The 59,395-nt window shown below is 42.8% G+C and overlaps 1 protein-coding gene across 1 annotated transcript; it reads right to left on the bottom strand.

Moving 5' to 3' along the window:
• Positions 1-9,472: 9,472 nt before the first annotated feature.
• On the bottom strand, positions 9,473-54,300 carry VAPB (VAMP associated protein B and C). Its single transcript, XM_090064277.1, has 6 exons — positions 54,165-54,300; positions 30,171-30,323; positions 18,735-18,838; positions 14,210-14,290; positions 12,597-12,773; positions 9,473-9,937 (listed from the first exon to the last, which is right to left on the bottom strand). Exons 1-6 carry the CDS (start codon positions 54,220-54,222, stop codon positions 9,782-9,784), a joined length of 729 nt encoding a protein of 242 aa, XP_089920403.1. The 5' UTR covers positions 54,223-54,300; the 3' UTR covers positions 9,473-9,781.
• Positions 54,301-59,395: the final 5,095 nt, after the last annotated feature.

Raw genomic sequence — 59,395 nt, 5'->3', positions numbered from 1 at the left:
AGTCAGCTGTGCCATATCCCCATGCAAGCATTCATTGTTCCGCAACTTCAACAGATCAGAGTCCCCCCAGAGCAGGCTGGCCCACTGATGCACCCGTGACTTAGGCTGCTGCCATTTGAATTCACCAAACCACCGCTTTCCCTTCAACATCCAGGGGGTCCCTTGGTGGTCTTCATTCTAAAACAGCAGACCAAGCCTGAGGATGTTTCCTCGAAACCTTGACGAACGTCTAACCTGAACTGGTAAAGGAAGTTCTGAATTTTAGCCCAAACAGAGGGTTTTTATGCCAATACTTTCATTTGTATCCATCACATAACTTACACTCGCAATCAACATTTTTGTTAGATTGATGCTATGCTGGAGGGCGTAGAAACCCCGTCAGTCAGAACATCCGAGGTCCTCTTTGGCACGGCGACAAGACTGACATTACATAACAGCTCTACAAAGTACTCATCACGACTATCACCACCATTTTTCCCACTGGTTTTATATTACCAGTACTTTATGTCGAATGGCTAACTTCACTGAACCAATGCGTCTGAGTTGGCTTTTAGCACAGTTGTCCTCATTCGTGATGGGGGAATCAGTTTTTTCTGGCTTTTTGCAAGAATTCCCAGTTTTAATTCACTGTTCTTTAGTCTTATTTCTCCCTCCCCCATTTTGCTCAGAGCTGGCCTTGGCTTGCCCTCTCGCTGCCCCATGTGTATATGCTGGTAACTGATGTCATCCTCTGCCCACACCAAAAATGACCAGGCCGTGACTTGGGGAATTCCACAACAGGAGGCAAACCCAGGGGACCGGAGCCAGTGGCCCAGCAGGCTCCTTCCAGTCCGGTCTTCCTATGGATCCCCAGGCAACCACCTACTTCCAGCCCAGTGATTACTTTATCTTTACAATGAGGCTTAAAATAGAATCCCCTCACCCGGGCACACTACATTCAGTGTCTGAAGTAGCCACAGCTCAAGGAAAACAACAACGGGGCCTGATTCCTTTAATCCAAACACAAGTAGCTGTTTTCTCTCTCTCCCAGGTTTGCTCATAGTTTGCCTCACCTTTGTCCTCCTGGAGCAATCATCTATTGCGGGCCATGTTTGGTGGGGAGAGAGGAGGATGTCCGAGGCACCCGTCCGTAGGTAGGCAGGGAGGTACTGGCTAAACATGCCTGGAAAATTCCTACGTGAATGATACCGCTTCATGTCTCAAGATGCTTTGTGTATGCCGGCTCTCTGTTAAACAAGGCCAAAATGCATTTTTCTTTTTATTCCGCATGCAGCCTTTGCTTCCTGCATTAACGAGCTCACACGGAGTCTTTTGTGCCTTCTCCAGCAGCTATTTATAAAAGCTGCCTTTGCAAATCCCTGTGCTTCCAGCAGTGGATGTAAACAGTCATTCTGGGCTGAAACTTGCCGGACAAGTCCTTAATCCAGGATCTATTTTCTTCCTTGCCTCTTCAATTAAAAATAATGACTTGTCTCTGTCAATTGGCTATTTACAACTGTTTTTAACTTGCGTGGTAAAGCATTGTGCATTCTTGGGGTTCCCATGTGTTTCTTAAATTAAAGCCAACCACAAACATGTGTTACAGTAAACAAGCCTGAGCACTTCCAGATCAATTTGCATTGCAGAGAAAAGCTGCGACCACGTGCACGGAGTCTTGGTGTTCTGGTTGTAAGAAATGTTACACCACCCGTGGTCAGAGCACACGTTACTGCCCTTTAATACTGAAGCAATGGATACAAAGGTTTGCACAGCTTCATAACATAGCAGAGCCAGTCAAAGGAATGAAGTTAAAACATAGGCTCCCTCTCTTATTAGGGGCAGACAGAGCAGGACCACGCACCTGAGTCTTCCAGGTCTTTAGTGAGGTTCCTAATTATTGGCAGGTTTCTCTATGGTTTAGAACAGACATCCCATCCCACCCCAGACCCGGGACACACTATTGTGCTATGCCTCAATTTTCCCTGTCTGTACAATGGGGACAATGAAACTGACCTCTGCCATGTGCTCTGGAATAACCAAGCACTTACTGTTATTACTAGCTCCTGACAGAAGTTCAGTTTAAGCTGATACATGCCTATGCAGTTTTGGCTCTGAGAAATCAGCACTTCCAACAAAGATAGTCTCCATCAGAAACCAGACCTTTCATAGGAAAAAATAAAAGACAACCCAAAACCTGCTGGCAGTTGTGATACTGGACTTGGGTTCACATTCCTAATGCCATCACAGACCTAATGAACAATCCGATCTCGATAGATACCTCTTGAACACTGCTGCAGTGCAAACCGTGCAGGTGGGCATGTCCGTGCACAGGTGCATAAGTATAGTGGAAAACGTGACTCGTTAATGTTGGATTTCAGAACTACAATTTATCCAGTAGTCCTCAGCAGGAAATGGGAGAGACAACCAGGTAAGTGTGGTGGGGAGGAGTCTCCAAATGCAGAGAATGGGTGGGGAAGAGCTGCTATTTTGTACACACTTCTTCTGGGCCTCTGCATTCCTTACACAACTAGAAGTTCATTACAGATTTCCAGGACAGGAACCACCTTTGTTCTTTGCCCTGTACAGCCTCAAGTGCCCTGAAGGGTCTTAGATTATAAGAACACCCTTGATTAGAATAATGCCTCTGGAGAAACAGGACAAGGCGGACGTCTCTTGACCTGCAGAGCTGATCACTAAACAGTTTCTTCCAGGTCTGCAGTCCCAGGGCAGGTGTGAAACCATTTCTTCTCTGCCCTACTTACAAATCCCTCCCACCCAAAGGTCCCTAGTGGTAGCAAAAAATATCAAAGAGCCTCAACATGTCTCATTAAGACTCCACTTTCAGTTGTTTGTAAGTTGGCCAAACTTTAGCTGGATTGAATTTTCACATATCACATGTCTGCCTCAGGCTTAATTTCGGGGGTGAAATTTCAGCCCAAACAATTCAGTTGTTTCCAAGAATAAGGCTACAGGAAAAAACAAACCATCTTGCCCCTGTTCAGTCGATCTGGGGAGCATTTTCAAGGAACTGCTCTACTGTTTGGTTTGAGAGGGTGGCCTGTGTCTTTTGCCAGCCTCATAAGAATTCACCCAAATTTGATCAACTGAGAAACCTTTGGGAAACACAACAAACAGCATGTGCTGGCTTCGTAGAAGCTCCTAGAAGTTTAGCAGTTCTGGTTCCTAAGGTTTCATCCTCCCTGAATGTGACTAGGCCTCATGTCTACTTGTGGTGCCATTTGACAACTGAGCATGCTCCAGCCCTGGGCTATGGGGCCAGGTTAGACGATGGGAGGAGAAAAGTCAAAAAGATTTTATTTGCGATTGTTGATCTAGGCTAGGATACAGCTGGACACAAGAGCTGGCAGCAGGGAGTTGCTCTTTACTGTGTTCCCAATTATCCTACAGCTGGCACCCAGATGGCGCAGAGGAGAGGAAGGGGGAAGCCCTTGCGTGCTGACAATAATGAAGGCTGCAAGGACTGGGCTGGGAGAGTGAATCTAGTAAGGCTGGGGGCCTGAGGGGAGGACATGATCGGGCCTGGTGTGGGAGACTTGACTAGGTGGAAATGTCGACTGCGACTAGGAACCAGACATGGATCTGACCCAGGGCCAGAGTCCCAGAGATACAGCATCATGTGGGATGAAGAGTCAAAAAAGTAGCAGGTGAGAAGAGCTTGGGGAGATAAGTAGCTTAGCAGCCAGTACGGGGAAGAGACAGATGAGACAAGGAGCTGGAAGGGCAAGTAAATGCAGACATGTTTTGCTGGGGCAGGACCAGAACTAGGATGAGAAGGCAGAAGAACAGGACGAGGCATGAGAACGAGATGAGTGGGAAAGGGACAGGACTTGGGGTTGGGCGGAGGGGATGGACAGAAGACTTTGGGCCTGGTGGTACCCACTGGCTTGCAGAGCCTGGCACTGAACAAATATCCTCAAATCTCACCCCTACCCTGCCTGTGAAACTCACTGGCCAAATAGCTCTCAACTGCTGTTCAAGCAGAGGATGATCGCTGATGACAGCACTGCCATCAACTTTACTTACTCCTGGATCGATTTAGAGGTTTCACTTGCCTTAAAAATAACTAACTAACTAACTAAATCAAATCCTAGATATCAGAGAAGCAGGACTACGTTAAAAACAAAACAATATCGCAAAGACAAGCACTTACAAGCCAGAAGGTGCCAAGAATCTTGTTGTACCAGCAACTATAATTCAGCCTCTTTGTACATGAATGATACCATGTCTCTAAATCATGTAATTAAAGAGTGTATCATAAGCCAGATGCACAAAGGGGAGGCATTAAATGTAGGCGTTGCGTGCGTAATTATATAATAGGAGCTCTGCCAGCCCACATGGGATTTTTAGGAGGCCTTTCTAACCCTCCTCACAGAAGAGGAAGCTCTGGGTTCAGGATTAGAAGAATCAGAGCACAGCCCTCATTTCTGAAAAGGAAGCATGTCATGTAGATTGTTTCTTGGGCCCTTGCAGCTGGTTTGAAGAGCGAAAGTTTGAGAAGCATATGGCTCCTCAAGAAGCAAAGAGTTCAAATTCTGGTCTTTTAAGCATTAAGTTAAAATGTGAACAGAGATGCCAGATGCATGATATCAGGTGCCGTTATATAGTTTTAATGCATTTTTCCACAAAAAGAAAAACCCAAAACAAAACAGTATGGCTCACAAAGGATCATGTGATAGAGTATCAAAAGCACAATTTGTTTGAGTGAAACAGCAGCCTCTGTTTCATTTGTATTTATGAGCTGGGAATTATATTTGATAAGTCTCTCTCAAAACAGAGCCTTTAGTGTAAACTTGGGTCTGGACTGAAATGCATCCCTTGCTTCTCCTAACTTTTCAAATCCACAGGCAGGTTATTAAGGAAGCGAGGTCTATGGCAAATAATGGAGTTAAGATGGGGTGTTTGCAACAGTGCTGAAGTGTTTTTATCATACCTACTGTACAACAGATTCCTGGATGGCTGTTATTTATTGGAGTTAGGGGGGAAACCCCCCACAAAACCCCCTCCTCCCCCGCCAAGAAACCCTTCAGCTTCAACCAATGTGGTGGGGGGGGGGGGGGAAGGGGAAGGAAATCAGCCTATTCATAAAGCACCAATTTTATGGTTAAGCTGCTTTGAGCGGCTGAAGTACACAATTACTTTGGTCTTTAAAGCTAATCAAAACAAGTCAATAATGGTACAGTGAACAGTGTCACTTCTGCATCAACATCCATTAGACACAGTGATTAAATATACATCGGGCTGTTGGTATAACATAAAGTGATCTTAATTGGGCAGAGTCAAAGGATCAGCCTGCCCTGCTTTAACAATAAATCCCTCTATTTATCTAGCAGCAGCCGCGTATTATTCATGCTGCCATTATGTTCCACTGGCATCTTTTAATTGAGTCAACCTCTAGCAGGGCTAGGTTGTGAACTATGCAAGCAGTTGTAGCATGTTGTGCAATAGTTGCTTCTTTTTCCAGCAGTGCCAAGCTGTGGGTTTAGATTAACATTTTTTAATGAGTGAATTCCATTTTTAGCAGACAGTTTCTAATTACGTTGCATGATAAACCCCAACTGCTTCCAAATGCAGTGCTGGACTCAGCTCATCTCTTGCACAAATTATACTGGGGCATTTTTCTTCATAATAGTATTTCTGAAACCCAAATAAAGAGCTTATGTGTTTAAAAGGGCCTTTTAATTCTCCCTTCATCCCTTCAAAATTTAAGGAACTGCTATAATGTTTTCTCCAGCTCACACTGGGATGCCTCTCTCACGGTGCATGATCCAGCATTCTTATGCAAAATGCAAGTTTTGACTTAAAATTTTGGTTATTTGTACTTTCCATCATGGCTACCAGAGTTTAAATACTGAAGAACATATTGTCTGCATAAAAATTCTGGTAATCTAGTCCAGTGTTTTAAAGTCAGGATGCTCACTGACTTGCACTTTCCCAGTTTGTACACATACTTGTGCACTCTTTAGCTGAACCTCCCCATGTGCCCATACCCTGAATTCTTGGAACAATGTCTCAATTTGTGTTACCCTAAAATATCAGAGAGTCTGCAAGAGGATTTCAGGAAGGGATACAAACTGAAATTGAAAGAGAAGGGATTCCCTAGCCTTCCACATGGCTGCTGGGAAAGTGCCAGGATGTGAAGTTCAGAAGGTGAGCGTCACCTGCCCCCAAAACTAGAGAGTTTCTACCCTTTGGCCAGTAGGTTTCAGTCTGTGCTCTACTGGCAGCACGTTCGTAATATTCCAGGTAAAGGCTCTTCTTATCAAAGCATCTTGTTCACCATTTCATGCTTTTAGAACAACTACCCTCACATGCCCCGTATCCAAGTATCACTCTGTTCTCTGATGTTTCAGGCCATTATCTGGAGAATAAATTCCAAATTGGAGGCCTCACTCCTACAGGCAGCTCCTACAGTTGTGTGCAGAAATCAAACAACTAATAATGCAAATGGTAAATGTCCCCATTTGAAAATGCAGACTTGCATGAAAAGAAAAGGCCCTTTTCCTACCTAACACAGGGAAAAGATTCCAGGTGGACAGAAGTGGCTTTTTCCTGGCCCTTATTCGATTCAGTATAAAGGCTTCTCTGGGTGGGAGGCACCCAAAAAGTGCTTTTTTTAAAGAAATTATTGAAGTGATAGTGACACGGATGTCCTTTAAGCAGTTTACTCATGGCTGGGTGTTGTTCCAGGCGTGTGAAGGTCACTTACAAACTCCACACTTAGTACTGGGCTTCCAAAGAACATGTGGTGCATTAATGTGAGGCTGATTCTCTTTCTAAAGGCATTTGATCCAAGCGATAGCATCCATTACAGGAGAACTCCAGACAGACAGCTTATGGATACATTTCCACAGTGGAAAATGGCTTTTGTGTGACAGAAGCCCTGGTGGGCTGATACCATGAGCTTTTGATCTCAGCAGCTGGAAGACTTTGTTTCTGAGAACTTGCTGGGTACCAGACGTGTGGCTTGTTGCAGCTGCTGGCAGAAGTACCTATGAGCGACCTCAGAGTTCAATAAAGTTCCAGCTTTAATTAATGGCACTGTAAGTTAATCTGAGGAGTGTTTTAGATTGAAGCAATACTGGAGCTCAGCTCTGACTCTGCAGCATATTTGCACAAATCACAGACATTATATTATAAGCTCCCCAGGTATATTACTAAAGTAGCTAACCACTTAAGGGTAAGGGACTATATTAAGATGCATTTGTACAGTACCTAGCAAAATGCGGTGGTGTGTCTTCTGGGTCCCCAGGCACTACTATTATACAAATGAACTACTAGAAACAACTTTGCTCATAAATTACTTAACATGTTCCAAAGATCACTGTGAGGCACAACCATTAAAAAGCAAGCTGTGGATTCAACACGCTGTTGGCTTTACTGCTGTGGACAACTTTTAAAGGAAAATCAATTTTGATGGATGATAATGCATGTGACAGTTGCTCAGGACATCAGCAAAAACCATCCCCACAAACAAAAGCCAGCATTCATGCTTGTTCTCCCCGCAATGCTGGCTTGTTTAAAATTTCACTCATGAAGCTGGGTCTGATGGTGAACAAGACAGCCAGAGCGCTCCAGAAAGGTGTGCAAGCAACAGAGAATCCAGCTGCTGAGAACCTACATTTAGCAGGTCAGATAATGATCCCGACCCACTCAAAATATTTGACAATTCAATCTCCTTACTCAAGGTTTTTCCACATACGCTGCTCAGAACCATTTGTCTGCTACTATCTACCACTTCCCTTTGAAAGAGAAGTTTCAGTATGCTTCCTGTATTGACCATTTTGGCTGACAGAAGATGGAAGGCTTCAGAAGGCTCCCATTAGCTGCACGTACCCTACAGAAGAAAAAGGCACAGTTCTTAGATGCTTGCACCACCCCGTCTCATCTCACAGCTACTCTCCTTTCACTTGACTTCTTCTACAAGTACTATTTTCAGCATTTCTACTACTTGCTTCTAAAAGTTGCTTTTCCTCTGCTCTGGGAGAATGGCCTCTCTTTAAATCCTTTGTCAGCTGTTTTGGCCATGTTTTCTGCTTGACCAGCAAGAGTAGCACTGCTAAATTCCGCTCATCTGCACTTGCAGGAGGCACAGCTATTTTTGATGGGCAAGTTAAAAACCATCTTTAAAAGGCTTTCTTCATTTTGTCAAGGGGACAACTAGATCAAGTTGATACATTTTTGCTGTAAATACACAGCATTTCAGGAACACCAAGAGAGACAAAGCCATAAAAAATCATCATACTTCCAGATTACGGGATGTTCTAGCACACTTCAAAATCGGCTGCATTTACAACACTGGAATGTTAATCTGATGGCTTCTGAAATTGGGATACAGGGAACATGGACTAGAAATGTTCATCTAATGGAGCTTTACCCTGTTCCCATTCAGTGAATACACATGCTTGGTAATTAGAATGTATTTAAAAGTGTAGGTGTACCTCTACTCTTACTCTGAAACCCCCCCACGCCTATGGAATATTGCAGCCACACAAAAATGAAAAAAACTGCAAGAGTCATCGTGGGCAAGCTGTGTTATTCTGAACAGAGTTTCCATCCGCCTGATTTTAGCCTGTCAACCAGTCTTGACAAGAGTTGGAAAATGTGGAACAAGCTTACAATATTGCCAGCAATTACTTGATTCCAGAATCAAGTTTTAGGGTAGTGACTATAAGCTTTTTATTTTTAAAGAGTGAATGTGACAAAAGTAACAAAAAAGAAACTTTAATTTGGGGGCTTTATTTAATTTTTGTTTTTTTAAGATGCTACATAGTCAAACAGGATTGGTCGTTTTACGGCATAGAACTAGTTTACTACTAATAATTTTTTCCCCTAGATAGACTTATTTACATACAAAAACAAGATTTCCTGACCACTGTTTCCCCAATGTTTAGATGATCACAGCTCTGACAATTATGTAGTGCCCAAAACATCAGGAGGCAGAAGGATCCTGCATCACTACAGCAGCAACATTTTAGTTCTATCCATTGGCTTTAGAACAGGTGCCTTTTTATACCATAGTATTAGTCAATTTTGTGACAATAAGGAAACATGAGATGAAATACATTAAATAAGTTAAATATGCATTAAACATCTCTGAATAACATTTTAATTCAACTAAATGAACCCACAGCAATGTAGCTTGGTCCCGTTAAGAGAACAAGGAATTGACCTTTATTCCAGATGAGTGTCATACCAGTCAATAGATGCCTCTTAATGATGCCTAGCACATTCAGTGCTGCCACATACAATTCTTTTCAGCTTCTCACTACTCATTTAAGTGCCAAGAAATTGGGAACTTGCACAGATTTGAAGACACTGACAAAAACTGTTAAGTTTATGAGCAGAACAGTGGATTAACGTATTTTACAGAAGTTATCAACACCTCCTACCTAACCCAGTGCCAAATCTCCAGAAAAGCCAGCTCCAGCAGTGGAAGAAGAGGGGTTTTTCCTTGTTTTTTTTTTTTTAAAAAAAAAAAAAAAAAGAGGTAATCCAGCATCATGTACCAAGGGCTAAGAATGTTTAAAATGACATTTACAATATTTCATTGTAGTGTTAAATCATGATTTTTCCCTTCCTCATATAAGAACGTTCTGCAACTCACTCATTGTACATTTTAAACTTTCTAGATTGTTATGTTACATTTGTGCAGGGGTAAATTTAAAAAGGCAAGACCTGTGAGATGTCATACATTAATTTTTTTAAACATTGTTATGAATAAATTTAATCCAATGATATGGCAGAACCATCAAACCAATGTACAATCCTCAGCATGCAGCCTCTACAAGGCTATTTTTCCTAAAATTACACCAAGGATAAAGAACAAAACAATCAGAGCAAGTAGTCTAGTGCTCAGCCCTTCCTCCTTGACAGTAGTAGCGGCAGAAGCCGGGTTGTTTGTCTGGGAGGTCTTCCTCATCCGCAGCCCATCTTCTTCCTACAGGAAGGAACCCTAATTATTTGACTCTGAACAACAGAAAGATAGTATATTGACCTCCACCTCCTCTAATCCCACCTCAAGAATTTAATGAGTCATTAGGAATGTAACACTTGGGGGAACGTATGTATAATCTAGTAAATCTGTTTGACTCAATCCTCCTTTGAAGAAATACACACGCCTTTGATGTAGGAATATGACAACTCCTCACATCTTGTATTTCCACTAGGAAATCTGAAGAGGGGAATAAAAACCTCGATAAACATCCCACATATACATGGGGCATAGGACAGCAACCCCAAGGGCCTGAGTTTCAGTACTGTGCATCCTGAATAACTGTACAAATATGCACACTAACCAAAAAATAAGATAACAAGATTTCCCAGATACTGAACTAAAATAACTATTCTCTCTTTGTAGGACATCAACATAAATAATGTGCGTCACTGATGTGGTAGGAATCACAGGAGTGCTGCCTTCCCTTTGCATCCTGGTGGTGTTCTCCATTACTAAAGTAACAATTAGGCTGGAGATTGACACACCTTCTACATTCCAGCTACTACAGGAGGCACCATCATTTCACTTCCTGACCTAGTTGTACAGAACTGCTCAGTTGTTAAAAATAGCTGCTTCTTCCCAAACAGGGGCGGGTTGAACTTGGGGGATGCATCTTTGTAGCCCGTACCTTTTAGGTTCCTGGACAATGGGTGTTAAGCACAGTACTGTTCCCTGAATTAAACAGATGCCAAACCATAAGCCACTGACTGCAGCAATGAAAGACTCATGTTCAGGCAAATAAATCAAAATAATCCTCAAAACCACATTACATTTTGCTGGGTTGACTGTAATAAAAGTTACAAGCTACAAAACATTGCTGGAAGAGTTAGACACTCTCCCCTTCAACCTGTTCTTTTTGCATGTTTTTATCATTTTAGCAGAAACACAGGGGGCTCTAGAGTTGACACCAGTGGTGCTCAACCTTTTAGCCCCAAGCACCAGGCCACTCCTATCTCCTGCACACTCAATCCACTGTGAAGGGCAATCCATGGGGCTTCCCATAGACAGGAGGACAAGGCACCAGGGGCTGGATCCCACCTGCGAGTTGGGGCTTGAGCACCCCTGGTACATTTGTAGAGAATTTATCGTCAGAAATACTTTGTACTACTAAAAATATTTGCAAAATGAAACCAGTAGATGCTTAATACTTTCATAGTGCACTGTCCTAATTCAATGTTCATAGTTTATTATTGCATTCCAGATGCTCAGATGAGTTAGGCACCTAGTTTGTACACAGTGTGTGTAAGGAAGGTCTTAAATGAAAAAAAAAAAAAAAAAAGTGCTCTTGGAACAGCATTTAAGATCGATTGATTTTTTAAATTCATATGGCATTTTAAAAAACAGCCATCTTGAGATGTTGACAAACCAAAAGGTATAATGAGCTTAAGCCAGCGTCTGGCTTACTTCAGTGGCCGTAAAAAATACACAAAATAAGAAAGTTTTTAAAAGAAAGATTTCCTTTCCTTGAGCCAGTGTTAAAGCAGACTGAGGCTAGAAACAGACATTGCCAAATAAAGCAGATCAGCTGTGCTGAGATGGGTGCTGGCACAGCTGATGCACTTCACTAAGCAAAACATGTTGCCCATAGTCCTACATCAACAGCTAGGATAATGGGCAACATGTTCTCCCAGGGATTGAGGGGCCTGGTCCTGCAGATCCCAGGAATTCCCAAGCAGGGTTGGGCCCCTCAAGCCCTGGGGGCACCTGTCTGGGTAAGCAGGGAAAGCTGGGCATGTCCCTGGAGATCCCGTCAAGATAAATAGAGAAAGCCAGGCAGGCTCTCCCAAGGCTTCAGGGGCTCGATCCAGTGCAAAAATTCCTAGGGTGTGCAGTATTGGACCCCTCAAACCCCTGCCCAGGGTGGCTGGAGAGCATGCTCCTCCTCCACAAAGCAAATAGATGTCTGCAGCAATAAGCAACACAAATTTACTACCTTCCATTACAGCCATGAAATTGGGCATTTGTAGTGCAACAAGGGTATGGAATATTTTTATGGTGGCACAAGAGTGAGGAAAGACTATTGATTTCCACCCTGAATAAAATCTTTCATGCTAGTTCTACTTGGGTGTGCCCCAATTTACTACTTTTCAGCCATGTGACTAAGCTCAAGACCCTTAAAAATTGCTCCGAAAAAGAATGAGTCACCACACTGACTAGTGAGCATTTGTGTTGCTCTGCTGGGCAAGGTAAGTTGCAGCTTCTTAAAATGTGCACCAATAGCTCTTTTGGATATTCAGGTTGAACAATCTAAAGTGCTCAGCGTTAACTTAATTCTGCTCCTGCTAAGAGTCAATGTTAGCACTCCCACTGCTTTAAATGGAAACAAAAAGCTTACACCAAACATTGATTACTTTGGGAAATGCCACCCCAAATTAATATAATCCAAGAAAATGCACAAGTGTTGGAACACTCATCTCATTTTATCTAGCCAAATACTTCACACTAAAAAAGGAGGCACTGATTTAAGCATGTGGTATTTAAAAAGAACAAATTTGTATTTGCATACTTTTTTGGTGCCTTGCCAACACTAAAATGCCAGGGCCCAAACCCACTGCATCCACCCTGCAGAGCGCACTTCAAATGTCAAAAGCAAAATCTTTACCTTAAACTGTTTATTCTCCTCCCGTAACCTCTGAACTTCTACCTGAAGCCTCTTATAGTCTTCCTTTACTTTCTTAACTTCAGAGTCATCCAAGGAAGAACTTATTGATTTAGACATTACAGAGGATTCTGTCTTTGCTGCAGTTGTAGATACAATTTTATTTATTTCTACATCATGCTGTTTAAGAGAAAAACATTGATTTTAGAGTGGTTATAAAAAGACCTCCCCTCCCCCAAATGATGCCTATAATTAAAACATGTCATTTTATGCTGCAGCCCCTGCTTCACTTCCTGATTTACAGCTAAGCCAGGAGCAATGAATTACAGAGCAAACAGGACTCTTAGCCCCAGACGCTCCCTCTGGAGGAAAGAAACAGCCCGGCCCATCTTCTCACAATGGGGGCTGGGTTTTACTGGCTGATGGCTCTCACCTCTCCTGCAGCTACATACACCTACATGCACAGCTCCTGGGGCATAAGTGCCACCATAAGCGAGTAGGAGGGAGTCAGGGGAGCACAGTGATAAAGGGCTGCTTCCAAGAACCAGCCTGTTGCCAGGAGCCACCTCATTATCCTGCTGCATATTTGTCCTCACTCCTCCCAGTTGGCCACCACTTCTCTCTCCAGACTCTCCTCCCATGCTTCTGTGGTCTGGAAGGAAGAACCACCCTTGAAAACAGTTCAGGACACAGGACCTGATCATGTTAAATGATACTGGTGTGTAATTGAACATGTCTGTGGGGACATTAAACTACTCCAACCACATTTCTCCATCAACTACTCCAACCAATTTTGGGCAAAAAGGGATTTCTTTCCCCTTCTGCTCCTGCTAGGTGTTCTGCATCTTGCCATGCATAACAAACCGTACCTAAAAGCACAAATATTGTCAACACCTCCCTCCCCCAACCCTAGTCATCAAGAACACTGGCCAGAGGGAAAAAAAATGAATCCTGATGCAACTTAACATCTGTTTGCTCTAATGACCTTTAGGGATTTAGAACACATGGTCTGAAAATTTCAATGTTGCTGATCAGACACCAGTCTGTCAGCTTCATAGGACCAATATTACACGTGTACAATTGCATCTGCATGATCATGAATGCAAAGAAGAACACGTGTGTAGCTCAGGTGCAGGCAGCACTGGATACATGTTTATCAGTACGTCTCGATCCCTCAGCTCTGCATTTGAGGATGTTTATTTCCATCATGAATTAATCAGTGCTTTCAGCAGCACCCTAGCAAAACACTACTCAAATCAGTTCCTAACAAGCAGGGATCCTATACTACAATAACTGTCTACTTTTAAAGATAGTGCCAGGTCAGAAAGGAGGCTGGCAGAACTGCACAGGTTTGCTTCTGTTGCTGATGCTCAGGGTAAAAATGAGAACTCTAGCATCAACCCAAAAGTCAGCAATATCAAAGAATTTTAGCAGTCTTTTGGCACTTCTCTTGTCTAAATTAACCTTAAAAGTAGAATAAGCAAAACAAATATTTAAAAATTCTTTTTTTAAAAAAAGGATGTCATTCAGATACTGAAATGAATGATCTGCAACCTGCATTTTATATGCTCTTTCTATGGTAATAAGTCACCCAGAACTCTATTGGAAATACTCACAGGTTTATCATTTTCTGCTGGTAGTTCAAACACGCATCTAAGCTTTGAATCCATAAGTTCTTCTGGTTTTGCTTCTTTCCACTAAATTTTTTTTTTTTTTTAAAAAGAAAAAAAGGACACAGTAAGTCTTGTGGAAAAAAGTCAATGCAATTAGTTTACTCCTTATATAGTCTGGCTCAGGAAAAAGACAACCCCCCCCCAAAACCAAACAGTGGGGACAAAAGCCCTGGTGTTTATCCAGGCATTTAATGGTAGTGACAAACTACTAGAAGCATGATCAACACAAAGCAACAGTTTAAAACTTCTGAAAGCGGTATTTGTTTAACCTACCTTAAAACAAACTAAAAGCTACATAATACGGCACTCTAACATGCTGTAAAAGCAGTTAAAATAATAAAATCAAATCACAGCATTAAGAAATCTGTATTTAGAATGGACACAAAAATGGGAACTTTGTTGGTAGTTATATCAAAGGTCTGACCCACAAACACTTGTCAAGTATTATCTAATCACTTGGATCAAACAGAAGACGTGCAATAAGAGCATTCAGAAAAGGGAAAGTGACCAAAAAATAAACCACGCCTAAAATATTGCTGTTTTTGGTTCAGTCTTTTGTCAAGTCACAGATCTTTTTCTTTCCAATTTATTTCAAATACTGCTTTAAAGTTTCTAAGGGCTGTGTTTATTGGCGAGTAAATGTTACTTCCTCAGAAACCCCCAGCAAAACCTCCCAGTTTTCTGTTGTTCATTAGTAAAATGTAGCTTCACATTCATGCATCTTTATTATCAGCAATATGTTAAATCAAGCACTCTCAGTTCTATACAGGCGAGATGGGGATTAAGCCGCCTAAGGACATCAACATACTAGGTGACACGAAAAGAGAATACCCACAAACCAATGCTAAGCTTTGCTTGTTTTTAAATTTTACTTTTCAAAAGCTAATGCAGTAACACCACGAATGGTAGGGATCATTTAGTTTTTTTTCCTCCTATTTTGAATGGTTAAATCAAGATGTAACATTTGACCAAGGGGATTTTTATTTACTTATTTAATACTTAGAGCATTTATGACATACAGGTTGCCGTTTGTACCACAGATATTCCCCTCACCAATAACCCTTTAGCTAGACAATAACACGTGCAATTATCCTTCACTTTCCCCCTACAATTAGGAAAACTACCAGTACAAAGAATATCTAACATTTATGGTGGGGATTACAAGTTATAAATCCTTGCCTGGTGTCAACTGTACTTCTAACTGAAGTGGTTGGTTCTCAGTAATGATATCTAGCTGTGAAGGTCCATAAATCACAGCACCTGAAGCCCTCATATACTTTTCTTCATCTTGAATTTATTTTTGTTAGCAAGATTATCTCAACTAGTCTGAAAAATTATGGTCCTGCCCATGCAGTTTGAAGATTTTGACCCATGTAAACAGCTGAATTGTCCTGCAAATCTTCTGTGGCTGAAATCAGGATTCTATTTTGAGTTTGCTGGCTGTGAAATGTTGAAAGCTTTATAGTACTCCAGTAATGTGTCACACCTGTTTTTCCAGAATAGGAAGATTTCTGTATGGTGGTAATATACAGGAGGACTGACTGAGTGCTGTTGAAAAAAAACACAGTTTTGTTTTATGTTGGTCTAGTGTGCCTTGGAACTTAAGATGTCCATCTAGGCTCCTAAATACATTATCAAGTTAGAGAAACTTTTCTTAGGAGATGGGATAGTTCATAACTGAAGACATAGCAGGACGGGCAGGGGATATATATGTGGAAAGAGACTGATTAATCTCTGCCAGTGCAGGAACATTTCTTACTGTACAGATGCTTTTCTTCCACCTGTATTCTTGTCTGCAATAACCAATACAGATCATATAACTTCATTTGGAAGGGCAACTTCAATAATTCTCTAAGTGCTTACACAACAAGCTTCAGGAGTCTGCAATATCATCCAAGGAGGGTTTGCTTCTCAAACAAGTATAAAGATTACATGATAGCAAAGTAACCTGTTGAGTTCTCTGGCCAGTCTAACAAGAGCTACTATGTGAGCAAGCTCTGGGTGAATCCTGTACTGTCTTTATAAAAAGTACGTACTGTACTGTTCTGTTACATAATTTCTACATTTTATTATTACCATAATGTAGAAACATGCATGGGAAAGAGACCTTAGTTTCTAAAGGAATATAGCAAAAGGAGCAATTCCTTAATGAAACCAACTATAGCAACAAAACTCCTATTATTGCAACAAGCATGACCATTCTTCAGTTAGAAAACAAGCAATATGTGCAAAAATGATCAATAAATACACTTTGTGTTAAAAAAAACCCGAAGTCCTCTTTTTATGAAGGGAGAAAGATGCGTAGCCACAAGTGGACTTAGACTACCTGTAGAATTGGCTAATTTCCAAGATTATTTGAAATAAAAATAGTCCTGTATTAGAAACACAGGTGGTGTGCTGTGGAAGAAAAAGAGTTGCCTTTCAAGACAGCACCAGCCTACCTGGGCATCACTCTAGACAGAACCTAAATCTTCCACCATGACCTGGAGAAGTTGAGGCACAAGGTAAATCTGAAGGGCAGCCGCCATTAAGCAGCTAGCCAGTACAATACGGGGTGCTGACTTCTCTACCTTGAGAATAAACTACACTAGCCATGGCTTATGCACCAGCAGAATACTGCCTCCCTGTGTGGGCAAGTAATGCCCACACCAAACTGGACAGTGCCCTGAATTCTGTACTGCGAATAGTAAGTGGCTGCCCAGTATACATGGAATGGGAAGACATGTTCATCGACAGGAATCCCCCCCTCATAACATCAAGAGGTCTGGGATACTGCTTGATCTGGCCAGCAAAGCCCAACAGGAAGACCATCTGCTACATGACATGATTGAAAAGTACCCAGTGAAGAAACACCCAAGAAGCAGAAAACCATTACCAGTATTCACCAGAAACAGAGAGGAAGCAGGAGACACCATACTGTTATCATGGTCCCAGAGAAGGTGGGAAGAGCAATGGAGTAACAACACCCCACTACACAACTACCATCCTCACACCCTCCTGAGGAAACTCCCATGCGAGGCATGTGTAAACCTGAACTGATTGCAATCAAACTATGGAGCCTTCAACAAAATCAAAAGTGGGCCTTACAAACTCATCATTGTGCCCCTGTGGCAAAGGAGACCAGACAGCCCAGCATATACTAACTGACTGCCCAGTATGTGGACCACCAGAGGGAGCGAACAGTCTGAAAGATTGCAGTAATATTGATGGATCTACTTTTACAAGGTTGGAGTCGACTTTCTAAAATCATATGCAAGAAGGGGAGGTGTCCTTACGCGCAGAAAACGCCCGTTCCCCAGGGACAAGACAGCAGAGGCACAATGTGTGCCACCGTTGCTCGTCTCTGGGGAACCCCCATGCATGCGTGCCCTGGCATGCAGCACATTGCCCTGGGTGGGGAAGGCTGAGGCCAGCACCTGGGCTTACCTACAGCCTCCAGGGGCTGCAGCCATGGAAATACTGCAGCAAGGAGCCTGGCCAGCAGCCAGAGTAGGGCTTTGGCCGGCCCAGCTCCAGCTGCGCTGGGGGTTTAGGCAGTGAGCTAGTGGGGACTGCTTGCATGTACAGCACATGTAGTGAGCAGCGCTGCAAACAGGTCTGTGATGCAGCATACTACACATGCACTCCGGTTTGGAGGTGCCCAGAAAGTTTAAAAGCAGGTAGAGGGTATATTGCAAATAAATCACATCAGATAGCTAGGAGGCTTTGGGGAAGAAGTGGAAAAAAGGACACTCCTTTTGGTTAAAAGGGGAGGGTGGTGGAGGGGGCAGAAGACAGGTGTATTTTTTGCTATTATAGGAAGTGCTACCATTAGAAAAAGTACTAGTGACTGCTTATAAAGAGGTCAGTGATGCCTGCTTTGCTTCTTTCCAAGTTTACTTAAACAGTAGCCAGCAATCTTACTGCTATATTCTTTTCCTCCCCAACTACTAACCCATATAAAGATTGGATTACATGATCTCTGGCTAACAAAACACATGGTTCAGGTAAATAAGCAACAAAATGAATGAACAAGGAAGAGGTACAGAAAAACAACAATAATTAAAACCATGCTAGTTCCTACTGCAAAAAGGTGCAGGCCGCTTAAAAGAAGGCTCGTTGGACATTGAGAAAAGTTAAAAAGATAAGCTCCACAGAGCCTAGGAGATGGCCCCCCCCCCCCCCCCAAAAAAAAAAAGTCAGACCAGCTTAGCCCCAGAGGCTGTATTTTAAAAATCTGAACCTGACAAAGTGTGAGCCCAGGCCCAGGATTTTAATGGCAGGGCTAGTATTGGCTATTTGAGAAAGGCAATGAGCCCCAAAGAGCCTCTATCTACTTCTGCAGTGTTGTGATCTTCCTAAATATACAGATGTCACCCCCTTCCTCAGGATTTACAGGAAAAAAAATCCCCAGATTCATGAAGCCCCTTTGTAGCTTCAAGTTCAATGTTATGCCTACTGTGTCTGGTAAATCAGCTTCAATACTTACTACTGCTTCCATATCTGAAGTATCAGCTGGAGCAAACATTGACTGAACCATGAACTTGTGTTTACTTTTCTCGTTAGGGTCATAATCAAAAGGCTGTAGCATCACTACAAGGGAAGGAAAAAGAACATTATGTCAGCATTGTAAGTACTTCCAACTGACTACATCATTTCTTGTAATACAGAAAGCAAATAATTTTAGTTGTTAGGGTTATATAAAAGTAAGACTTCCATTAGGTAAGGCTGCAATTCAAGACTGGAAAACAAAGAGGGGGTGAAGATTCCTTAAATCTATCTACCATCTGGTTTGAGAACTTTGGAAGTGATGACCACTTTCATTATTCTGCTTGGATCATGTACAGAAAGTTACAGTATCCTGTATATAACTAAATTTACATGCTTTCCCAAGCAGAGATATAGGAGACACTACTGACAAACTAATGAATTTGTCATCTTCTACATGCACTATAGCTGAAAGCTCTTAAGAAGGACCACAGAAACAAGTCCTATAAATATTTGAGATCAGAAACCTAAAAATGCATGTTCTCTTTGAAATGTTTAGAAATCTCATGTTGCTTGGTTTAAATCAAAATAACTTTTCCCTTCCAAATATACACCACACAGTTTTGCTTGGCTGCAATTCTTAAGCAGAAAAAAGATGCAGTTAGGATGCTAGTATTAGCCATATTAAACAGGCCATCACTGAAATTCAAAAAAAATTCAGGGCAATGGACTGTAAAGTGAAGAAAACACATGCATGTTGCATAGTGTTTAAGTAAAAGTCTTCTTCTGTGTCTTTGTAAACAACATCCTGAATGCAAGGCAATAGGTATTCAACTAAATTATTTTTCAGATCCCAAGGCTCTGAGCCAGCAGAACCCAAGAGCAATATGGGAGTAGCATTCTTTGCTCGCTAAGTTTTCACTCCTCTACCAAGTCATATTTACCCAAGTTTGTGTGCTGAAACTAATCACATTAAAGGTCCAAGTGTCCTTTAAAAGGTGCTGAGAGTCCACCTATAGAATATGTCAGAATGTCAAGGAAGGATGGATTGGATTAGATCGGGGCGGACAATTCTTTTGGGCAGAGGGCCACTAATGCAGTTTTGGCAGGCTGTTGAGGGCTGCATGGGTAGTCCTGCCCCCTGACAGGTGCCCCACCCCCTGGTCACCATCTTGGGACCAATGTCCCAATGTCTTTGGTCTCAAGACATTGGTCCCATGTCCCAGGGCCAGCACCAGTGGGGCCCAGGCTGACAGGGGTCTGTGGAGCCAGGCTGGGATGCACCAGCAGGGAGAGGGGGGAGCTGGCCCAGCTCCAGAGAGCCCCTGCTGGCTGGGACCCCGTGCTCCTGCTCTGGCATGCTGGTGTGGGCCCTGTGCTCCCACTGGCCCCCTGCCCACTCACTCCCAGTGCCTCCCCAGCCCTACAGTGCAGGCGGGGGGCAGCACACACCCGACCCCCAGCTAGCTGGCAGGGAAGAAGCTGGTGCTGAGCGTGGGAAAAGCGGCCCCTCACCTACCCCGTGGGTGAGCAGGCACAGGCAGCCTCCTGTGGGCTGCAAGTGGCTGCAGCATGGGGTGCCGGCCACAACGCAAGCGAGGGGCCTTTTTCCTTGTGCTCAGCATCAGCTTGTAATCCGGCCCTGCTGCCATCCTGGGCTCTGTGCCAGTTCTGGGGTTGCCCACTGGGGTGCGTGCAGCAACAGCAGCTGCAACCCCCCCTCTCCCCGTGAGCCACGCTAGGCAGCGTTGGCTGCTGCTGCCTGCCCAGAGCTTGCGCACTAGGCAGAGGCAGTGGGGGCAAGCACTGCCCGGCACAGCAAGCTGGGGGGCTGCAGCTCCCGTCACCATGTGCAGTCCTGATGGGTGAGCCTGGAGCCACACGGGGCCCAGGCTGGTAGTGGGGCCAGGTTACAAGGTGGTGCCAAGTGCAAGGGCGGGGGGGGGGGGTGGCTCACACACCCCATGCTGCAGTCACTCACAGCCTACACAGGGCTGCCTGTGCCTGCTCCAGACAGCCCTGCAGGGGCTACAAGCGGCTGCAGCGTGGGGCGGGGGAGGAGCTGCTCCCCACCCCCCGCTCAGCTTTTCACTGGAACACTTTTCCCCAGGGTCCTTCCCTGCCCTTCTCTTCCCCCCCTTACCTGAGGTTCCAGCATGGGGCAGCCATGTGGGCCCAGGCCAGAAGCCCCTGCTGGGGCTTCTGGCTGGAGGGATGGGGCCAGGTGGGCCCTGCTGTTGTGGGAGCCCGCCAGGGCTTCCCCTGGGTCCTACTGCCCTTGGTTCCTGTCATTTTTGACAGGAACCAAGGGCAGAGAAATATCAATTTTCTAAATTTTTTAGGGGCCTCATGGGCCAGCTTGAATAGCCTTGCAGGCCAGATGCGGCCCACAGGTCATATTCTGCCCACCCCTGGACTAGATCCTATCCAGTGGGAGATCACATGGGAAGTGCCTATACTCCAAGAAAAACACACCCAACCTACCTTCCGTGCTACACCCAGAAATAAGGCTGTGAGCCTGTCCTGAGGGCCATTCTCCTGCCACCATTTTGCTCCTATACTAGCATTTTTGATATTTCTGCCTCCAGCCTGCTAGAGGGCCGAATCAAGGGGTGCTCTCAGGGTGGCTTTGCTGTCCCATTTCCAAGCTTGCACACAGGAGCAGGGTGTGCCTCTCGGCAGCACTCCTCAGAAGGGGGGTGGAAGCAGTACGCGTGTCCCAGGTGTCATCTTACCTCTCGATCTGCAAGTACAGCTTTCTTTTACCTCTGCCACTGCTACCACCCCCTTGCATCAGGTACTCGGGAGTAAATTCCCCTCTCTGCCCCCCCAAAGACAATTCCCCTGTGTAAGAGTGGCTAAAAGAGAAGAGGAGGAAAGGATGCATGTTCCAGTTACTAAAATACTGCAATAGTCACCTGGGACAGCAATGTTTTGGCATGTGTGCGAAGAGATCAACTTGGAAGGGAGACAGGCAAGAAAAGGAATGTGTTGCCTGCAGTACCTTCTTAGGTTAGGCACCAGGCACAATGTAAAAACCATGCTATTTCACATATGAACACACATGACCAAATGTTACAAACTGCTTCTGACTAACAAATGGAAATCTAACACAAACTGTAAGATTACAGAGGGTACCTTACTTTTTAGAGTTAGACAAGTTGCTTTTGCCAAATTCATCAGTTAATTCAAAGTCCCAGAATTAAAGCAAGTTTTAATGTACTAGTACTGTACTGTACTTTAACATACTAATAATATACAGTACTAGGTGTTTTAGATGAAGGATAGTATCAAACAATAAATGCATTAAATTCAGGATGGCCACTATACAGCTTCATGAGACTACTTAAATGTTTTATTGCATCACTGCTACATGCAAGGGTCCAATTTATTCTAGGGCAATAACAGCCATGGCAAATTTTCTTAAAGTGAACAGAATAATGCTAAGCTTGTGCCATCTCTGATACACACAGTTGCTAATCAGCAACCGTGGAAGACTGCTGGATAGTGAATTTTCTTAACTGAAATGCTTCCTTAAAACTCTACTTGCGATAATCAAATACCAGTGTAAAATAATTATTATGAGACACAGCAAACTTGTGAACAACCTTTTCAGAAAAACATGTTCCAAATGAATACTGGATTGAGCCATGAAAGCACTCATGTTCAATATTATGCAATATATAAGTGTTTCTTGCCTATAGTGTTTGAGATTTTTCTTCCCTGAGCTTAGTTGTCTTCCGTTGGTCAAAACTACACAGCAGGGAGGACTAACTGGGTGGTCAAATAGCTATCCAACTTCTGCAGGTCAGTGGTTCATACTGGTTTGGTCTATTAAGTACAGCTATGAGCTCATTTCAAAGTCAGAATTTCCCAAGCTATGATGTGGAAGCCATTTCTGAATGCCAAAATGATTGCTGCTCCACGTCTCATTCACTGAATCATAACAGCAGAAAGCTAGAGAGGGCTGGATAATACAAGTGTTGTTAGTCCTTGTCCTTTCAGATCAACACATGAAAGCCACATTGACAGGAACAGTATAAAAAAAATATTTCATGCGTCAGGCTGGATACCCAAAATACCTACCACCAATAAGTCTGTTCAGGATGAAACTAGACCTTTGCAAATTCTCACAGAAAAACAAAAAATAAAGAAAAATGCCACTCCAAACCAGAAGAGAAATCTCCAATGAATGCCCTTAACAGCAGGGATTTGGTTATTTTGTAGTGGGATTTCTGTGCGTTTTGACAGGAGTCTCACCATAACACGGCTAAACAATTTCTAGTGTCTGAGCAACATTGAGCATCTCTGCAGAAAATGCACTGGGCTGTGCAGATATTGCCTTACTGACAGCAGGAGTGCCCTAATACTTGGCACATACAATCAAAACCCCAGCCATCTCTGCCTAACATCACAGGAACTTGATAGCAGTCAAATCTCAGGAGCACAGTGAAATACTGTGAAGGTAAAAAGGGCTAATTTAAGAAATTCTCTTGCTTAAATCATAAGAGGAGAAAAAAAAAAAAAAGGTTGAGATTTGCTGACAAAGCTAGAGTACAGTCTCCAAAAAGCTCCTGTGCATGTGTTACCATGGACTAAAGAGAACCAAGGATACCCTCTTTTTTTTTTCCCCCTATTAATGCATGCTGAGTCTTGTATACCAGAAAAGGCTACAAAACTGTGATTTTATGTTATATCTCATGATTTGGGCAAGAGTCGTGCAAATAAAGCAAACAGTATTGACAACACACTGTTTATAGGGCCACAGAAGAGGGAGACCTAAAATTTAGCTCGACTAGTGAGTCAAAGTCAAGTCAGGGATCAAATGCTGTCCATCTTCACTGCAGAAACTCTGATTGTATATGGACAAATACAAGCTTGAGCTAGAAGGCCTAGCCTTTAAAAGAAGCTGCACTTGTAAATGGGTCATGTTTGACCTGTCAATTAATTAGACACAAGTCTAATCTTATCAAGTTTCTTAGCTGTTACTTTTCGCTTAGTTTTTCTATGGATGAATTGGAGACCTAGCAAATGTCAGCTGTTGCAGAAAAAGTGACAGTGGACATGCTTATAAGAAACTGCAGAGCACTGCCATCAAGGCTTGAAATATTTTTTTATTCCCTTATTCAAAGGTTAAACAGGAGCACAGGTCTAGAAGAGGCCTCTTGGGCCACCAAGGCCAGTTTCCTACTACTACTACTACAAGAAGCCACAACACATCGTCTCTTTTATAAACACTGATGAAACCCCACTGTAAAACTAACTAGGTTCCTTACCTCACTGCTCCTTCTAGACGACTACTCCATAAACTTCGCAGCTCAAAATGGTTAGAAACTTTTATCTGCTTTTTAGCCTAAAAAGTTTATTCATGGCAAGCTTATAACTAGTTGTTTGTGCCAACAGTGTTTTTCAGCTTCAGTAGCTTCTTTCTATTCATGGTGTTCCTCTGACCCCTGATGCATATATAAAGAACAGTAACAGAGCCTCTTAACCCTATCTTTGGTAGACTAGACTAAACCAATTGAGTTTTAGTTCCCTCTTCCAAGACAGGCTGTCCATTCCTCCGATTATCCTAGCTGCCCTTCTCTGGACTCATTCCAGTTTAAAATTCACTTTAAAAACACAAGTAAATGAGACCTTTGCCTCTTCTCCAGCTAATGAGCTCCCATTTTATAGAAGCAATGTGCATTAAATGCGCAGGGGCAAAAATCTTGCCCTTTATGCTATTAAAAGTCCATCCCATTTCCGTTATTCTAGTCCTTAAGGGCATCTATTTCTTCCTCTAGGATATTTGGATCCTCCTCTATTAGCGATAACTCCTGACCGTCTCAGCAAATTTTATTAGTGCGCTTTATGTTAAAGGTCAGAGAACACACTCAATAAGATGCACCTAAAGTCTGATCCTTGAGAAACTTGATGAGTTACCAATACTTTTCAATCCATCTTTCTATCCTTGTAGGAGACCACATCTTTTCCAGTCAACTAAATTACATTATGTGACACCACATCAAACTTAATGAAAAAAAGGACCAGATTGTAAGGATCCCAGACTTTCTAGACTGAGAAATCTCTCTCTCGTATGATAAAATATCATGCTAGTGCCAACTGTTTGTTTATCCTCTTCAGTATTTGCTCTAAAGGGCTGCATATTACTAAGGTTAGCGGGACAGGTCTCAGGGTGCCTGCATCACTCTTCTCTGTATCCTCTTACACCAATTACTTGGAATTTCACATTTGCTCAGCTCTCTCTCCTGCCATCCCAGATGGAGACAGAGGAAAGCAGTAGTTAGCATTTACTTTGCTCAGCCTAGCCCCAACAGATGAACTGGAAGGCTAGGCTTTTTCTACTCACATCGTGCTTCATTTTCAACCTCTATTAGATTATTTCAGGCCCTGACTACAGATGCAGATCCCTATTATTTTCATGTCTCTTCTATAAAGCTGCATACTCATGGAGGCTACAAAACTAGGTTCTCACTACACAAGAAGCTCTTTGGATACAAGTGCACATAAAAGCCCATATTTTATAAAAATATTTGAGATCAAATGCTCATGCAAATCAGTTGGCTAGGCACAAGTAGCAGCTGATATTTGCACTTAAAACTGTCAATATTAGGCATATTACTGCATGCATAATTACACATTCAGTTTTTTTGCAAATCTAAGCTACAACAGGTCTGGAGTTGTAGTCATACTATGTACTGAGAGGAGTGGGAATGCTTTAAAGAAATCTCTGGTATTAGACAAAGCTCTGAAAGGCCCACAACAGAACATCTAGAGGTTGGACATTTGCCAACCTTTTGGAAAATAGAAGGTTGGATTCTAGCCATTGTAGATATGTTAAGTCAGTTCTCTTGTTAGCACAAGTAGAGTAATACACTGATAACATGGATTCTTCTCATTTGAGATGAATTATCCACCTCACAAATTTACATTCCCCAAGAAGCTTCAAGCTGCATGCACCATTTTAATGCAAGGAAGGCTGTATACAACCACAGCCCTCAGAAGGCAGAGCTGCCCCATTATCTAGCTTCAGACTGAGTCCAAACTGAGCCCAGTGGTCAGTGTCTGAACAATCCAGCATGCGAGTCATTTGATCATTCTGGCTAGTACAGATCACACCAAAACCTTTGGTGCATATGCCTAGGCAACAGTTTGGAGGAGAGAAGGCTGCCATAGACCATCCATCCCCACTTCAGACAGTTGAGACGAAGTCTGAAGGCCAGACTGAGCCCAGACGTCCGGTACCTCGATGATCATATAGCTTCTGCCAGAGAATAACAGATTAAAGCTGCTGTTGGCTGCCCAATGCCTCAGCTAGGGCGATGTCCCTTAGCCTTTTTCCAACCAAGGAATTGCCCGCAAGGCATCGGGCACTACAGTTTTGAGGTGCCTTAAAAGTTCACTTTACCTGGAGGTTGCAATATTGTAGAATTTTATAGGAGCTATCCCACCACAAGTAGCCTTACCACATTGCCAGAAGTCCTCCAGCTGGATGCAGTTTATGGTCATACCCAAGATCTTTTGCATTTACATGTACATACTTCAGACAGTAAATCTGAGGAATTAATAAATTCGCTCAAGCTGCATATGCACTTGAAAGATTATGCCAAGCTCTAAGAAGTGCAGTACCAATCTCATGCTACCAAATGGCTATGTTAAAGTCAGTTAACGAATCTCAGGCGGATATAGACTAGATATAGTACACATAGCCCAATTAGTTTAATTGGCTGAAAATTATCATCCAATTCCCACCCTGTAATATATTTTCTCAGCAGGAATATATTATAAAGTTTACAACTCCCCTCTTCCCCCCACCACCCCAAGAAAGCAAAACAAAAAAACCCCACACAAAGCCAACCCAAATCTGTTTTGTTTAGTAGGAAGGAAAACTACAAAATGTTATGATGCTTGCTTTTGCATTAGGGCTGGGGGGGGGGGGGGGCGGCGGTCAGCCAAGGTTGAAAAGAACATAAAAACATGCTGCAGGAAGCTATTTTTGACAGGTCTCTGTCCATGGAGAAAAAAGGTCAGAATATCAATTAATTCTGCTTTTTAAAACTGCTATGCATTTTAAATAGACAGCTTTTTTGTTTGGTATCTTAGAGGATTTATTTTTATCTTTTTTTAAGACTGTAAGGCAGAGGGTTTGGGGGAGGAAAAAAAAGATTTAGGGTGAAAAAGAGTGGGGATACTGCCAAGAAAGTGATGACAAATCAGAGTGCCAGACTCATTGCACAAATTTACCTTCTCTTCCCTAAAGCTTCAACTCCCAGGCCCTCATCCTGTAGATGGGTTCAGACAGACAGGTGCGACCAGAAGCTGATTTACTAGTTAGTTATATACTCACTTCATATGCACAGTTCAGTAAACTCACAGGGTTTAAATGCTGTTTGAAGTACGAAGACCAGAACGGAAACAAGTTTGCCATACCTGGCCCTAAATTTCTGTACTGCAATTAAACCTACATTTGGCAAGCTGATGACTACAATGAACAGGGAATTCTATACAGGCCCATGGGACAACACAGGTGCTCTCTGCACAGCTCAGGTGAACCTGAGGCTAGAGATGTTTTGAATCCTCTCTCAGATCCTCAACACTAACAGCACACTTTCTCTGTGGCTGCTACCACCATCCAGGTTTAGTGGTTGCCAGTGCACATATGCTCATGACTGACAACCTGTTAGCTTTATATCCGGCTACCTAGTCTTAACCCTGTCTCGCTTACTGATCTCTAGTGCACAGACCCTCCTGTAGGGTCTTGTCATGGCTTGACCCCTCTATGTACTGCAAAACAAAGGTAGCTGTTCTGCTCTTTTGAGCCTAGTCCCCAAAGGTCTTCAGCGGGTTTGAAAGGAAGTCACCATGAGCGAGAGGAAGATGGTTCTTTTTAAAAAGAGAAGAAGGCTGAAATTCAAGTCAACCATATTTAAAAAGTAAATATGAATGCGACTCTTAGGAAAAGAGGAAGAACTAACAACATTTGTAATCCCAGAGTCTGGGGTCTGCATCCACTAAAGAGCTTATTACATAAAGATCATCTGAAGAACACTGTTTGCCCTGTATGCTTTAGTAATGCAGTGTTAGTGTAAAGGTAAACATTTTAGGATACTTCTTTGTTAGTACTATGGATTTCCATGTGAAAGCAAAATTTACAAAAATAACTAGGTTATAGATCATGACAAGGAAGGTCATTAAGAAAAAGAGCTTCTAAAAGTAGGAGAACAAGTGAGCATCACTAAGGGTTAGTCCACTAGGCTTTTGTGGCTGGAAACTAATGTTTGGACTTGGTTGCAATAAGACAGAATATTTGGGGAGCTCATCCTAATCTGCATGCTGTATGTGGTCCTTATGTTGCCTACTATGAAACCTTAGGACTGGAATAGTCAGCAGACTACAAGTTAAAACGGAAGCACAGTTGTGAGGTGAGCATAGGAAATGCCATTTACTGGGTCAGACAATAGGCTCATTTAGCTCAATATCCTGTCCACACAAAGGCAGACTGTGGGTGTGAAAGGGTGAACAGGACACATCCAGAATTTTTCAACCCCTGCTCTTCTCCTGCCATTGCAACTTCCAGCAATAAGAGGTTTACGAAGTTCTGATTTTGAGGATGCACCTCTACCTACCATATTCAATACTTGCTGAAGGTACTTTCCTCCAAGAATTTGTCCAATTTTTTTCTGATTTGTGGTAAGCTATCAACCTTCATAAAAGATGGCACAGGGGAAATTACACAGCAACCCTCTGAAACCTAATCACAAGCATAGTATAGTTAAGAGTCACTCTTTAGGCATTTAATTTTAAAAACACTTGTGCCCAAAGATAAGAGCAAGATGGCACTGATGTGATACATGACAGCAGGGACAGGAGAACTTTCATTAAAAAAAAATTAAAAGATTAAATGGATTCACATTGCATACCGTAAGTAATTTATAGCCAGAAAATCAGCCTAATTTTCATTATCACTTCACTAACCTGTAAGCTTTTAAATTTGTTTGCCCACAACTAGCAGAGATGACAGATGGCTTTAAGGTTCAGAGCAATTTCTAGCTGCTCTCCAAGTGTTTTATTTCATTCTTACACAGTTATTTGAAGGCTTACTACAGGCTTCAATAGAAAGCCAAGGAATTGCCCTGCCTCTCCCAATTTTTTTAATATCATGCTGTACTAGTTTTCTTCTCTTCACTCTGCAACATTCTTCAGAGATTACACAGTAGAGCCAGAATTCTGCAAAAAGGTTCACAAGTATGCTTAATTTCAGAACACATGACAAATCCCAGTGGAGACGTACCTAAAATTTGCACATGTGGTTTGGTTAGCTAAGTTTTTGCAGGATTGGAGCCTACCATAGCAATTTTTTTTTTTTTTTTTAAATAAAAGGGAAAGTTAGCTCTAGAAATGTAGGTGCTACCAGGTAAACAGGCAGATGTACTTTGGAGGTTGAGCATATAAAAAAGTAGGATTTAAAAAACAAAACAAAACAAAACAAAACATGCCACACACAAACCCAACTCATGCACCTTGTCAATAAGGCTTTCTTCCTAATGCCTGTTAGACAATGAAAACTAGTTAGTAGAAGTCAACAGATATTTCTATACATTACTATAAATCCTGTCATGCGTGAATAGGAACAAGATGTTACTGTTTAAGTCACATTGTGCCAGGAATGAACTGTTAGAATCAATGGAAATTGGTGTTGAACAGATAACACCAACCCTGTAAAAGCATAAAAAACTTCAAAACAGGAATGGAAAATCTAATTGAAGTCCTGAACCTGATAAGAAAGAAAGGAGTGACTCAAGTCAAATTTCCAGGGACAAGTTAGTAGGTAGGTACCAGTTACGAGTTATGATCCTCCTTTTCTGACAGGCATGAATGAGTTTGCAAACAGCTTCTCAAATGTTTGTAGCTTAGGTTTAGACATTTATTTCTCTTTGGAGTGTAACTAAACAGTTAACACATTCTTAGAACTACAGCACCCGTCTATACCTGGGATCTAGTTCTGTACGCTTACACCAAACAAGCCCCTTTTGTTATTTTGTGTTCCGTGGAATTCAGTTAATCTTCAGTAAACTTATGCAAGTTAAAACCATTCTCTCGCCAGTAGAGCCAGATAAAAGAATAAATCCATTTTTTATTTCATAAGAGAGGTTTTATTCATTTGATATTCAGTGCCATAGCAAAATGCCTTCTGAAGGTATAGAAAGTGCATTCTGAAAGCAACTATTTAAAGTTCCCATTCACATGGCATTTGTTTTTGCTTTCAGTGACCTGTGCAAGATGTAAAATTTAAGGCACCAAGAAAAAGAAATAAAACACAAATACGAGCTCATGCCCCCTAGCCTGTTACTCTACTTCTGTACCACATTAAAGTTCACAAGCCACTTTGAGAAATCAATTTGATGAGGTCATCTTTAGCTACCAAATGACTTACCAGAAACATTAATTGATGTTCCTGCATCAATAATTCCACTGTTAGGCCTTACACAGTATCTACGTGGTGCGGTAGTCTTCACTTTGAAGCACACATTTTTGTCTGTAGGATTTCCAAGTTTCAGGTTGGTGGTGACAACGTCTGTGAAAGGACCTGCAGAACAGAGCAAAGCAGATTTCAGAGGATAGGAAGAGTACTTTCTAAAAAACTGAACTGCTAAAATTTGTGCTTACAAATCTTAAAATGTATTAAGATATTCAACAGTATATCTGTTTATGCATAATCTGAGGATCACTTGAAATCTCTGAAAATCTGACCTGCATTGCACATGAATACATACGACAATAACTAACTTATTGGTCACTAGCAGTAAGACACAAGGGGGATAATTCATGCGCGGCGCAACAATAGTGGTCATGACCTGCTGTTACACAGGTTTAGTTGTGAAGTAACTATTGAATCTGCTATTTCATAGCTGCATAAATACAGAGTAACCTACTGTATTAGTTTGCATGAATGAGAAAATTGTTACAGAAGATAAGACCATTTAAAACTATCAGCATGCAAATAAAAGTCTCCCAAAATTGTACATATTAAAAAGGGAGAAGCAGAGCCACTGATGAAGTGGCTAGTACAGAGCCCAACCCTGTAGCTGGGTGCTGTGATGAAAGCACTGTAAATAAGAGACCCATAAAAACCCACACACTGCAACTAGCAGTGCATTCATTTTTGGCAGGGGGATTGGGGGGAAGGAAGAATACAACAGGGTTTTCTTCTTTATACAAGTGAAGAACAAAAACAAATAGCCCCTCATGAAACGGTTAAGCTCACCACCCAGGACACAGATGGGAGCTTCCCTGTTCCTACACTGGTACCAGTACTCTGGTTCCCACCAGTGTTGCCAAAGCCCTTAGTCATCAATAGTTAAAGGGAACAGAAGAAATGCAGTTGATCACTATATTCAGAAATGCTCAAACACCAAATAATCTGGTCTCTCAGGGTCTGTCTATAGCTGAGTTAGCCTTAGCTTGTGTGGCCAAAGCATCCTCACTACTAAAAATATGCAGGAAGATTCCCAGCACTTCAGTTGTTCAGCCTGTATCCTCACTTGAAGTGGTCAGGTTATGACCCCAAGCATTCGAGCATGAGCCACCTATCTTGGGCCAAAAGCATTATTACACTCACATTTATGTATCCTGATGGGAGCTAGGAGAGAAGGCAAAACCCAAGTGTGTTAACTCTGCAGAGAAAATTTTTTATTCTAGTACACCTAACACGGGGGTGGGCAAAATGTGGCCTGTAGTCCGGATGCAGCACACCAGGCCATTCTATCCAGCCCATGGGACCCCTGAAAAAAGTTTAGAAAATTAGTATTTATCTGCTCCTGGCTGCCTGCCATGTGGCTCTCGACGGCTTGCCAAAACTCAGTAAGCAGCCCTCCACCCAAAATAGCTGCCCACCCCTGACTGAACAGAATCTAAACATCTGGTCTTTAAATTTACAGAAGGAATTAAAATAAAAACAAAAGAAAAAAAAATCTGTGGTTACTTGGTATTTCCATAAAAATGAAAACTATCCTTCTAAAGATTGAGTGTAATTCCTAAATGAAATTTTGCTAAAAAAACCCCAAACACCGCCCCCTTGTTCCAAAAGGAACACCCTTCCCTACCAGTTACCTAGGTTTAAAGAGACTAGGAGAAAATACCACTAGTGTCATCCTGGGAATAAAGTTATGGCACCTTATAATCACTACATACATTATCTGAAATGAGGCTGTCACAAGCACAAACTGTCCAGAAGAAGGAACGTAACCAGCAGAATTTGGTGGCATGTTCCACTAAGATCTGACTAAATTTCTCCTGCCAGCTAGAATAAGGTTTTATTTGTACTAATGCAAATTGAAAGCATGAAGTGTTATTGAAGAAAAAGACCAATCTAGTATAGGAGATGCCAAGTGTGTGTCCTACAATAAACAAAAAGGTATGATTGACTTTGGTATATACTCCAACATTATTTTCCAGATTTCTTTTTATGACAGTTCTGCTTTCCACCTAGGACCTATGCATACAATCCCTTATGTTTGGAGATCACTGCATTCTCTCAATCTGCCACACTCCATTTCTTATTCAGACTCCAAGGCTGTATCATTACATCTAAGTGTCATTCTAGAGCGTAGGACCTTATAACAATTTAAAAAGAAAAAAAAAACCCAGAAGAGTTAGGTCAAAAGAATATTGTCAACGCTATTTAAAATTTTTAAGTACACGTCACTGCCTTACAAAGGCAACACACAAATTCATATTGGCAAGATCTGAGCCGACATCCATTTGCTTAGTTGTGCTGCACTTAAGGCACAAGCCATTGCTAAGGGCAAACATTACCCTACTGTCGTTTCGTTTACGCAGCTTGTGTGACCTCATAACACTTACCTCAATCAAAATTCCTCGCATTAGTGTTACACACAAATGATTCTCAAGTGGGTAAGCTGACACTGCAACAAAGTGCAACTGCTACACTACTGCCCAGCTTTAAAATGTAGTTAGAGTGGGAGTCAACAATCATGACAACAGGGGCTGGGGAAGAATTCAGTTTATGCCAGCACCCAAACACATACATTCAGGGTCCCTCACAGGCTGGTACAGCCTGCACTGCACAGCCACCGTTTATGTTACTCAGACTAGAAAGATTCAAAAACAAGCTTGGGTGCATTTATCTAGGCTACAAGTGACACTTTCACTGACAGAGCAGATAAATCCTTTCTAGTCTCAATATTGGTATTTCAGCTCAGCAAGGAACTGGGTATGCTTAAAGATGGGTAACATGCTAAGCAAGTTCCTGAACTGGAGCCAAGAGCAAAAAGAACTGCAGAGTGGCACCCTTGCAGTTGCAATCATATCCACTAAAGTGTTGCTAAGCTGCCAATCCTCCTGACCACCAAGGCCAGGAACAGAGTCTAAGAAAGCTGACTGCACTACTATGGGAACCTTTTAAACGTGCAGTGACCAGGCATTTAAATTTTCCCCACCCAGATTCAGTAAGGCTGGATTTGGATACATGTCTCCAAGTCAGTGGGTCTCCAAGTCAGTGGACAGGACACTGGAACATCCAGAGCTTCTTCTAATGAAGACTTAAGAATAGTTCTTCAACTTACCCCCTTGCTCCTGTACACAGCCATCTTCCACCACTACTTAATACCATCACAGTACACAAATGCCACCTAATGACATGGATTCTTTTCTGTGGTTGGTTAATACTTCAAGGCAGCTTTCTTAGCAGAAGAATAGGGGAAAGGAGTTTGTAACCCTTTGTAAAAGGCATTGCCAGGGGCTGATACCCCAGTTGATAAGATTCAGGCCGACTGCTTTGCAAAGGCATGGAGTGCTAAAGAAGCCAGCTGATGAAGGTCTTGCCTGCATGGTTTCAGAGGACTGGACCCAACTGTGTTCTCACCATCAACTTTCAGAGGGAGCACCTTGTGTTAAAGGGGAAAAAAGGACAAATTGCAATTCTGTATAAGTTTTGACACTTATTTGTAACACTTACAATTAGTCTAACTGCAAGTTTATTTCTTCCAGTGTCTAACACCACTGGCAATTGGCTCCATTCTCTATTGCACTGTCCTTGCCCCTTTTTGTTAATCTCTCAGCAGTAATGGAAAAATATTTAAAAGGCAAACTGATTATAAAGACCATTGAGCCCTCCAGTCAGTCTCCACGGTAGGTACAACACTTAACCTTACTTTAAACTCCATCTTAAAGAACTGAGCATCTTCCCAAAGTGGATGACCTTTAAAAACAAAACTTTAGGTGAAATAAGATAAAATGTCAACAGAGGCAGAATGTTTGGAGGAACAACCTCATGGCTGGGAGTCAGTAAGCCCCAAGTTCCAATCAAAGCTCCGCCACCGATTCCCTGTATATCCTTTGACAAGTTATTCACAGGCCTGATCTTAAGCCATTACATTCATTAGGAGTTGAAACTCACTCAAAACAGGAGTGAGATTGAGCCCTTAAAAGCTTCCTCACCTGTAGAGTTAAGAAAATACTTCTCTAATTGCATGGAATCTTACCAAGATTAGTGTTCTAGAAAGCACTACACCCCAGGTTTTAATCATCATCGTGTGGCTCTAGAGACATTCATAACTAAGCAAGCGTCAGCAACTTCTTGAATCAAAGCTGAGAAATGAGAAACCAGAAGTGTCTGCATTATATCAACATATTTCAGATGCATTTTGTTGAGGGGGCCCTATGGCCCCAAATGTGAAGATTAGTTATTTCAAGTAAAAGTGTAGGCAGATCTCTAGGTCTCCATCAGCCATTCATGATCCTCCATTCTCACTTACCCTGTTTACATCTGTTAAATTGTTTTCCCTTCCCAATTCATGATACTGCTAAGCAAAAAACAAAAAACAAACCCCAGCCAGCCTCAGAAGCAGTAGTGGGTATTTCAGCAAACAAGCATTTCTTTATGAGGATGTAGTGCAGCAGTTCAATGTAGCTGGCTAGTTACTCCTTCAAGGCTTCCAGAAGTAGACAAGGTGCATATTTCATTGATTAGGACTCACTAATTAGATGGAGGTAGGTGCTAGGAGTAACCGTACTAATGGAAAAATTGCCCTGCTGAAACGGGAATAGACTGTGAAACTTTTACAGTGGAATCATCCATCTATCTATCAATAAAATCAAGTGTCCATCTGTCCACTTCTAACTCAAGAATGGCTGGTCCTAGCTACTCCAAGCCTTCCAAAAAAGAATCACTGAATACCACCTGAAGAAAATTATAGACGAGTTATTTTTCAACTTAACCCTTTCTGGAGTTTCCACTGACTGAGTTTAATTCACTTCTCAGATAAACTGATACCACTCCATTTTGGATGCAGTGAATTCAATTCAAGCATCATTATTATATTGATGCTTGCCTTTTTTTTTTGCTCTATGTTAATTATGTTGTACCATGTTCTTTAAAATTTTTAGGTACAAACAAACAAACAAACAAACAAAAACTTTGTGTTATACCAAGTTCTTAAAAATAAAGACACTGCAATTACAAAAATAAAAATCTGGGTAAAGAATGGGTACTTCACCTAGTGCTTTATAAAATGCATGTCTGGAACTCCAAGGAGCTGCCCTACTTATTTCTGCTACCAGTGCCCCATCACAAAAAACCCCTAAAAAAAACTACTTAGGTTGCCCGAATTTTGGTGAAATCTGTTGTGCCTCCCTTTCTACACAGCTGGCTCAGGGCCTGAACTGAGAGATTTATTAGTTCTGAGATCCAAGACAGCTTTGGCCAGGCTGTTATCAAGCATGGGCATTCAGCAGAGTCTTGCTTGAGTTTTTTTGGTAACTATTGGTATTAGAGGACATGCATGCATAAGGCATGGTGACTGCTGAAGCTAGTCTTCACATCATCTGGTAGCACTTCCCATTGCTCATCATTGTAGACAGATCAACCCTTGATTTGATCTAACCCGCAAATAATTCTGGCATGACTACTTCCTTACAGGATCTCCTGAAAGATACCTATGGAAGCAATCAGCCAGACCATCTCAGAGGTCAGGTAAGTGAAGAATTACTTACTTTTTTGTAACTGATACACCAGTTCCACAAATGCAGTTTTGATGGGAAGTGGGGGGCAGATCTCATTTCCTATTTGTTTTGCAAAGCATTGCTGTGTTCACTGAGACTTGGGATTATTTTTGGAGAATGGGCAAGTGAGGGGTGGAAAATGTGATGGAAGTATGATAAATTGTTCTCAACTCCAGAATACTCATGAAACAGAGATTTGAGCCTCAAGTCTTTAAGTCCAAATGAGCCTCCATTCTAAATTGGAGCCATCTGTTTGAGTTTGATGCTAACAGAAGAGAGGCAAGCACATAAACTTGCTAACTTTCTTGGTAGCTTCCCATCAGTTTAAGGGCAACAGGATTTCTAGGGTCTCTTCAGTTCTTCTCAAGGTCATATCTGATGCAGTCAAACCCAAGTAGTTCGTGGGGTTAGGTTCCACGCCACTTGCAAAGACAACAGCTTGCAACAAGCTGGTGTCACACTCACACACACACACACACAGGCTCAGCTCTAATTGCTTTTATTTCAAAGGGCACCATTTCTACAATCAGGTGCATGGGACCACTGCTGCGCTCTGGCTGAGTGGAGAAGAGATGCCCTCTGAAGCAAGAATCATAGCCAACAGCCATATGGCTCAGCTTTTAATCACAGGGTGACCACACTTCCTGGATTGGCAGGGACAATCCCAGATTTCAGAGGCCGTCTCATGCTCCAATTTTCTGTAATGCCAATCCAGGACTTAGCATCCTGGCTGTGACTCTATCCACACGTACAGCTGTTGGCTCAGGTGCCCAGCCCATGGACAGAGTCTCTTCAATTCAATTTTGTCCAGGAAGCCCAGGCAGTGGGCTGATCCCTGCTAGGTTGCAAGATGTGCTTACGCAGTAGAGAGTTGTGGTCAGGGAAACTGGTGCGTGTGCATGCACGCACCCTCCTGCCCAGCCCTGCTCTTGGAAGCTGCAGAGTTGGGGCTGCGTGCGTGCATACACTGCCACTCTCTTCTCTGCCCTTCCTTCCTCCCCCTCCAGATTTTCCTCAAATTGTTATGATCACCCTATTTATTCAGCATCCTATGGCACACTAAATGGGTTGTGAATCACCTGGACAAGTGATCCCAGAAATACTGGAAATTAAACTTCAAACCCCAGCAAGTCTGGCATGTTGCATTATAGAGAACTCTATGGCCTGGAGACCCAAGGTGAGTACTCAATGAAGTCTGAGGATGTGCTTATAAATCCATCAGCAGCATAATCATATAGTTGAATCTTTCCTGAGGCAGGTAAGCTGTTGTTAAATATATTGACCAGGAACTAGAAGAATCAATTTTTCTTTGTTGACCCGAACCCCAAGGAGATAGGAAGATGGATAGTAAAACTGAACGCACTGGGCATGTCTGTATGAGAAGTTTACTGCAGAGTTGCCCAACTAGCTCCTTGGTAAAAAGTTTCAGTATCTACACATGTAGCACTATTAGGCTGCAGTAGACTAGTGAACGCCACCATAGTACTTAGGTTAGTACTTGTAAAAAACATCTTATGGCTGCACTGAGTGTGCCGCAACACACATGCAGATGCTGACAGTGCTGGATGGGGCACGAGTGTGCTTCAGTGTGGGGGCTGCCTGCCAGCTAGTCCCCACACTGAAGCACCCTCATGCCCCAGCCACCCCTTCCACACCACATTGGGCCAAGCTGGAGCAGCCCTGGGGTGGCAAGCTGATCCCACCAGATCATGCCAGCTGGGGCTGCTCTGACCCAGCTCAAATGTGCTGCAGTCCTGAATGGATGTGCAAACATGAAGTCTGGGAGCAATAAATATTGGTGTATACTGCACCACAGTTTATTGTATTGAACTAACTGCATGTGTAGATGTGCTTACTAATGATCTACTGAAATCCCTCAGATAAGTCAGTTGTTGAGCCATGTATTCATTGCCTCCTCACTCCCGATTGTAGTAATAACCTCTCAGGTAGATTGTTAGTGCAACCAGGTACTTGGTGAATCCACTACTGCACTGATGACAGCAATTACCAATTTAATATCTTCGCCATTTTTTATGGGGAGAAGATATGGTTCTACAAGTACATATCCTGAAGGCTTGCAGCTTCCAGGAGACCTGCTGTGTGGATCCAAGAACGAGGATAAGGGATTGCCACAGTGCTCATACCATCCTGAAATTCAAAAATCAGCACACAAAGGGGTTTGCCTGTCTGCTCTCCAGAACTGATAAGCCAGTCCCCCTTTTTTCTTTAGGGGGAAAACATCCCTTCACTCCACAAATTCTGCTGGAACAGTCTGCTGAATCAAGGACCAAAAGAAACTACTTCCTGCTGTCATAGATCCTTCCCATTTGACAGCCTAACAAACAAAAATATGTGGATCTAAATGGAATGTCCCTGTGCTTGTACCCCTACAAATGGTCTGTCATTATGATACTCCAAGTGCCATTGAAATAAAAGAGAGAGATGGCTGCCAAGATGCAGGGAACAAGAGAATGATCCATCAGAAGGATCTTGATGAGAGAAGAGACAAATACAACTCCAGATCACCTGGTGGGGAGAAGGTAGACACCATCTAGCTTGCGAGGAGTTGCTTCACACAGGTTGAGGTTCCACTGGATTTTCCTCCTTTGACTACTCCTGTTTCCTTCAAATTAAAGAAATTTCTTCTTGTAACTGTGGGATTTTATTAGAGAAATCAGAAGTGTAGTATAGCTTGGGTAGTCATCTCATCTTGCAGAAGAGTCATTTTTACACCCAAATAAAATTTAAGTTTTCAGCATTCTTGTTCCATGGCAAAAAGTGTGGGAAGATTGAAGCTTGGTTCAATGACAGATTCTGGAGCTGGATCCATAGATAACTACTTGACTCTGTATCCAACACTGCACAGACGGAAGAGCTATAAGTTGGCACCTGCCAGAGTAACTTCTCAGGGTCCAGAAGGTTTTCATTATTGAGCTTTATTTGATGCATGTAGCATGATGACGACAAGCAAAGATGTGCAGGAAAGATACGACAACTTTCCCTTAGATCACAAGCATGCACACCTGCCATTCTTCTTCAAAAGCTGTTCAAAACAAGTCATATAACGATATTCCAGGTCTCAGATAAGAGGCTATGGGGGACATAACAGTGGAGTCAACTTGTAACTCTTCCTGGACCTGATTCAAAGCTTTGACGGCAGCAGCAGGTTCTTAATTACCTTGGAGTGAAGTGCTACTCTGAAGTAGTAGGCCTGGAATGGTGCCACCAATGTTGGCCTTTGGGCAGACTAAACACCAGAAGGTGCTAATAAGTTGAAGGAGCCATGGATTGTGCTGGGACATACCAAACTCCACTGTGACCGATTCAGGCTGGACATAAGAAAGAACTTCTTCACTGTCTGAGCCCCCAAGGTCTGGAATAGGCTGCCTGCCGATGGAGGCGGTTCAAGCACCCACTTTGAACATCTTCAAGACACATTTGGATGCTTACTTTGCTGGGATCCTATGATCCCTTCTGACTTCCTGCCCCTGGGGCAGGGGGGCTGGACTCAATGATCCTCCGGGGTCCCTTCCAGCCCAAATGTCTATGAAAAGAACAGGGTTACTCCCAAATCTAGAACTGAAAAAAGCAATGGTAATGAAACCAAGCGTCCTTAGCAGAAATGCAGGATTTATGCATCTGGACCCCAGCAGTAAAATAGCTTTCCAACATTGCAAGTTGAGGAGGAAGTGGCGTTTCTCCTTATATGGTACACCTGACATAGCAGAAGTGTGAGGCATACTCACTTCTTCTTGGTAGCAGAGTCTGGGAAACTGCTGGTACAGGAAGGATAACACAGTGATTCACTACCAGCAGGAAGTCTGGTATTGATGAGATAGATTGATACCAGAATTTACAGCACAGGTCTCAAATGACAACCGGACACTTAGGATGCTGGCACTATAGTACTATATGACTGGCCATGGATGATTTTTTTTTTTTTCCTTTTTCACTTTGAGAAGATTAGTATTGCAGCATAGTGACTGAAACCTGAATGGGAGGCAGAAGGTCTTTCAATACCTGCAAAGTTAAAACGGTTAAAGCCACGCTCTTATGAATCCCCTCCCCACTAAGCAGCAAGATCTGTTACTAGATCAAAAAGGAAGAACTTTTAGAAACTGGCCATAACTGGATGGAAAGGAAGAGGGTTACTATTATGGGTGCACCAACAGTGATTTTTTGGACCGATACCAACAGTCAAGTTTTAAATGAGCCATATTGGCCTATACTGAGCCAACTGCCAATATGCAGCTCCACAGTGTGGAGAATGGTGACTGGCTGGCAAGTCCATTACAGGAAAAGGGAAGAGGCACTTGGGGGGGGGGGCGGGGACAGTGCAGACAGAGGCCCCCGCAGTGATGGAGGGAAACCTGGCTCCCACAGTTGGCGTTGGGGCAAGGAGGCAGGCGCTGCCCAGCCAGACAGCTTGGTCCCATGCCCTGCCCTATGGCTCATCCAGAAGCTGCGGGGGCTCCCACAGGTTCATGCATACCAGGAGGGCATGGAGGGGCTTGTGCCCCCTGGATGTGTGCGCAGAGTGGGCTGGGCTGCCACTGTGGGCTAGAGCTGGGGGCAGTGCTGGGCTCTTCCTGGCAGGGGGCTGTGCCAGGTGGCAGCGGTGCAGGGGGTAGAAAATATGGTTCTAGCTCTGCTCGGCTCCCCTCTCAGCTCTCAGCAGCAGCCTGCCCCACCCACAGATCTGGGGGCACACCTACCTTGCCCTCCCAGGTGTGTGCAGGAGCCACCCCACTTTTTTCCCCACATCCCCCAGATAAGCTGCAGCTCCGTTCTGTGCTCAAGTGTACACCCCCCTGCACGCCCCTTCCCTCCCCCACAAAAGACTTACCAGCTGGACCTAGCCGCTCATGTGCTGCACTGCACTGCACGCATGCACAGAGCATTTATCAGCCACATTACCCAAAAAGAGCCGATAGCTGATACTTCCAATTTTCCTCATACTGGATATGGGACCTCCCTGAAAAAAATCCCAAGGAAAGTGACAATTCCCAGGGGGAAACAAAGGAAGGAATAAGAAAAAAGTTGAAAAATGTCGTAAGTTTTAAAACAGCAACTCAAAATCAACAGGAAAGAAGAATATGTAAGCAGCTAACGTGATTATACAATCCAGATGCCAAATTATTTAGATGGATTAATCAAGGTCATCCTCTAGTCTCTTTTGGCACAGTCTATTCTTGCCAAGACCATGACACATACAAGATGGAGGAGATGGAAGGGAAGAAAAACAAACCACAAGTATGAAAAAAAAAAATATTGAAAACCTTTTTCAGATACAAGTATATTTTTTTCCCATTGCCTTCTATATCCTCAGAATGTGTCAAGTGACTTCACGGTTCCAACAACTGCTAACTGCTAAGTGTGAGGCCACACTCAAGTCTGCCAAATGAGACAAAAGAGCATGTCCTTCAAAGTATTTTTCTAACAAAGTTTTCACTTACTGGTTTCTAGTCTGACTTCTTTTGAGTTTTATTGCATCCAAACATTAGTCAGTCAAAGTCATGGGATAAATATTTTAACTTCCATGTCCTAAGCTTAGCTATGTGTACACAAAGTGTATTTTAAGTAAATAAAGGACTGACAGCACAATTGGCTGGATTCTAGTTCCACAATCTGTTTTGAAAATGCCTTACCATCCTTTAAGAACTGCACGCCAGATGAATTGCTTCATATTATTTATTCCACATACAAACATGCATTTATCAGATGAGAAAGGGGCATGTATTTCAGAACAGCCAAAAGAGCATTCTCTCTTTTCTTCTCCCCAATTAGAGTTCAACAGAAATGCAGGGCTTCCCAATACATTCAACTCTATTTGAAAAGAACATGGCATGGACAGAAAAGCTTTTAGTTTCTTTTATCTAAAACCTTAAAACAAGATGAAGTAGGAAGAACAGAGGTTGCATTCTTTACTGTAGTTCATGGTACAGACTGTTCACAGAATATCAGGAGTGTTAAAGAAGCACCAGGTACCTACAACTTGTGCTGGTGTCTTTAGTGCTCAGTATGAGGGGAAGGGGAAAAAGGAAAAAAAAAAAAAAAAAAAAAAAAAATCACACCTTGTTCAGCAACAGTCCAATGCATCATATTCAGTAACCTTGGAGTAGGACTGAAAACAGCTTATTCCAGAGAAGCGCATGACAAAGCTCACCCCACAATTGGAACTTTTTTTTCCCCTCTCAGTGATTGTGATCAAGGTCTTAAAGGATGCCAAAAATAAAAGATACCCTTTTGGTCTGGAAGTGCTCTCTCCAGGAGCAGTGAGCATGAGAGTTGTAATGTGCAAGTTTCTCAGTATCACTGCTATCAGGTTCCTGAAGTCAGTGCTACATTTAAAAAGCACCAAAAAAATTGATATTTTGGGAGCAGTCTGTCAAATCTTCGTGGAATTATCACAGAAATTTTTTTTCTTGGCCATGTTTGTCTTATTTTCTGGGAGGAACATTTTTCTCACCATTCAAATCTTATGTATTCAGATGTCTCCACCACAGAACATGGAACGTACCGAACATAGGGGAGGGGGAGCAGAATAGCCGTTGTGAACAAGGTTCAGTAAGTTTACCATTACATAGTATGCTCACATAGATATGAAACTTAACAACTGTAGTACTGTTACTCCTTTGAAAACATTTCTAAAGATGTAATGTGTAAAATTAAATTCCTGAGCATAGATAATGGCTAAAGTGAAATTAAAGGTTGGGAACCACACACTGTTAATAGGATAGGCATTCAATCAGTGTAAGTCATTTAATAAGTTTATCTAGTCAATACCTAAAAAGACAAAACAAAAATACCCAGGAATTTTATGTTCTAGAACAGTGGTTCTCAAAACATTTTCCCCACCCCCGCAGACCACTGGAAGATTGCTGAGGGTCTCAGCGGACCACTTAATAAGCTTCTTTTTTTTTTTTCCCCTCCTACAAATCAAAGCACACAACTCTTATTTTAAGATCAGTAGTCTTACCTTTCTAATGCAATGGATTTGCCTGCTTTTTGAGTCAAGCTCTGGGAAGCTGGGCGCAATGTTTGCTAGCTTTAGCCATAGTTCACCTTTCTGTGGGCCACCTGAATGGAGCTCGCAGGCCAGTGGCGGTCCATGGACCACAGTTTGAGAACATCCGTTCTAGAAGTCTTTCCTAGAACTGTGTGACAGGTAGTTACAAAGAAGACAGACTTCAGTGGTGGCCGGTGACAGAACAAGGCACTACAGTTTCAAATTGCAGCAAGGGAAGTTTAGGTTAGATATTAGGGGGAAAAAAAAAAAAATCCAAAAAAACTTCTCACTAGGAAGGCAGCAAGACAGGTTACCTAGAAAGGCTGTGGAATCTCTATCCCTGGAGGTTTTTAAGACCCAGCTAGACAAAGCCTTGGCTGGGATGATCTAGTTGGGGATGCTTTGAGCAGGGGGTTGGACAAGATGATCGCCTGAGATGCCTTCCAACTCTAATTTTCTAAGTAATGCAAGCTATGCTTTTGCATGGTTTGGGAATCTAGTTATTAGAATAAAGAGGCATCACTAGAAGCAACTAGATAGCACCCTCTCCCTCCCCCCTACAGTTAATTTGAGCAAGAGCTCAGAATTCAAAGACAGCATGATGGTAAACAACCTCCAGGCTTTGCACTAAAGTAATCCCCATAGATGTTATCTGGATACCTAGAAAAGGGAAGTGCAAGATTATGCCTGGTTGTGAGCAGAACGTAACAATTTTGTAACTGGCATAGTAAACACAGGTACCTAGAGCCCTACTGAGGCTATATATAACCCTACTGAAATTAGAGCTTTGCTCCCTATCTGATGCAAGTCAACTAATCCTGTGCATGCTGACTTTAAGTTATTATTGCTTCAAATGTTCACGAGTGGAGGGAGTAAAACAGAAAAACAAGCAGTTTCAACTTCAGCAGAACACTGGGGAAAAATGCAGACAATGCTGAGAAGTTGCATGATATGAGAAGCAGTAAGTGAAAGGTTAAATTAGTGGTGGATAAGAAATGAAGACTTAATTTTTCAGAGCGCTGCTTAGGTCAGGGGTGTCCAACCTTTTTGAATGTGGGGCCAGATCATGAACTTAAAAATCACCTAGTGGGCTAGTGAGCCATATTCAAAGACCTCACAGGAAGTGGCATCACATCAGGAAGTGATGTCATGTGACCTTTGACACCAATGAAGTTGCAGGAAGTGTCAATGAAATGGGTCTAAACAGTTCAAAACCCTCCCTCCATAGCATCCACCTCTGCCACTGTTCAGAGCAGGATACTGAGCTAGATGGACCATGAGGCTGACCAAGCATGGCACTTTTTATGCTCTTATGTTCTTTGGCTGAGCTTCCAAACTATGGCTGAGATTTGCAAAATGGGGTAGACAGACATGTTATAAAAGTTGTCATAAAAGATTTGGAGCCCTCTAAATCCCACTCATTTTAATGGAAGTTGGTCTTTTGACTCGGCTTTGGAAAAATAAAAAAAACACACAGCCCAAGGTGCCAGCCAAATAAGTTGAAATAGATGCACTGCATAGAAATGCAAAATATATATGCGGGGCTCTCCAAGCATTTTACAAACATTAAATGAACCTCAGGATGAGCCCAGCCAGAGCAGCAGGGGCTCAGCTGCACTTTCCTGAGTGGCACGCTGCTCCGCTGCCGCTTCTGCTGGCTGGTGCTGACCTGGGTGGGTCCGTCCCATCCAGAGCAGCAAGCAGCTGAAGCTGGGTTCCCACGTGCTGCTGGGGGCGGGAGGAGCCTGGCCAGGTCTGCACTGGCCAGTAGAGGCAGCGGCGCAGTCGTGTGCCGCTTGGGACAGGACGAGCCCAGCCAGAGCAGCAGGGGCTGAGCTGCATTTTCCACCTACCTGTGCCAGTCAGTCCCGAGTAGCACATGGCTCCACCACCACTTATGCTGACCGGTGCCAACCTGGCCAGGCTCCTCCTGTCCCCAGCAGCACATGGGAAGCCAGCTTCAGCTGTATGCTGCTTCGGATGGGACAGACCCACCTGGGTCGGCACCAGCCAGCAGAAGTGGCAGCAGAGCCGTGCGCCGCTCAGGACTGACCATTGCAGGTAGGAGGAAAGTGCAGCTGAGCCCCTGCTGCTCCAGCTGGGCTCATTCTGTCCTGAGTGTCACATGGCTACTCCTCTTCCCACACACACTGTCAGCAACGTCAAGCTGATGCAGCGTGTGTGGGAACCTTGTCCCTTCCCCAGCCTTTCAGCAGCCATTAGGAAGCTGCTGAGGGGTTGGGGGAGGGACAAGGGGTAGGAATGAAAGTAAACCGTGTTTACTTTAGTTTCCTGTCCAGCACCACAGGCCTCAGAAAATGGCTTGACGGGATGCATGATGGCCCACGGGCCGCATGTTGGACAAGCCCGGCTTAGGTAGTCAGTATGCTCCCAGGTTTATAAACTCTCCAGGAGCAGAACTGACTTGCACAAGACCTTGAAACAATGATGTCCCTCCTTATTGTGTCCCACACTTAGAGAACCTTTATAAATTTGCTATATAAAAATCGACAGCTGGATTATTAGGCCTAAAACCACACTTCCATCCCTATTCCCTCCCCCCCCCCCCGTTGTAGAAACTGACCGAGAAAACAGGATTAAGTTTAAAGCCATAGCGCCTTTAATCCACAGCACTATGGTAGGAAGGACTTTTGTTTGCAGACGAAAGAGCTAGACACAGGAGTTTAGAAAAGAGATTCTATTAATAAAGTAGTTGCTACAATGTGGGATGAAGTACTACATGCCACAGCAGGACCAATTTATGTATTTTTTTTAAATTTTTTTTTTTAATTAGGCGAGTTATTTGTTGGATGCAATACTCTACCTAATTGATAAACCCAAAGAGGATGGACTGACTCGGCTGAGAATGCATTGTTAGCATAAAACCTCAAATTACTTCACTCATCTCCTGTCCACATGGTAATAGCCATAGGTCTGTCACAGGGGGAGAAAATTTCATGTAGCAGCAAAAGTGAAACAGCTATTGGAGTTTATGGCACAAACCCCCATTTTGTAAAGTGTTGTCTGAAAAACACAAGCTTTCAAGATCAACAGCTATGCTGGTCATATTAGACAAGACCCTACAAGCCTTATACAGAAGAAAAATCATGCATGCATCTCAGTAAAGAGATGGCCTAGAACAGATTTACAAATTAAATGTTTGGACAGAAGTGAGAACACAGAGCCACAGCCTTGCCCTCAACTTGGAAAGTTTTCTGCTTATGTACTAAAGTATATAGGCAAACCCCCCCCCCAAAAACAAACCAACCAACCAAAAAAAAAAAAAAAAAAAAAAAAAAATCAAGCAAGGTGGCTCTTCTGTCAACTGGTGACCATGTGGAGAACAGCAAAGAAGGGTCACAGGGAAGTGCTATGGATGATGAGAATGCTCATTAAAGTCTCTTCCCTGGAAAAGAATTCAGTTCAATGGCCCTTAATCCAAAAAGATCCCCATTTAAGGGAATGGAAGCTTGGCTTAATTACAGACAACAGAATTTGGCTTACAGGGGCAGGGACATAGCATGAAAGATTAGGCCTCCCTGTGAAAACAAAGTTAAGTTTTAAGCCCTAGACAATAGTTAAAGACAAACAAAGCTGTTAAAACATTATCCAATAAAAGCTTTCAAAGACAACAACCAAGTGCATTGACAAAAATGAAGAGAGAGCCTTGTTATTGTACTAACTAGGAGGTTCTCTCAATAGTTATTAGTTGTTCACAGCAGGGAGCAAACAAGACCGATATGGTGAGAGATAGCACACAATGAGCATGACAGTAAGATGTGGGCAGAATTAGCAAGAGTCATTTGATTCCTCCATTGTTTTCAGCTCAACAAAAAGCAACATTTACAAGAAAGGCAAAAACCAAGAAAACCCAAGAACTTGTATTACTCAGTTTTCTGTAAAGTTAAGTTATGACATTTGTAGAAATTGCTTATTTGATGTGCACTAGCCTTATACAATGCTTCATAAAGAGCTCAAAAGAGAAAATGAGAGAGAGAAAGAAAAAGAAAAAAAAAAAAAAAAGAGACTTCATCATGTCATATCAAGCTTCAAGAAGAAGATAGAGGGGAACTTTTCCCACTGTAGATGGGAAGTACCTGTTTTTCCAAAAAACAAACAAAAAGCCCTAAACACCCCCAAAATATATAATTTATGACCATTAAAACATAATTCCAGGCCAGTTTCTACAGGGTGTGCATTTATGTAGAATTCAACCTTAGCTAGATGTTAACAACTCAAAGGCATATCATAGATTCACATGAAATTTTGGTTCATTTCATCTCGCTGCAAAGTGAGGTCAATACACCAGTTTATTTTCCAAGGAAAACTGCCAGTACGTTGCAACCAGAAAGCCTAAATTTATATTAAAAAGTTTCAAAAGTTTCAGAAATTATATATACACATTTTAAAATATAGATTCTGGAGAATCCAAGGACTGCTCCTAGTTATTATTCCTTTTGCCCTCTTGGCAAAATGCTGAGCATTCACATTAATGGCTTATAACTAAATCTTGCAGACCTCCTTCCAATAAAATGTATAGGAAATCTAATGGAATATCTGCCCAAGAGGACTATTTTTAGTCTATAATTAGAAAGACAAACTAATTAGACCAATGCATTTTAACGTAGTTACTAAACACTTTAATGGAAGGATCTGTAGGCAAGTTACACACAGCAAATCTGCCAGATTTTCATGGCCTCTGAAGGGCTGGCAGCACAAATGATACCCCATTCACATTTTCTGTCACGTCCAGTCTGCCACAGTTTGCAATGTGGGGATCTACACAGATTCCCAGGTGCTTATGACCAAAGACTAACAGGTATTCAGATAGCTTCCCTTGGGGAAAACAACATCATGCTGGAAGCTGCTCTATACCACAGCTGAGTTCTCATAGAGCTCCCCTTAAATCCACCAAGCAGCCATTACCAGTGCAGAACCAGAGGGATGACTTCTCTTTTGTGCTACAGCTAAATATTAGAGCTATGCAAAATTTTGCTGGCTGTATCAGTTTGTTTCAAGCCCGAAACAATTAAATCAAAATGAAGTGAGGGCAGTTGAAACGTTTCAAAAGTTTCAGAATATTTTAGGTTTTGAAGCTGAAGATGGGCTTGCTGCAGGGAAACAAAGTGGGGGGGGGGGCATAGTGAAGGCATGCCTTAACACATGCTGGAGAAGCTCCTGCAGGAGAGGAAAGAAAGGCTCTGTCAGTTTGGCTGCCTGAGATTCTGCTGGTACTACTGTGCTGCTCCTCACAAAGTTATTATTTTGCCTGTTGTTCCCAGAAACCCCTGAAACCATCTCCTTGAAACCTGGCAGGTTTCATGCCTTCAGCAGGGGCTACCATGCTTGCTGTTTTCATTCAAATCTGCCAAAAAATAACAGTTATAGGCAGTTTCACACTTTCCCATTATAGACTATGGGCAAAACATCAAAACAGCAAAACGGTTTCAACTAAAAACGGACCAGCGCTTTCAAAACAAAACTAAATAGTGTCCCGTAAATGGAAGTCTAAACGAAACGGTGCTGTTTTGCACAGCCCTACTAAATAACATCCAAAGCACAAAAAATATTGCTGCCAGCACTTAGGCATTCTCTGTGAAGGCACTTCAACTTAGAAATTTGTTTGCCAGGTATAAAATAATTCTGTTTCTCTTCCCCTTTGCTCCTCTCCCAGCATGCAACAAAGTACATTCTCCCAAACTGGTGCCGAGAGGAGTTGGAGAACTGAGCAGACATAGTAATTTTGCTCATTCAGGGGTTGAAGTAATGGGAATGCTAGAAAACAAGTGGGCTGTTATATCAGTTTGGGGATGATTGGGATTGACCACTATTCTGTTATATTTGGGCTGTATTATTAATTGATGGCAGAATTTCTAGGACTAGGGCAGATGCTATTCATCCAAGTTTACACTAAAACCCCCCCATGTTTCTTGTTCACAGATATGATTTCTATTTGGTATTGTAGAAAATATCTCAAACAACACTGCCAGGCATCCCCTCCTTTCCCCAAGAACCTGGTCTTGCCGCTTTTCTTATATCATTGTAATGGCTCCATAGCGCAAAGCACAGAAGTGTTTCCACTATAAACAGCTTTTGAAAAAGGCATTTAAAATGTTACTATAAATGTTCAGTGAGCTATAAGCTACCAATCAAAGGTTGCAGCAGAAGAAATGGAAATTATGAAGAGAAGGTTTTGCATGCATGTGTTTTCACCCTCAAAACAAGTAAGTCAAGCATTTGACTAGGCTGAGGTACAAAAATACATAAAAAGAAAAAAGCCTGTTGAGGAATAACAATTATGCAGGTGCAATAGTGGTCTCCCTATTTTTTGTGATCATTTTTATTGTTGACAGGAGGTTGTAATATTTGAGATTCTCCTCCCCAACCCCCGTCATGTTAATCCCATTGATGTCTTACTTCAAGAACTGTTCCTAGGATGCAATCAGTTTAAAGTGACTTGAAAAGTCCTTAACAGATATGCCCGAATGGCCTGAAGCAGGCTATGACATTTTAAAGTGTGGTTTTCAGAACAGCTTAGGGAATGCATCTACATCTATCATTTAAAAAAAAAAAAAGCAGCTAAATCCTCTAAACCACTTTCAAAGTCTCAACTCATACTCCAGCCTTTTTTGATTCCCTAGCCAACATAAACTATTCAAAGCCACAGAACTGTGGTAACTAGCTCCCACACACAGTACCTTACCTATAGAGCTGTTAGTGATGCATCCATAATACATTCTCGCAAGCCATCTGTTCCATGTATCCCCACTCCCAGCCCCTTCCATCACACTGCACTTCCACTTCATTCATCTTTAAAATAAGTCACATTGTGGAATATTAAGATTGCCATGCACTTTCTTACCTCTACGTTCAGCTTTTGTCTTCAGCATTACTAATTTTTTTCATGATATTAGAGCTAATGACATGTGATTAGGAAATCATAAAAAAAAAAAATCATAAAAAGTAATGATGCAACCAGAATATAATTCAAGGAGATGTACCATGTCTGCACTGCCATAATGACCACTTAACATAGTTAAAATAAACTAATGATTTTATTTGTACTGCAGAAAGAGTTACTGTAACATGAATGGCAAACCTTTAAGTGTTGGCAGAAAAGGAGTAATTTTGTTTGATATTTGGGTTGCATGTTTAGATTTGCATAAACTTTACAAGGCTTAGCTGTTCTTTAGATACAAACCAAAAAGGAAAAAACCTAGTAATTTTTAAATAAAATCAAACCCAAATGTGTAGGAAGACATGAATGTTTTACTCACACTTAAGCATAAACCACTTGGCTTGATTAATAATTAAAGCAAAATGTGGATTGATAAGTTTTCCAGCAAGAGTAGCAGAGCTATTTATACAGTAGTCTTTAAATAGGAGTAGAGAAATTCTAGTACAGACTGACATTATGCTGCAAATACCAGAAAGGCTCATGGTTTTTCTAAGAGCTTAAAGAAAGCTTTGTATACATTTTCAGCAGAGAAGATGAGAGTTATTTATACCTAAAGGGCAAAAGAAAATTTCAGAAGGTGTTAAAAATAAGATTGTAGGGACATAAAACTGTCTTTTCTGGCAACACTGGCCCACAGAACAGGTATAGCATAGCCCAGGACAAAGTTCTGTTCCTCAAAGTTAAGGACACTTCTACCTGAGTGTAGAGAGACCACAAGGAAGAGAGATAACAGACAGTTTAGTCTTTATTTTCTACAATTCTTAACTTCTCTGCTGAGAGCTGCCAAAATGGGAGTCAGTTACAATGGTGAGTTTTGTTAAGTGGTGGAAGATAACTGCAAGCAACTAAATTGAGAATCCTGAATCATCATCTACTATAAAAGATCAGACCTTCATTTTCAAGTTCAAGAGACAGTCATATTTTTATAAACATACCTGCTCATGCAGACATACCTGACCTAGCTTAAACTTAACCAGCTCAGGTACTGGTAGGAGTCTAACCACACTAACTAAGGCTGCACAAACCCACCTAAACCTTCCAGTAGATGCCTAAAGGCTACAATTCACTGCAGCTACAGTGCCATGAACTAGGTAGTTTAAAAGCTAGTGTGAGTATAACTACATGAGCTGCAGTCATACCTCTGGACTGCAGCACAGACATTCCCATAGGATAAATATGAAACCATGACAGGTGGCAGCTTGGAAATATCATTACTAAGCCTCAAGCCAATTTTAAAGTAGCGTTGTTGATTAAGGAGAGTATTGGCTATACCAACTTATTCTTCTGCCTGCCCTTTTCAGGAAATGAAGTTAAATGGAACTGGAATGCACACAGGTAGGGATACTTATGCAGTGGAAACAGGAAACAGTGATTTCCTATTGGAAATAGTTCTCATTGGTTTATCTTCAGACATATTAACCTCCTCCACTTGCCAATACTGCTGTGTGCCAGTTGGGGAGCACCATAGCTACCTGCTGAGTCATCAGGCTGGGACTACCGGAGGCCACACAACAAAAAGCTGTTATCACACCTGAACTAACCAATCCAGGCCATTTCACTGAAATAACACTTCCGATTCTACTCTTTGCCCTTCCCAGCATCCCTTAATCCACAAAGGAAGCAAAAACATTAAAAATATTTAAAAACAAAACTGGCTAACCCCCTAAACCGTTACATACAAATCAAATTCTAACTGGGAGCGTTAACAAGCCAATCATTTCTCTAATGCTGCTTTGCGCAGGCAATCTAAACCCAGTGGAAATCCTAAGTCTGCCCTCTTGGGAGCTCATCCCATGTACTGGTTGATGCAGGTGCTTTAAGAAATGGTATGAATATGAAATTAGAGACTGTCAAAATGTATGCAACAAGGGACACAACTAAGGACTAGAAAGACACAGTACATCTATTATTTTCCCCACTTGCAAGCATCACATTCTGAAATCTAAGCTAAAAAGGTTTTTTAAACAAAGGCGTAGGGGAAAGATTGGATGCAATTTTTTTTTGGGAGAAGGTAAAAAATCATTTATATGATGTATAATTGTGACCACCTTCTCCATCACCTTCTGCACAAAGTTCCATTATTTGACCTACAGGATTACACTGGCTGACACCAACATAGGAGTGGGACTAGAACGCCTATCCCACAGGGTCCTCAGCTTGGAGAAAGGCCACGTGCTCCTGGGGTTATGATCTGTGTCTGAAGCATACAAGCCTCTTTCCCCCCTTTCCTTCTCAATAGCTGAATTCCCAGCACAATACGTACATTTGCTACTGCTGCTACTTTGGTGGCAATGGGAGCCTAGTTTTAGAATCTCTGCCAAAACAGATCAACGTGAACACCCTTTCTTTGTCAAAATTTTGATTAAAAGACTTCCCCTCCAAATGTGACCAAAATATTTTGGAAAAAAAAAGGTAGTGCCCTGGATTATTTTAAAAGGTCTGTCGCAAACAATAGGTCTCAGAATGTCTCAAAAAAAAGATTCCCAAAACAAAGTGTTAAGGTGTTAAGTTACCAAAAGTGGGAGCTGCTAGGCACCCATACTGGGGAATATTTCTTCTCTCAACATGATATTTCAGCCCAGCATGGCGGAGCCTTTTTCAAGCAAAAGCTAACTTTCTGGTCTTCACATTTAAATAGAGCTGTATATATTTGAGAAATACAGACTTCACAAGAGTTTCGATTCAGAAGTGGAGGTATTTCAGTTATGTGATAGTTACAGACCTTCATGTCCAATACAGTGATATTATGAAATTGAGGCCCCAATCCTACCTCACTAGCATTTGCAAAGTGCTTCTGATGCCAAGACCTATGGAAGCACCGAATCCTTTGTAAAGGAACCCCATGGTCCCCATTCCTCAACTGTATCAAGTGTTTCTGAAAAGAGGAATTTAAAACAGCAGACTCACAACTGCTTTATAAAACCACGTTCACATGAGACCTACCCAGAGCAGAATCAACTTTCCGAATATTACAAATACACCTTTTCTGAATAAATATACATTATTCTCTTTAAACCAACTGGCTACAAGCAAGAGATAGTTATTACTAATGAATGACTATTTGCATACCAAACATCTCTTGGATGGTCTGTGGCAAAGGACACCTACAAGCTCAGAAGCCACTTTTCCTTTTAAAAAGCACGTCACTTTTGCAGCCATGACAGGAAATGATCTAACAGCTAGTTGATTCAACTTCAGCTACTACTGACTGTTTACCCTTGACCCTCAAGGCCATTATTTTGTCAACCTCTGGTTAGCTTTCTTCACTCCAATAAAGACTAGACACTGCTTGTTTTAATTCGTGGAGTTTGTACATATGAGAGAAAAGCAGAGACCCCCCCTGATTCAAAATTATAATAAATCTCATTCAGAAGTCAATGCCAATTAAAGGTCAATTTTTTTGCCCAGCTCCCTACATTTTTATACACGTCTGTTGGAAGGGATTTTTGCTCACTCAATAAAAGCCAAAAGTTATTTTTAACATTACTACCATATAATGCAATAGTTGGCTTCGAAAATGTGTTTGACACTGTTACCGTGGCAACCTGCAAATACTTTGGCTTGCAGCAAAGAAAAAACCTAACCCCCTCCTCCCCCCAAACACATTCATTCCAGGCAACGTTTTGAGCTATTGATTTTGCCCCTCTGAAAAAGAGAGGCTTACCACGTTATTTTCAAGGTGCTGGTCAACGACCACAATAACACAGTCAGTCACAAACAAGGGTATTATTAAAGATTTCAGATCCTATTCCACCCCACCGATGTCCTTACAACCTACACCCCTGTATCACTGAATCCACACACTGAAAACGACAGCTCCCAGGACAAATAAATGTGAGCAATGAGGGAGAGAGAGACACCATGACATACCAAGGAGACAAAGGTTGGGAAGAAGGCGTGCGGGCTGTGCTCCCCTAAGTTACAGGACGCCTGCTGCTGTCGCCTGAAGGAAAAAGGGCTGGGAGGCAGATTGTGTAAAAGCCTCCTGGACAGCGCGTCGCACCCGCACCCGCTCCATCCATCCATCGCCTGTGCTCAAAAACAACGAAGCCCTTCCTCCGCTTCGTTTGGAAGGTGCTCATCTTAAGAAGAGGCGTAGACATGGATATCGTTTTGAATTTAAAAATAAAACAAAAAAAGGGGGGGGGAATACCGGTAAATAAGACCAGGTTTTCTCCCCCCCCCGCACACCCAGGGAAACTCATTGCACATGCTCCACAGCGTTTCAGCTCCTTCACGGGAAACCTCCCCCCCAGACCCCACGGAAGGGGGGGATTCAGGCAGTCGGAGACGCCAGGCCCCGGCGGCGAGACGTCCCCGAGGGGAGGGAGAGGGTCGGGCCCTCCCGGCTCCGGCCATTTGCACGGGCCGCGGCCCTGAAGGACGTGTCCGCACGGGCCCCGGAAAATGGCGGCGGGTGGATGGGGGCCGCCGCTTACCTTTGAAGCGGAGCTCCTGCTGCGGGTCGAGGCTCAGGACCTGCTCCGCTTTCGCCATGTTGCTGATGGCGGCGGCGGCAGCGGGGCGGGGCGGGGCGGGGCCGACGCTTTATCCCGCCGCGGTGCTCGGCCGGGGGGGCGGGGCGATGCAGCACGGGGCGGGGCCGGGGGGCGGGGCGATGCAGCACGGCGGGGCGGGGCGGCCGCTGACGTCTCCCCTGACAGGGGCGCCCCGGCGCGGGCCTGCTGCGGCACCCCGCGCACGCGGCGCCTGCAGGCGGGGGTGTCCCCGGGCGGGGTGTACGCAGCCGGGCCCCGAGTCTGAAGCCCGGCAGCCGGGGGATCGGGTCTCCCTGCCTCCGTCAGGTCTGAAGTGGACCCACGCTATCTAGCATCTTTGTATTTTTAGGGGTTTGAAGCCTGAAATCTCCTAGCTCTGCAAGCCTAGGGGGCTCGGCTCCCCCGTGCCTCCTTCAGGTCCAAAGTGGACCCAAGTTACCCAGCATGTTTGTGTTTTTAGGGGTGTAGGTTGTAGCCGTGTTGGTCTAAGCACATGGGCGGACAAGGCTCCTTGGGTGCATCGGATATCTTTTATTCGACCGACTTAAACAGTTGGAAAAACAGCTTTCTTAGCAAGCTTTCGGGTTGAAAACCCCTTGGCCGGGCTGAGGAAGGCGCTCGGCGCAGCTGGGGCGCGCTGCTCCCGGCCGGAAGGAACAGTAAAACCCGCTGGTGCCGCGTGGGGGGCGCGTGCACCCCCGAGCGTGGCAGCGCACCCCCGTGGAAAGGCACCGCCGACTGCTGGCAGCGCCGGTGGTGTCCGCAGGCAGTCCGCGATTGCCACTGGCTGCCACTGCCACTGCTGGCAGCGCCGGGGGGGGGGGGCGCCGGCTGCTGGTTGGCGCTCACCACCCTCCCCTGCCAACAGCGCTGCAGCCTCCTACGGGAGGGAGCTCCCCCGCGCCAGCACCGCCTGCAGGAGCCCACCGTACCCACCCGCCTCCAGGGCACGCGTTCATGCAAAGCAGCCAGAGGCTGGACTGGTCTGCATGCAAGACAGGCAGTCAGTAAATGTAAATTGAGGCGTCAGTGGGTGACAGACAGGCTGCGGGGGCGGGAGAGAGAAGGGGGATGAATGTAGCAGGTAAACAGCAGAGAGGTACCTGGGGAGTCAGATGTCTGGCAGGTTATCATGTGTCGTAAATCCAGTGTCTATACTGAGTCCATGATTTTTTGTATCCAGGAGGTTGATGAAGTGAAGTTCATAGGCTTGGCTGTGAAAAGTTTTGTAAATTCCCTTGGAGAATTAGAACCTATATTTTTAGGTCACTTTGAGAGGCTCTTCTTTGATCTATAACTAACCTCCTGACTTTATACCTGGAGCAGTTTAAAAGAAAAAAGGCAAATGTACCGGGGAGATGCTGTTGCCGCACCCTGGGCATGCTCCGTCCCCACTGGCCCATGAGTATCCCCCTTCTGACTTGTCTAAATATCCCTTAGGGGTATGTGTACCCCCGGTTGACAGCCCCTGTATTAAAGGTAAATAAAAACGATTTGTATACACTGTATATTCCTCTATTATTCATATTCAAGTCCCCAAGCCCATTTTTCCCATAAGCCTTTGTCTTACCAAGCATGGATTTGCCAGCCATGGGAACTTCCAGGAATCTAACCCCTGCAGTTGGTGAGGAAACCCTGTATAATATATTCCCAGTTTAGAAATGGCCTGAGATGTTGTGGTGGCCAGAGGAAATGCTACAAGGACACATTGAAAGCATGGCTCTAGAAAACAGATGCCAACACAAAGAGCTGGCTGTCAGTGGACTCAAATGGTACCGCAACCAAAGAGCAGCCCATTTTGAGGTCTTGCCCTTGGAGCAAAGAAAAGAGCAGAGGAAAGAAAACCTAGCTTATGGTTTACTCTCCCCTCTGGAAAGACCTGCAACTTGTGGACAGGTCTGTGGTTTAAGGACCGGACCCTTCAATCACCTCAAGAGCCATCAATGAGCTGTGGCAGAGATTATTTTTGAATCAAGGGATTGCAGCCACTACCATGGATTTCTGTATACAGGTTTCCCTCACCCCTGCGGGGTCAGGTTCCTAAAAGTTCCCATGGTTGGCAAAACTGTGGTTGGCAAGACAAGGTTTATGGGAAAAATGGCAGGTGGTAGGCTGATGCATGGCCATAGAAAACCACGGTTACTCAAAACCGTATACCCGCCCGCGTTTAGCGTGTCCGAGATCAAGAACAAGCAGCGGCGGCACTTCATGTTTCTGCGCTGGAAGCAGCAGCAGAGGAAGGAAAAGCTGGCAAATAAGAAAAAACGGAAGAAGGAGAGAGAGGCGCTGGGAGACCAGGCACCACCAAAGCCTGTGCCAAAGACAATTGAAAACCAAAGAGTTTATGATGAAATAACTGTGGATCCTAATGATGAAGAGGTTGCTTTTGATGAAGCTACATTAGAATATTAAGTGTGGATACTGAAAACCATGGCTGGCAAGGGAAACCTGCATATCACTTAAAGAATTTCTGAGTTGTGGTGTACATCAGTGTTTTTCAACCTTTTCTAGCCCAAGCCACACTTACATTAATCAATTTTTTCTGTTGCACACCTGTTAAGGCATTCCCTGTCCTCATATCTTTTATAGCTCATTGCCATGGCGAAATTCTGCAGCACACCAGTTCACTTCTGATGGCACACTTTTGTGCCATGGCACACTGGTTGGGAAATACTGGTATACATGTTTCTGAATCAGGGATTTGCCACGTTTGGGCTACACACTAGAGCTACGCACAGCATAGTTGTCTTAAAACCCGGCATTTTTATACAGCGAAAAAAAATCTCACTGGTTTTAAGAGTGAATTTTACTTATGCTAGGCCTTCAACATGGGAATGTGAGAAGAAATTGCACATTTGCCAAGATGAAGAGAAAACATAGGGTGGGTTGATTTAAAAAATAAATAGTGATGGCAAAGACTGCTCAGGGATTTGTGTGTTAGAATAAGTCTGAACAAGGTAAACTAGTGAGCATAAGAGAGGTGACTAAGTGCACAAGAAACTTCTTTTTTTCAGGCTGCTACACCGTTACTACATTGGTCCAAATTCCATGTGTGATGTGCAAAATACAGATGCATACTATACATGTGAAGAGATAGTGAATAACACATCTTATTTTTCATTCCTGTCTACAATCACGAGTGATTTATCCAGGACTAGGAAGATGTGGAGTGTGCAATGACAGGGTTGTTCTAGTTTTTGGCAGTAAAAATCATTGATATGCATGTGAAAAATCAACACCACTAAGTGAGAGGGTTATATTATCATGTTCAACACGGAGGAAGTCAACACAAGTACGTCTGCAGTATTTATACCACATCTCAACACTTCAGCTGCTCTTGTCTATATTCATCTCTGCTTTTCAGCTGCTGACTTGTTCTGCTTTCTTCAGATACTCAGAACCTGTCCATTCTTTTATTTTCATTTGTTCTGAGATGTCTTTGATCTTGAACATTTTTTGTAGTTTAGTATTTAGTTTTCAGTATATAGTGTAGGTGACAAACTGACAATGGTTATGGGCACAGTTCTCTACCGCTGAAGTCAGGGGAGTTCCACCAATGCCTTCATAACATACTGAGATAGCTTAGTGCTGCAGTCCCCCAAATTCCCTCTCCATATGAATGAAAACATGGTCAACTATAGTCATGAAAGGACAATGTGGATTTTTTTTTTATTCCTGCTGTATTCCTCTATTAGGTTTCTCTACCTTGTCCCATTATGATCATTTGTGGGGTTCTCATTTACTGTACCACCCTAAAGCAGAAATTAATATACAACATTTAACAAGATTTGAAACCAGAGGAAATTTAATTTATTGTTCTAGAAAGAGGGTAACTTATTTGAGGAATGTTCTTCCTACAATAATTTGTTGATGCTCTGAAGAGTTTGCTTTGTATTGTAGCCTCTGGGGGTTTATTATTATTATTATTATTATTATTATGAACAGATTGTTCTTTTTTAAGCCGGATATCCTATGTCCATGAGCACACCCATGGCCATCAGTCAAAAAACTTGCAGGCACATGCTGGCTTTCATCAGTTACTAAAAACCTAGGCCAGACCAGAGTAAAACTTGCGGCTTCCAAATGACCTAAAATTACACACACACACACACACACACACACACACACACCCCTCCCCCCAAAAGAGTATACAAACAGAAATGGCATAAGCAAGCCTTCAAGTTACTGTTTATACCTCTTGAAACATCCCCCTTCTGCCTGAACAATGTGTGTTTAAACAAAACCAAAACCTTCCTCCACCATTTGGTGATCCACCCTTTAAAGGATGCTGGGGGTTTATTAATTTTACAGAGTACATTGTAACTAGTATCTTCAAGCCACACACAGATTTGAGGGCTCATCCATGTTTGCCTCCAGGTTCTTTATATACTTAAAAAAAAAAAGAAATCAATGTTACTTACCAAAGGTAAAATAAATTATGAGCCTAAAATGAACATAGTCTGTCAGGTATCTGTAACAGGTAATCAAATAATATGTATATTTAGCAGTGCATGGATCAAGTTTCCAGGGCTGTTTACATTCAAGGCTATTTACAAAATTTATGTATCAATTACATCTCTTCATTTTCTGCCACTTCACTTCAAGGTCCCACATTGCCAGAAAGATTTTAGCAAATTGTTGAAGGAGGAGGCAGAGTAGATAAATACCCTGGGGATTACTGAACTCCTTTCTGGAGCGCTGCGCTGGAATTTTCTGAAGACACCTCTAAGAATAATAAAGGTATTTACCCTAAATGGTGTGTTGGACTTGCCTCTGTGTGGGTTGTTGTCTCTTCATAAGTTGCATGTGCAAATCATGCATTACGCATTTGGTTCTCTCAGTCAGTATGCAAATACAGGAATATGTGGGAAGTTGCTTTTTTTCCCCAGCATGCCTAATGTGCTGTGCTGGTTGTCTGGAAAAGAACAGACATTCTCCAAAGAAGAATCATATCCTTTATGCAAACACACTGACTTTTTCCCTTTAAACATTTCACATAAACATGCTCAAAAGGATACCTGAAAATAATAGAAATTGAACCACATACATAAGGATTGAAAGAAAATGACCTGGTAGAACATCAGTACAGTATTCATTTCCCAAGTCGACTGTAAATTTGTTGTTTAACAGAAAGATAGTGAAATACATTTTCTGACTAAAACCAAAAACCA

The sequence above is a fragment of the Crocodylus siamensis genome, chromosome 10 (assembly GCF_052110815.1).
Source record: "Crocodylus siamensis isolate JL-2025a chromosome 10, ASM5211081v1, whole genome shotgun sequence".
NCBI lineage: Eukaryota > Metazoa > Chordata > Crocodylia > Crocodylidae > Crocodylus > Crocodylus siamensis.
Note: the sequence above shows the minus strand (reverse complement) of the source record. Positions and strands in the feature narration are given on the sequence as shown.

Bases quoted from the DNA above. Each gene is read 5' to 3' on its own strand.
- VAPB (XM_090064277.1), bottom strand. From the start codon at position 54,222: ATGGCGAAAGCGGAGCAGGTCCTGAGCCTCGACCCGCAGCAGGAGCTC. The intron at 30,324-54,164 runs GTAAGCGGCGGC...TCTGTTCTGCAG, and splicing joins GCAGGAGCTCCGCTTCAAAG to GTCCTTTCACAGACGTTGTC. The intron at 14,291-18,734 runs GTAAGTATTGAA...AAAAAAATTTAG, and splicing joins CTTCAGATATGGAAGCAGTA to TGGAAAGAAGCAAAACCAGA.